This window comes from Diceros bicornis, chromosome 32, assembly GCF_020826845.1.
Source record: "Diceros bicornis minor isolate mBicDic1 chromosome 32, mDicBic1.mat.cur, whole genome shotgun sequence".
Classification (NCBI taxonomy): Eukaryota; Metazoa; Chordata; class Mammalia; order Perissodactyla; family Rhinocerotidae; genus Diceros; species Diceros bicornis.
In genome coordinates this window covers 16,300,028-16,372,116 of record NC_080771.1, presented here as the reverse complement: position 1 = coordinate 16,372,116, position 72,089 = coordinate 16,300,028, and the positions used below count along the sequence as shown (strand labels likewise).

The window sequence follows — 72,089 nt, the reverse complement described above, 5'->3', positions numbered from 1 at the left end:
TCCCAATTTCTCCTCAGGGTCCCTTTGGGAGACCACATGCAGCTGGAAGCCACTGTACACGTCAAAGTGGGACAGTCGTTTGAACTGAATGATGCTAAAAATAAAGTGAATGGCAGTACCACATGAAGGATTAGCCATAGAAGACTCAGGCTTTCTAAAGAATTACAGTTATCTCTGAAAAGCTGTTTGAACTGATACTATAAGTGGGAAGAAATTCTGACAACACATCATAAGGGATTTTCATAGAGAGATTAACTGTATTGGTTCATGAAACTCAGATATGTCCAGTGAGTACAGAAAAGGTTAGAGATTTTAAGTTTTATTGAAAAGAAACTTTTTAAAATATCAGACTCAAGTTTGGTGAAAAGTAAGACTTTTAAAACCAATATTTAGTTATTTATTATTAAGTCATGGGGTAGGGTGAGGCTGAATAAATACCCTAACAAAGATTATGTGTTTCAAAACCAGAAGACCAGGTACAAAGTCCTGGCTCCAACACTGAGCTATGTGGCCTCTGGTAATTCATTTAAATATCCCAAGCCTGGCTTTTCTTATCTAAATGATGAGAGTAATATTGCTACATCAATTATCTTAGAGCAGATCATTTGGACAACCGAAAAGAATAAACAGATTGTAAATATTCTCTTTAGGAAAGAATGTGTCTGCATGGATTTTTGCATTCCATTATATCGAACATAGTGGGATAGAAAAGAACTATAGGTATCAGCTCCTGCCCACCAAGATCTTAACTCTAGTTTGGAAAGACATATTCCCTTCCCATGAACCCTCTCTTTCTTCCTCCATCCTTCATTTTCTCCCTAGCTTCCTTCTGTCTGTCCTTACTCCCACTTACACATCCATTCAGCACCTGCTACATACTAGATACTGACAAGATGAACAAGGTATCCCCACGCCCACTTCTCAAGGCTCTCATTCACTCTCACCAAATAGCTTGGAAACCTAGTTCATCGTAGTGCAATTCTAGCCTGTTCTTAAGAAATTGATAGCAATTCTTGCATTTTCCCCACCACCCTCTTTTAGATTTCTGGCTTAAATTCTAAGTCCTGATAGCGTATGCATATAACTCATGCTTATTTCTGAATATAGTTGTATCTCTGTGCTAAAAGAAAATGAATAGAGCAATTGTCTAATAATTTAATAACAAGGGTAATATTGTGTCTTCATATACAAACATCTCATTTGTGCTTCAATGGTTGGAGTGGTGGCAGATTTTAATGCTTTACAGACTAGGTTTGTATAAAATGCTCCAACTCTGAATCCCAATGCTCTCATTAGCAGCTGTGTGACCTTGTGCAATTTATTTAGCCCCTCTGTCTCAGGTATCTGAAAGGAAGAAATGGGCTTAGTGAAGGTACCTAAACCTAGAGGCTGTTGTTCAAGTTGAAGATAGGTAGAGAGGTAAAGATAGGTAAAGAGTAGAGAATAGTGTTTGGCACATAACAAGAATAGTGATTAATTATTATATATTATTATATACATAGTTATTATATATTAATTCTAAAGTATGTATATATTATATATGCACATATATATGTGTATGTATCTATAGAGAGAGAGAAAAAGAGAGAGAATGTTAGCATATAGCTATATACACATTTAGTGTTGAACATTTATTTTCCAGTAAAATAAACCTTCATTCATTTACTTCAGAAGTCTTTCTTGAGTGTCTACTAGGCACAGACTATGCATCTAGGGCTAGCGATGCAGATATAAACAAAAAAGATGCAATAAACACGGAACTGTGACAATGCAGGACTAAATTCTGGGGCCCAAACAAGGAAATCAGGCATGCATAATTAAGGCTCTTAATGAATTCCTAAATTGTATTCACACTTAGTTGTTTTTGTAAAATGAGAAAGCACAGAGATTGGGTAGAGAGATCTACTATGTATCAGTCAAGTGCAGAGAATACCAATATATAAGGAAATATCTCCAGCTATCTTTTCCATTTTCCAAGATACATCATTTTGCTATATACAGTGAGCAGTTTTAAAGGATAAATGAGATTATATACTAATGTTGTTAGCTCCCTAGAAAGATCATTATCAATGTTAAATCCATATAAAGCACTTTAGAAGAAATAGAATAGACATGGGTATAGTGGTTACCAAAGTTAATCTAGGTATAGAATTTGGCATCTATAAAAATGTATAATGATTTCTAAAACCCTGCACTTCCCCCCAAATTGTCATGACACGCATACGATTTTTTCAGTAAGGTCCATTAGCCAGGTCTGTAAAACCCTCTTTGGAGAAATACTGATTTTCAGTACATTTCTCAAACTTGGTAATTTGGGGGTAATTTGAGTTTTGACATTATTAAGACTACTTGGTCCAGTTATATAGAGTCTGCATCACAATTACTTTGAATTTTCTTTTGTCTATCTTAAAATTAGGTTATAACTATATTACCTATAAGTATAGATAAAAACAAAGTAACTATTTTTTTTTCTTTTTTGAGACCTTGCTTTACACAAGAAGTGAAACATAGTTATTTATTGGCCACTCTATTTTCAATTTGCAGGAAATAAAAAGGAGTATTTATTGAAAGATGCATATTCATAAAATATAGGTCTGGTACTACAACTCGACTAAAGTTTTGAATATTCTCTGCCTTCTAAGTAACTCTATAGAAAATCAAGTATTGTGTTCTTCATAAGGTTATTTTCTTTGATCACAGTCCTATACTTTATTCTTTGATCAAGTTGTTTTGTGTTTTTTTCTGTCTGCTTTCATTTATCTAACACCCTGCTGTTTGCTTCACTCTCATTAAATGTTACTGGTTCCTAGAGTGAAATTAGTTTTCTTGACTTTGATTCATCATGAACTTAAGCTTGTTTTTCTTATTTTCTTGCTTTTAAAAAATTTTCTTTTTTTATACACTGAAATTCTAGTTTTTGAATAACAAAATGAAATGAAAGAGAATTTTCAAAGAGGTGCCATGTTGCCAAACAAGACATTTGGGTCAATGTCCATTCAATTTAATGGAAAAAAATAGTCCATCTACTAATTTTTCAAATGGACTATCAAGGGCAATCTCCAGTACCTCAACCTCTTGGGCTTTTTGGTGGTGTGAATTAGGAAATGGGGAGAGCAATTCAGGACACTACAAAGAGAAAATTTTGGCAACACATATACAGAGGTTCAAATTCCTGCACTGCATTAATAGTTTTAATTAAGGGGTAAAAAAATCATATGAGCCCTTTGCTTCCACCATAAGCATGGGGGCAAATATAAGAAGCAAGCTACAAAATCATAGTTCTTAAAAAAAAAAGTCAGAGAGATGAAGACCTGAACATACAATGATGAACACTTCCTAGGAAAGAAGGGATCTATGGCTGCTTGCACCCTCGGTGGAGTGTTGGGAGGAGGGAGAATCTGCCACAGAGAATAGTTGGAAGAAAAATGTTAAACTTTTATCAAACTTTTAATGGCCATATGTGTGCTGACATGACAGATTAGAATCCTTAGGAACCTCAGCTGTGGAGCAAACTTGCCAAGAGCCACCAATTATTCCCCACGTTCTTTCACTGAATCCACAAGGGTCGCACACAGTCTGATGGAGGAAAAGAGAACTGACAGAGCTTCCTTCTGAGACATGAGTTGCCTTCATCAAGAGGAAAGGCAACAGCCACCCGAACGTTAGGGAAACAGTGGAAGGACTCAAGGAAATTCTTCCAAGGGACACCAACTCTTTGCCAAGGATGCCTTGAAGGATGGCTTCAAGGTCTGGGCACGTACATAAAAAGAGATCACTAGGTACAGAAAGTGAGTGTCAAGAAGAGCAAAAGAACTTTCCAGCATTCCAAAAAGACAACATCTGGGCTAAAAAGCAGAAAGAAATTTCCTGTTTCAGAAACCTCGTGGTGTGAAGTAGAGCATAAAGAGATAGCCAGTCTTGCCAGTGCTCAAATCCCATGTCCTGCTAAAGGAAAAGTACTGATCCTACTTTCAGAGTATTTAAAGCCATCAGTGAACTGAATCTAACTAAAACCACCACAAACTCTGCAAGTTTTACCCCCAAAATATATTAAAAAAGCAATATCAAGACAAAGTAGAATTACCCTGGAAATGCAACGTTGGTTTAATATTCAAACCCCAATCAATACAATTTATCACATTAACAGAACGAAGGAATGGCATACAATCATTTCAATAGCAGCAGAATAACCAAGTGACAAAATTCAACATCTTTCCTGATTAAAAAAAACAGAAAACCAAAAACAAAAATGTTTCTGTCAAAACTAGGAATGGAAAGAAACTTTTATCTGATAAAGGGCGTGTACAAACTTTTCACAGCCTCCATTATATATTACCATTACATAATGGTAAAACTTTGAATGTTTATCCAGGAACAAGGCGAGGATACCTGCTCTCACTAGTTCTATTCTACATTGCACTAAAATCTCTAGCCCAAGCTCTATAAGAAAGAAGAGAAATGAAAGGCATAAAGATTGAAAAGGAGAAAGTAAAACCTTCATCATTTACAGGTGGCATGATTTTGTATGTCACCAACATAAAATTTGTAGAACTAGTAAGTGGATTTATCATGGCCACATACTAACAATAAAATATTTTTCAATGAAATTTAAAATACTATTTGTAATAATTGCTAAACACATCAAAGAGCAAGTGACAAATCTAAAGAAAGATATGTAGTATACCTGCATGGAAAACTACAAAGCATTGATTAAAGAAATTAAATATCTAAATAAGCTGAAAAATCTACATATTCATAGATAGGTAAGCTCAATATTAGATGGTATTATTTTTATTTATTTTCCCCAAAATGATCTATAGTCTCAACACAATTACAATCAAAATCCCAGCAGTCTTTTTTGTTTGTAATTTTTTTTTTAAAGCTGGCAAGCTGATTCTAAACACATTTGGAAATGCAAAGGATCTAGAATAGCCAAAACAATATTAAAAAATAAAAATAATGTTAAATTTCCATTACTGGATTTGAAGACTTGTCAGAAAGCTGCAGTAATCAGTGTGGTATTGGCATAATGACATATAAATGGATTGATATAACAGAACTGTTATACTATAATTTTATCATTATTTTAGAGTATACTCTTTCTACTTATAAGAAAAAAAGTTTACTGTAACAGTATGCCATGTTATGCCAAACACAGGGAATACTAATCTTTGGCAATAGCAATCCCTGACTTCAGGATAAGGATGTAAATCAACTGGAAGGAAACTTTCAGAGATGATGGAAATGTTCCATATCTTGTTTGGAGTGTTTTTCCATCAGTACTTACAATTCTCATAAACTGAATGTTTACGACCTGTGCATTCTATTGCATATAAATTGTACTTCTATTAAACATAAATCGTAATTGGGTTAAATGGATTTTTTTAGTTTAAATAAATTGAATTAAAAAATTTAATTAAAAAAAGAAGACTATGGACCACTAATAAATCAAAGTCTTTGCTTTAAAAAAATAATAAATGAATAAATAAAATTCCTAGCACTACCATTTATGTATTGATGCTGGGCAATTTACTTAATCTCTATAAATCTCAATTACCTTCTCCATAAATTGAGGACAATAATATCTACTTTTCAAATTGGAAGCTCTTTTTCTTATATACAGGTTATTGTGTCACAAAAGTACTTCAAAATCCCATGCCAAGCATTCAAATGTTATTTAATTAAGTAATTAAAAGAATAAATAATTGAATGTTTAAAAATTTTAAAAATCAGGAAACATCCTAATGAAGATGTTTTAAAGTTTGTGAATACATTTACAGAAAACGATTATCAGCATATAAAATGAAAAGTTTTCTAGTATATATTTAACATATCAACTTTTTAATTAGTTATCTTTCTTGAAAATCCCACACTAACTTTAGGATGGAGAAAGCAAATTTCAATTTTTTTCCAAGCTTGATAGTGAATGACTATCAGACAGACCACTGGACTGAATTCTTGAGCCCCTAGACACAGCTTTGTCACATTTGTGAGTCTTTGAAGAACAGATATACACGTATCGGTAAACTTGGGTTTGCTCAGCCTCTGTAGGTTTTTATATGCTGAGAATACAACTTTATTTTGATTTTCCAAGCTGTTAGCTTCTAAGTATGATAGAGTTATTCAATTAAATAGTGATGAGGAAGTGACTGCGTATGAAAAGGAAACATTATCACTCTGATGATAAATCTCAAACATCAAAATTAATGCATCATGGTAGTTTTTATTCCTTTTTTTTGCTGAAGATTTGCCCTGAGCTAACATCTGTGCCAATCTTCCTCTATTTTGTATGTGGGTCACCGCCACAACATGGCCACTGATAGACAAGTGGTGTAGGTCCCCACCTGGGAACCAAACCTGGGCTGCCGAAGTGGAGCGTGCTGAAGTTCACCACTCTAGGCCATGTGGCCAACCCTAATTCCTTTTTATTTGATCCACCAACTAACTAAAATAATGTAAAAAAATAATACAGAGAAATCATGTACAATTCACAAACCTGAAATAAACCCTTTTTGGGGGGCATGTTTCTGTCTTTTTAGGGGAAGGAACCATTTTGCATTGTACTAAGGTGTTAGCTTTCAAAAATGAGAGTAACATTTAATTTTTTTGAGATTCTAAAAAATATATCCTAGCATTTTTAAATGCCAGGAATCAAAACGCATTTTTAATAACACTTACAAAATAATTTTAGATTTACAGGAAAGTTGCAAAGATAATGCAGAGTTCCTTTATACCTCACACTCAGTTTCTCTTAATGTTAACATATTGCATTACCATGATACATTGTCAAAATTAAGCAAACAACATTTGTATGCTCTTATTAACCAAACTCCAGACTTCGTTTGTATTTAACCAGTTTTTATATTAATTTTACTTTTATCCCCCTGAATCCAAATCAGGGTAACACATTGTCACAGCTCATCATGCCTCCTGTAACATTTTGTCGCTCGTTCCTTGATTGTCATGACTTTGACAATTTTGAAAAATAATAGTCAGATATTTTTTAGACTTTTCCTCAATTTGAGTTTGATCTGTTTTTTTTTTTCCAAGGTAGATAGGGGTTGTTGGTTTTGGGGAAGAACACCACAGACACGAAGTGTTACTCCTTCTCATCATTATCAGAGAGTACATCATGATATCAAACAAATATCACTGGTGATGTTCACCTTCATCATTTAGTTAATATAACGTATACTTATTTGATACTTTGGGTTATAATCCAGTACTGCATCATTTGTTTTGTTGCTCATATTTTCCAGATTTGGCCATTGAGAACTGTTTCAGTTTCGTTTCTGTCTGGCATTTTCCCATCCTTTTGTTTTTGAGTGTTTTCTTTCTTTTTGGCACTATGATGTATTCTAGGTTCTTTGTGTATTTCCTGCCCCAGCCCCAGAATCAGCCATTTCTTCAAGTAGGCTTGGTTTCTTTCACTGGAGAAGAGCACTTAGAAACCAAGGTGCTAGATATGCTTGTGGCCTCTGGGGTGTCCATGCCTCTAGGCCCTTTTGGAGCTGGAATATATAGGTATGCACACTAACTAAAGTTTACCCATGTATCTGTAACCATTTATTTGTCTATTTATCTCTCTCTCTGCTTATCTACTTACTTACCTATCTGTCTATGCTAAACATGAGTTCATTCTGTCTCTAGCTCTAATCCAGTACCAGAGGAGTTCATTCCAACTTTCCCCCCTTGCTTATTTAGAACTTCCCTCTCCAACAGAGAGAAACTGGGTTCCACCATCCACCATCCCTCATTAACTTGTATCTTAAACCCTAGTACATGTGTAACATAGCATACAGAATTGTTGACTCATACCCCCAGGAAAAACAAATTTGTCAACTAGAATACCATGTTTATGTACATTTCCTTTTTTGTTAAGTTTTTGTGTGAAAATTTACGTTCACACAAAATCCTGTATGCAGATTTTTATGGCAGTTTTATTCATAATCCCCCATATCCGGAAGCAACCAAAATGTTCTTCAACAAGGGAATGACTAAACAAACTGTGCTGTATCCTTACAATAGAATACTTTTGAGCAATAGAAAGGAATGGACTATTGATTTGCACAACTACATGGGTGAATCTGAAATGCTTTTTACTAAGTGAAAGAAACCAAACCTAAAGGACAATATGTTGTTGTGATTCCACTCACATGACATTCTAGGAGAGGTAAACAGAAAAAAGATTGATAGTTGCTAGATGTTTCGAGTTTGGCAGTAGAGGGCTGTGGATAACAATGAAGATGGACAGGGCACTTTTTCAGATGAAGGAACTGTTCTGAATGGTATTGGGGTGGTGAATATATGACTTTGTGTGTTTGATTAATTCCATAGAACCATATATCACAAAAATTGAACTTTAATTTATGCAAATTTAATAAAAATAATCAACTAGGATGGCAGGGCTCCTAGGATTGAATGAAGACTTTGACCTTTCACAGAAAAAATAACTGTGTTACAAATTGTGTTAGTCCACTTGGGTTGCCATTACAAAATACCCCAGACTACATGGCTTAAACAACAGAAATTTATTTCTCACAGTTCTGGAGGCTGGGAAGTCGAAGATCAAGGTGCCAGCTGATTTGGTTTCTGCTAAAACTCTGCCTAGCTTGCGGATGGCCCCTTCTCATTGTGTCCTCACATAGACTTTTCCTTGGTGGATATATACTGAGAACTCGCTCTCTCTTCCTCTTCTTATAAATCCACTAATCCTGTTAGATTAGGGCCCCACCCTTATGATCTCATTTAACCTTACCTCCTAATGCCTTATTTCCAAATATATTCATGTGGGGGGAGGGGTTAAGACTTCAACATATGAATTTGAGGGGGCACACAGTTCAGTCCAAAGCACAAATGTATCAAATAACCTCACTTGAAGGGGTTGGGGAGAAAGGACCTGACCTAAGTCACTTTGGAAAATGTTGTTTTTGATGTTATGAGTGGAAATTATATGTGTAAAATCAAAATGAATCATATAATTGATGCATACATTTGACATGTTGTGTTGCTTCATTTTCTCACTCCCATCTTTAAGAGTTGTTATTAATTTGATGGTACATCTTAAAATTTATGGCATTTAGTGTCTACAGAGATTAATTTTATATCTTTAAAGCTTTTAGCACATCCTCAAACACAGAATTGGCACTTACTTACACTTATTAAACTTTTACTTAGTTAAAATAACAGTGAATATACATTCTTTTACTCTGCTCTTTGACAATATTAAAATATTTCTGTGTTGTATCATAGTAGTAATTTTTAAATTACCTTGTAGCTATCTATAGAGTAGATACATCATTATTTATTTACCTATTCCTCTATTTTCAGACATTCAAATTACATCTGGCTTTGTGATTTGTTGCAATGTTCTTGTGGATGCATAAAGCTGTTTCTGATAATTTAAGCTTAAAATAAAACTGAGGCATTAGAAACATGCAACGAAGACAAAACTGATTATGGAATGCATCTTAAAAGTTATCTGAGTTTGAAAATAATGCCAGATGTGGGAAATTAGACTTGCAGCTACCCTAAGAAATAATCCCCAGGGTCTTTTCAACTGAAATTCTTAACTTTTTGTTTTCCTCACGAGTGTTGCTATAGTTGAATCAATCTCTATCTCAATTCATTAGCCAGTTAACATGAGTTATTATTCTTTTTTAAAACTTTTTTAAACAGCTTAATTGATGTATAATTCACTAGCATACAATTCCCCCATTTAAAGTGTGCATATATGTGCAACCATCACCACAATAAGATTTATTTAATTATATGAACATATAGATATATTAGATCTATATCTTATAGATGTGTAAGATATAGATATATAATCTTAGAGATATATAAGATATATAATTTGCAAATATTTTCTCCCATTCTGTTGGTTATCTTTTCACTTTCTGAGGATGTCCCTTGAATCACATTAGCTTTTAATTTTAATGAAGTCCAGTTGTCTATTTTTAGTTTTGTTCCTCATGATTTTGGTGTCATATCTAAGAATCCTTTGCCCAACTCAAGGTCATGAAGATTTTCCCCTATGTTTTCTCCTAAGAGCTTTGTAGGTTTATAGGTTTTATGAGTTTATTTGTTAGATTTCATTGAGTAAAATAACTTAAAATAGTTATAACTGATGGGCTTGGAGCAAACAACCGTGATAAAATTGGACCTCAGTGTCCTTAGATTTAGTGCTTTTTAATGAAGTTAGCATTGTGATTCTCAATAATCAAACCAGGACTTAGGGTCCCTTTAAAACTTATTTCTTAGAAATATGGTGGTTAACACTTTAATGGGTAGGTGTAAGACACACTATCTCTAGAACATACATGTGTGATATTTCCCCCCCTATAGATTTGCAAACCTTTAAACACAAAATTATGTGTGATGTGTGTAGATTCAGAAAGTATAAATTTTTATTTAATTTTATAATTTCCAGTCTTCATTGTTTCTTTAAATGTATCATTGTGTGAAAATCATATCATCCTGTGAGTTTCTGGCAATGGAATTATTCTTCAAGAAGATAAAACCAGCTGATTTATGCCTGATTAAAACATCCATGCATATGATATGATAAGAATGATTTATAAATAACTTTATGACTTTAAAATAATCCTGTTGTTCAGATTTATCTTCCACTTTCCTTCCAAATAATTATTTAAAAAATAAAACATCTCCTGGTTTAATCCAGGAAGTTGGGTAGCATACAGAGGATTCCTGGTAGCTGCTGCTATTTTAATCAATTAATTGAGAACACTAGGTAACGCTTAACCACAGAAAGGGCTCACACAAGTATTATTCCGATGATATACTAGCCTTGCATGGGCCAAAAATACATTGCTTGGAATTATTTTAAAAAGAAGACAACTGTCAGGAAACAATTCTGGAAATCTGTACCATTCACTTTTATTTAAAATGATGTTGCAACTTATGCTCACTTTGATAAGGGAAGTATTATATTTTCCATGCACAGAAAAACAGTATATTCTCATGATTATGTTTCACCCACTATATGGAGTAATACAGAGTCCAAGAATTGGGATCAGACATCATTACAAACCAATTGGATTATGTCAGATCAGTTGCTATAATTATTTCTATGTATGCCATTAATTTTCAAATAGGCAGGTTTTTTTTTCCTTGAGGAAGAACTTAAGAATTTAAATGATGTTTGTTGAATACTGATATATTGTATATTTTAAAAAGCCAACAACCCATCTTCTTATGTGATCTTCCCACATTTTCTATTCACACTCAGTGTGTTGCTCACACCTTATGAGTCAGTTGAAGCACCACATTCCTTTGGGGGTTTGTAAGGTAGCATTAATAAAACTGAGTTTCTAGACCTCAATTTTATAATTTGTTTTTAAGTCTCTGGTTTAAAAGAGAAAGAGAAAAGGAAATGGAGAGAGAGAGACAGAAACAGAGAGAGACAAAAAGAGAAAGAAAGAGAGAGAGGAAATCTGTAGAGTCAGTAAACCAGCATTGAAAATGAGCAAAAGGATAGGAGCACTCATGGCTGTCCAGTGGATGTCACCTCTGGGAGCGGCGCATGCTGTGATGAAGGCTGTGGGGCAGAGGCTAGGAAGATTTATATTAGACACAATTTCTTCTTGGAAGCCTTCCTTGGCAGCCCTTCACAACCAGTAACCCCCAAAGGCTAAGTAAGAGGATCCTTCTATTTTTGTCCTCAATGTTGGTACAGTTCTCCTTTGACTTGACTTGATGTGCACCAGGCTGTGAGAGAGAGGCAGAGTGTTGAACTTGTTGACCACTGTACTTCCAGGTTTTAGCACAAAGACTGCTTCAGACTTTACAAACGTGTGTTGAGTGATGACTAGAGTAAATACTTCATGTGAGATGGGTGCAGAGGTCAGTGCAGTAGAATGCGGAATATTAACAAGGACCTTTCTTGAATGGAAGATATCCAAGTACTGGAGGTTAATTATATGTGTAAGAAATTGTGAAGGCACTTCTATTTGAATCTAATTTTTATGCCTACAAAGTAGCACAACAAATAAAAGACATGCCATTCAAATCAATGAATATTAAAACGTCTCCTCCCCAACCCCACCCCTCTCTAGTTTCTTGAATGTTAGTATCCTGATGGTCCACTTTCAGGCTCCCATCTTTCCCACATACTGATTTAGGCAGAAAGCTCACCATCCAGAGGCACTTACAATTCAATCACATAACGTTAGATCTGGCCCCTGTGTATTACTCACATGGAATCATATTAATAAATACGTTCTTAAAATATTGGTAATGGGATAAGGAGAAAAAAAGTCCCTTTTAATAAAGTAAGCATTATTACATAATACATTATTTTCAAATGATTGTCATTAAGTATTAATTGATTATATACATGTAATAATCTATATACATGTACATACATGATTAATTGGTATATACATGTAAAACATTGTTATTAATGTAATTTGAAGAAAACTATCATACATTGCAGATCAATATTATTAAATTCTAGATAATGTGTGGCACTATTACTAAATATGAAGAGATATGTAATTTACAACCCTTTCTCAACACATCCCCCCAAATGCTGTCTGCTAAAGAATGGTAGTGTTTACTTTACTCATCCACATACACAATATCCCCAATTCTCATCTACACTAAATTAACTATGAAACGAGGTAACCCGTGATAACTTGAACTGGTTTTAAAAATTTGCTCTAGGAAAGTTATTGTCCCTGAATTGATAAATTTGACTCATTCTGTTCATAAACCTTCATTGCTGTACAGTATCTGAGTAAACTGAACTCTGCCTTGCATTTTGAACCCTCTAAACTCTCACTGTGAATGTTCTACTTGACTTAATTTCTTTTCCTAAAATAAGACCACTAAGGGGCTGACCCCATGGCGTAGTGCTTAAGTTTGGAGCATTCTGTTTCAGCGGCCTGGGTTTGCGGGCTTGGATCCCAGGCGTGGACATACACTACTCATCAGCCATGCTGTGGTGGCGACCCACATATAAAGTAGAGGAAGATTGGCATAGATGTTAGCTCAGGGCTAATCTTCCTCAGCAAAAAGTAAAATAAAATAATACCACTAAGTCTTTCTATTATATTCCAACTTGCAAGTGCAAAACATAGCGAAGTTAAATAAAGTTCCCTATAAAAATGCTACAACTTTTAAGATTAACTGATGGATATGATTGAACATGTTTGAATATGTGCATTGGATGGGTAGACAATGGTAAAGGTTTTTAAATAATTCTTTTTGAGAGAGGCATTTCCTTTTGCAAGCTTTGGTTTTTTTGCCCGTTTATAGAGAATAATCATTCAACAATATCTGCTAGAAGAAAAATATTCTTGTAAGGGTTACTTCTCAAATTCATTAGATTCATTTTCATGGTTAAAATAGTTTCCTATTTAAATGGTCATCCTCTTATTTAAGAAAAGTTTTCCAAATGTAACGTCTATGTCATAGGTTCTGTGTTAAATCATGCATTGCAAACTATTCTTATACTATGCATAGAGGGACTGCAAATGATTCCCTGAGAGCTGGCTAGCATCCTTGTCTGAGTGCATTCTTCTCTTGCAACATATAAATTAGATATAAAATATAGATTTAGACACTGCTTATGCTGACAATCATAATTAGTGTTAAAAAAGTCTTGAACATCCAAAGAGGCAGAAAGCAAGTGTTCTTTAAAGACCAAATAGCTTACAGGTTCACAATCATAAATACACACACACACACACACTTATATATATCATAAGTATATTCTTAAGTATTCTAAATTCTAAGAATAATAAATATTTTTATAGTCAAGAATTTATTAAGCTTCTACTGTACGCCAGGTAGTAAGTGCAGCCAACATTATTTAGTGAAAAGAGTATTGTCAGAAGACAGATGATCTTGGTTTAATTGCTTGTTTTACTTGTTCACTAAATTTTAGTTCTTGGAGAAGTTCTTCTGGCCAGGATTTGCACTTCAGTTTTCCTCCTATGTGAAATGGGGATAATAAGCCCTACCTCAAGAGGTTTTCCATAAAGATTAAATGAAAAGATATCTGTAAAATGCTTGGCAGAATAAGTGGAACATTATAAGAACTCAAGAAATGTAAGCTTACTCCACTCATGAGTTATGGGGAAATCAATAGTATATATAAGACATGGCTTCTGGCTCAAAGAAATATACTATCTTCTGATACAAAAGTCAAGGGAGAATCATGGGAGAAACTGAGAAGCCATCCAAAGGGAAAAAAGAAATTCTTATTTCACTGTCAACTGAGTAGTAAATGTTCTCTCTGTATTACAAATTAACGGGAAGGAGAAACAGCTCTAGAATAGTTTGAGGTGGCCCACTGGAGAAGGGGTTTAGTAAATGGATAGGATTTGGGTAGGTAAAAATAAGTCATACATAGGAAAATTGGGCCTCCATTTTTGTTTATAGTCATAATCTTTCAATCACTTTTACCTATTGAAAAGTAAAAGTCAAAAAACGTTTCTTCAAAATGAGTCTGAAGGAGTTTGGTTCTCTTGAATATTAATGTTTGAGAAGTCTTTGCCAAATATTATACTCATGGCCGTGTCCACTAAGGAAGAAAGAGACCAGGTAGAGAACGGCCAGTGGAGGCTGCATGGTGATAACACAACTCTGCTGATATCTCTGATTAGCCCTGGTAACTGGTTCTCCCCCTGCCACACTTATTCAAAGACTTGAGACAAGGATCTCCCCCTCTTTAAGCTCAGTGATTTTGTCTGCAGAATGAGATGGTTGCAATTCAAAATCTCTAGATCGCTTCCAGTTCTAGTGTTGACATCAATCCCTTCCAGTTCTCGTACACTTTTAATATAAGCCCAACTCTTCTACTGCCAGAAACTCGGGTAGCCAGTGAGCTGTGAAAAGGAAATCTATTAGAAACTGGAACATGAGAGAGAGAATGAGATAATTAGATGAACAAGCACAATGGGGAAGAGTTAATAAGAAACACCATGAGTCAGAAAACTGGAAGTTAAAACCATGGAATTGTTTTCAAAAGAAGAAAAAATAAATTTAAAAAATATTTTTATGATGGCTTTTAGGACAGTGAACAAAGCTTGGGTCCTTTCTGCTTGGTGAACACTGAACACTGAACAGGAAACCACCAAACAAGAAGCATCTATTTCTAAGTTCACCATTAAAACACACACTCATTACTACTTTCCAGGATCCTTGTTTCTCCTACGACACTTTTTCCCAGTTAATAGCTTAGTTTGGCTAAGTTTAGTATGTTTGGCCTCTGGAGAATGAGTTAGAGGTTGCTGTCACTGTGAGAGGAGGGAGAATTCTCTCATCTCTTCACCATTTCCCTCACTCCTAGGAGCAGCCTTAAAGAGTATTCCCCAAACCACTCAAAATACTAATAACACTCTGGCGAAGTTTACTCAATAACCACAGGTAATTATCCCCCAGGGAAAAGGATGAACGTTTTAAGGGCTATTGAAATGCTATGTCTTAATTCTCCCCTTTCAACTATCCTATAAAACTTACAAATTGTAATTGTCTTGCCCACACAGTACATATGACTAAGTGTAGAGACAATGGTAAAATTCACTTAATGGTGAACATTCTCGTTAAGGTTCAGTGGCAGCATGGTGGTTCTGCATTTGTCATTAGACAAACTTGTAGCTCAGGTCATTATGTTTTTTTTTTTTTTTTTGGTGAGTGAGGAAGATTGGCCCTGAGCTAACATCTGTTGCTAATCCTCCCCTTTTTGCTGAAGAAGATTGGCCCTGGGTTATCATATTGGTGACCATTTTCCTCCCCCTTTTTTTTTTTTATATGTAGAACGCCTCCCACAGCATGGCTTGATAAGCAGTGCGTATGTCCACACCCAGGATCCGAACCTGAGAACTCCAGGCCGACGAAGTGGAGCGTGACAACTTAACCACTACACCACCAGGCCGTCCCCTATGGTTTCCTTTTTATTTCAACATTCATAGATATTGGTGTTTCATATCAAGACCAAGATTTAACCCCCATGTCTGTTTTCCCTCACTATAGAAATAATCTCATTAGCCTTTCATTTTTGTTATAAACCCCACAACTTTTATGGAGTCATTTGGAGAAAAGAATTAATTCCTGTTATGATTCCATTAATTGGAGTGTGTCTATTTTATATTTTGTTTTTAGGTCACAGACACTAAAATTCGAAATTTATCATGCTTATCTTCAATTTAGGTGCCATAAGGATTCATGCTGGATTCGTGCTCCACCTGCTTTCTGAGGGTAGGTTTAGACTCAACAAGACAGCAGCTTAAAGAACAAAGTAGTTAAATTATGTCTTTCGTTCATAATTGCCCCAAGTTAAATAGGCCAGGTCAATGGGTTAGTTGTACTCTTCACAATCATTTGAGGGCCCAAGCTCCTTTGAGTTATTGATCTGCCACACACAGGTCAATAGCATCATCTACACGACTGAAGCTGAGTCATCACCATGTTTGGTTTCCAGCAGATGGCAATTGGAAAGAAATCATGGAAAAGGATGCCCGTTGTCCTGATGTACAAGCCTAGAACTGGCACACATTATTGCCAACCAAATCCTATTGGAGATGTCCTTGGGACATCCCATGATCAGTGAGGGGGGCACCTGAGCTAAACTATTGGGTGATGAGAGGATGTATAGAGAGAGACAACACAAAGGACGTGGCTTGGCAACTGCAAATACCAACAGTCAGACATATGAGTCAGGTCAATTTGGATCACCCAGCCCTAGCTGAATCTCCAGATAACTGCTGCCACATCACTAACCTCAGGTGAGACCATCAGAACCACCAGCCAGCAGAGGTCAGCCTAAATTTCAGAAAGGCCCTGGGGAAAAAATGTCCATATGTCTGGCTAAAATTCTTTATCTAGGGAAGACGCATTTTTATAGCCAATTCTTATTCTCTACCATGTCTTCCATAGCAGAGTAAGTTGGAAGTAAAGATGGTTCTGGCAGTAAGCTGAAAGGAAAGGAATAGGGGAATATTTTCTGATTTACCGTTTTGATGGGCTGTCTCTTCTGAGTCCTAGTTTCCAGACAATGTTCTATTTCATTTGATCTACTGGTCAGGATTTGGCATGGAGCCCATGAATTCAAAAGTTTAGGGAAAGATTTGATGTAATTTGGCTGATATGAACACAAAGGGAATTTAGATACAAAAGAGAAGGGAGAGGCACAGAAGAAATGTAGGCTTCAGTGTACATTCTGGATGATCATTGGTAAAAATTCTTTGCCATAAGACTGTTTTTCAGGGATAGGAACAGCAGTTTGTTTGGGCAGATCTGGCAAAGGTAGGCAAGGTGCACAGGCAAGAGTGGGGATGATTTGGTCTTCACTCAGAAGCTCAGAACCTGGATTACTTGTGGGCAGAGTGCGGAGATGACATATGGAAAGCAAGAAGGGATTTAGATCATATGGTGGGTGTTGGAATTGTCCCTAAGGGAATATTGTAGCGTATTATTGGTCCATGTTGGTACCAGGGCACAACTTCAGGGGAATTCTCACCTGATTGTGGTGCACGTGTGTGCAAGCACCCACATGTGAACATTTGTGTGAGTGGCTTGTGGATCTGTTAAAGTACATCCTTTCTGATGGAGATAGAAAGAAAAGGACAAAAGGAATTTCCAATTTTATTAAATATCTCCTCTGACCTTGGCTCCATGCTCAATTATTTTTATATGAATATCATTTAATACCTACAAATAGAAAAGTAGTATATACTTCTTTATTTCTTAGACGAAAAAATTAAAGTGCATAGAGGTTGAGTTACGTGCCCAAGGTCACTTAGAAGTTGATAAATTATGGCCCTCTGGTGCCAAACCTGATGCATTTTCAGTTCCAGCCCATGGTCTCATGCTTGTACCATTCAGTCCAACAACTGATCCTCTAGGCAGGGACATCTAGAGGCACTGATATGAGAATGCTGTGGACGTCACCGATAAGGGCAATGAAACAGAGCACTGACAACAAAAGCAGAGAAGAACTATACTTAAAAACAAACAATAAGCCTCTCAATCTCATCAGAATTGTGAATCTTAGTTCTAACTGCAGCCTAAAATGTATTTTAAGAACAGTCAACATCTCAAGGTATTGTTATAATGATACTCTACAAATGACTACAATCATCTATTTATATATAATCTTGTTTTCATTCTCAATACTTCTGCAACATTTGGAATAATGGTATCATAAAGTGTGTGGTGGAGGAGGGGTGAGAAATCCTGGCTTATTCACTATTTCTGAGCTCAAATTTCAGGGATCTAATACCATACATACATTTTTTTAAAGAGTTGAGATAGCATCCTAACTATTTGAGGAGGGTTTTGTGGTATTGTAGAGGATGTTTTAGTAACTAGTGTCTTACAGATTGAGCTCTGTATTTGACGGTCCCAACACCTTTTCCCATGTTCCTAGTCCAGGGCCATGACTCATCACTGTGGCAAAGATTCCCTTAACTAGCTGACTCAATAGCCCCTTCATCAATGAGTCACATGATCTAAATCAGACGAAAATATGAGTTTTACCTTAAGTATTCGTAAAGCAGGAGTCTACTGAAATAGTTCATTTGCTGTAATGCTAAGGAGGCCAGAAAGCTGGGAAATAGGATTACCAAACCAACCCTTATAGGAGACATATGTGAGGTGAAGTCTGATGTGACTTTGGGGAAAGTTTAATGTATCTGAGCATCTGTTGTCTCCCAACTGGTGAAATAGGGACAACATCACGCATATATATTCCTCAAGACCAAATTAAATGAACGTGACCTTTGCTTAAATATTTCCTGTATTAGGGAAGAAGAGTAGAAAATGTGATCTCTTAAGTCATATTGCCTGACTTCAAATTATGAACCTTGTTTTTACTAGCTCTGTGACATTGGACAAAGCGTTTATCTCTCTGTACCTCATTTTACCATGCATAAAATGGCAATAATAATAGCCCTTAACATGGTGTTGCTATGACAAGTTAATAATTACAAAGCTCATAAAATCATACCTGTTTCATAGTAAGATCTATAACATATTTGTATAATATGTCTGTTATGGGGTTTTTTTTCCCCCTGTGTTAGTTTGATTAAAGGTTAAGGGTCACAATCCTCCTTGCACATTTAATCACCTGGAGTGTTTTCTAAAATACTGATGCCCTGACTTTACCCCTAGAGCACTGCTATCTAATAAAAATATTGTGAGTCAAATATGTAATTTTAAATTTTGTCATAATCACCTTAGAAAAAAAGTAAAAAGAAACAGGTCAAATTAATTTTTTTTTTTTGGGGGGTGAGGAAGATCAGCCCTGAGCTAACATATGTTGCCCATCCTCCTCTCTTTGCTGAAGAAGATTGGCCCTGGGCTAACATCCATGCCCATCTTCCTCTACTTTACATGCCACAGCATGGCTTGATAAGCAGTGCATTGGTCCGCACCTGGAATCTGAACCTGTGAACCCAAGGGCCACCGAAGTGGAGGCTGTGAACTTAACTACTATGCCACCAGGCTGGGCCCAGGTCAAATTAATTCTAATAATGCATTTTATTTAAGCCAATATACCCCAAATATCATTTCAAGATGCAATCCATGTAAAATTATTGATATATTTTATGTTCTTTTGTATTGTGTGGAGGAAGAGGGATAATCCTGCTCTGCCCTTTCCCTTAAGTTTCTTACGGCTGGCCAAATAATTAACAAGACAGGTTAGCAGGAGAAAATAATACCAAGTTTAATAATATGTATACATGGGAGAAACCAGGGACATTGTGTTTCTCAACACAATAGCAGAAATTCTCGTCTTAAATACCATCTTAAGCTAAAGACAAAGGAGGATGTTGGTGATGGGGGGAGTCAGTTACAGGAGATTACCACTAAAGCACAGTAAACAGAGTAAGGTTGTTATGCATATTTAAGGCTTCACCTTCCACACAGATAAGTCTCTAGAAATGAGGTCATACCCCCTCTTCCCAATACAGAGAGGGAGATACCTTTACAAATGGAGATTTCCCTTATAAATGTAAATGTTTGTGTGACAACTCCTTGCAGGGCCATCTAGTGAATGTGGCTAGAGAGACAGAATTTTTGATAAGATGGGCTTGTTGGTGCCTTTTCTATTGTAACATCTATTTTACATTATATTACAGCCATCAGATAGTAACTCCTCCCTGGAACAGATATTCTACGTCAAATTCTTTAGGCAGTTAGTGGGGGAGGTCAAATGTCCGTCAGAGAAAACAATCAAGGTAAAGAGATATATTTCAGGGTGGCCAAATCTTGATCTCCCACAATTGTTAAAGATGAATTATTCACTGGACAGTTGTTAAAGATGGAAAGACAGATGTTATTCAAGACCTTTACAATAGGGGAGAGAGACTGAATTCAACTCCAAATAGAAGGAAGACAACTGGGAATCTATAACGAATGAGAAGAATGAGGGTCAGTGGATGGAAAATTACTAAGAGGAGACATCAAGGGTTTTTGCTAAACTGGTCTAACAGGATTCTTGTCAGTGGTGAGGGATGAGGAAATTGATCTGATACCAAGGGTGTGGGGGATTCTAGCAAAACTAACTTAGCAGGATTTTTTTTTTGGAGGGGGAAATCGCAGGGGTCAGCACATCCAGAGTGCAATGAGTAAGCCTCGCCCTGGGAAAACCACCTTCGTGATCATGGTATCTCCCCTGCCAGGTAAATATTAGCAGGATTTTTACTAAAACTGGACTTGGCATGCCCAGGACAGGGCTCAAAGGCAACACCTATTTGAAAAGAGGGCTCAGAGGAGACTGTCTAAAGTCTGGTCAAGGAGAGTCTTTGTCAGTATGTTTGTTGGTTTCATAGGAAATTATGAAATTCAATGTGTATTTTACACTCACAGCACATCTCAGTTCAGACTGGCGACCTTTCAAGTGCTCAGTAGTGTCATGTGGCTGGTGGCTGTTGTATTGAACAATGCAGCCCGAGAGACTCCAATTCAATTTATCTAGGGCAGGTCCGAGGTATCCTACTTTTTTAACTTCTAGAATGATACAATTCTTTGGCCAGGTTTGTGAACAAGGATTTAAGGGCTGATTTGCTCCTTGGTGCGTTCTTCACTGTTACTTTTATGAACTTTTGAGTTTTTCTAAGCCCTTAAATGACTCCAAAGAAGATATCAAGGAGAATTTCTTAGCACATCATTGGCTGTCTGTCATGTTTAAAACCTTTCTGGATCACTTAATGGCATGTGAATTACATAGGAAAGACCTATTATGAGGGTAGGACACAGGTCATTTTAGGAAATCAGCATCTCCTGAGATTTTCCAGCTCTTGCGTGAATCTTGTTGATATTTAAAACCAAGCAAATGTTTCCAGAAAATAAAGTAAAACTGTGGCTTTGAGGAAAAAGAAAACAGAATAAATCCGCTGTTAGATATCCAAGACCAAACTCATAACAATATGTTAGATATTTAAAATGCCCTTTTGAATAAATCTTCAAAGAAATCTGATTTTCCACTCAAGGCATATGATGCACACTCCATGAATTGCTGTTTCAGTATTATTGCTTTTTAGTCTTTCAGAGCTTCCTCTAATCATTCCAGTGTAAATTTGACTATGTAATGATGACCTATGGAAAGCTGCCCTTTTTGCCTTTGAGCTGGAGTTGCCTTCTCAATCACCAGCACAAAGGCTGTTTTATACATGGGCTGCTCCTTAACTTTGAAAAAATCACAAGAAAATGTAACTGTATACAAAAGCCATTAGTATTCCACACGGAGGATTTGTGTTTTGTGTTTGAGACAGCTCACATTGGATTCAAGGTCTTAACACTCTTTTGAGGCCTCTTCCGCCCCCATGGTGACTCCTGAAAAGGCTCTTATTTCTTCAACATATGTAAATTGCAAAGGGTGAAGTCAGTGTGATTTAAAGCTAACATCTCCTTAAGAGCTCAGAGGAGACAAGGTTTTTATTAAATGAAATAGTAGAGGAAATTGAAGTTCCAACATTTCAATATAATGTGATCGTGAAGATGGAAAATAATATTTACTGAAATTAAAAGTTCAGGCTCAGAATGTACATCACTCTTAATCTACATCTGTTCCTTTCATTTAGTTTATCTGACATACTTTGTTCCTTTCAAGGGAATCCTGAAACAAGATCTGTCGGATAAAGAATTATTAGTGAAATGGCCTTGGGGGTCATTTTTTAAAATATGTTAATCAGACCTAGATGGAAGTAAATTTTAAAAGAGCACATAAAGAGAATTTTATATAACACATGTGCACCTTAGCTAAAGCTTTATATTGTCATTTGTCATAATATAATCATTTATATTGATATTTCTCATTTTATTATTTTAAATTTCCTCAAATAGAAGAATCGCTTTTCTTTTTAAAGATTTAAGCCACAAGATAGATAGATCAATGGATGGATGGATAGATAGATAAATAGATGAAAGATAGATAGATAGATAGATAGATAGATCCCAGCTGTGAATTACTCTCATTTGAAGAAGCCATTGTATTTAACATTCAGTGAGAAAATAACCAGGTTAACATGGGTTTTCTGTAGGCTTAATGAGATACTAGTGTTGGTGTATCATCTGTACTTAGCTACTGCTGTCCCAAATCTGCATTGCCCTGTTTTGTTAACTAGGAATCCTAAACTAGCGGCAGTGTGTTTGAGTTACTGTGTTCTGTGTTAGTGACAGAAGCCCTTTATTTCCAGTGGAAGGAAACAAAGCAAAAAAAAAAAACAGAAAGAAAAGAAGAAGATCTGCTTGTGTAGACTTGCTCTCCTGATCTAATGTATTACAAATAAATACAAATACTTCCATGATGTAGGAGGGGAAGGTGCAGAATTGAATCTTCAGTGATGTGTTTGGGAAACTGTTGAAGTTTTATAAGCATATCCTGCTGAACTCAGTGCTATAATTTTTAACCCACATCTAACATATGTGGAGATGCTAACCTGATTCCAGTACTATTGATTTACTTGTTCTTGCATTCTTTCAAGAAATATTTCATGTGTATCTACTGTGAGTCAGTGTCAGGGCTGAGGTGGAGAGACTGAACTAAAAGCCCACCTGATAAAGTTTTTGTCTCTCTGGAGTTTACAGCCCAGAGGAGGAAAAGGCATAAATAAATATGTAATTACAAAGTACTAAATAAAAGGAAAGCATCTGGGCCTATAAGTAAGTATGATAAAAGACCTGGCTTACCCTGGGGAAATCAAGGAAGTCTTTCTTAAGACAGTGACTTTTAAGAGAGAGCCCCGAAGGCTGGATAGGAGCTGTCAAATACCTATTTATCAAGAGGCATTTTTCAAGACCCAGAGTTCAAAGCTAAGACCTGAAAATCTACCAGAGGTACAGACATTTGCACAAATGATTACACTGCAATAAAAGGAAGACTAGAATCGAGGCATAAGACAATATGCAATGGAGATGATATTTTATTTTATTATAAAAAATTTAAAAAGCTAGCATGGGGCTGCCCCGCGGCCTAGTGGTTAAGTCTGGCGCGCTCCACTTTGGCAGCCCTGGTTTGGCTCCGAAGTGCAGACCTGCACCACTCATTGGTGGCCGTGCTGTGACAGCGACCCACATACAAAATAGAGGAAGACTGGCACAGATGTTGGCTCAAGGTGAATCTTCCTCAAGCAAAAAGAGGAAGATTGGCAACAGACATTAGCTCAGGGTGAATCTTCCTCAGAAAAAAAAAAAAAGCTAGCATTGCTTCCAACAGACAATGTTGAAAATTCTCCCTAAAAATATTCATATCTGTGTCCATCTTGAGACATCTAGTTGACATAGTGTCCCTTGCCCAGGTCCCCCCATAACTTAATATTATCTAATTCACTTTCTATCCACATTCACATAGAAGTCTCTTCCTTCTTTTCAAGGTCGTTGATAACTTGACCAACTTGGTAGCATCTGAAAGCTTGTGGAGGAAATTAAATGGTGCATAGAGGCATGAGTATTATTATTTTACTAACACACACATTAGATTTTCCTAAAAAAACCTTTGGTAAAATGCTACTGCCTATCAGGGCATTTTCCAAAGGACTATTTGAAAATATTACATAAACTGACACACTGAGCTTAAAATCCCTGAGCCATGTCTGCTAAATATTAGGTATTAAAATCCACGCGTAAAAGATAGGACCAAGAGACTCATTCTTCAGCCTAAATGCACAGTTCTAATGACAGTGTCCATGAGCTATGTCACTGCTATTGAGAAGGAAGGCCCAAAATTCTATGAAAAGTGAACACATGATTTATTACATTTTAAAATAACTTTCATTTGGAAAAAAATTGTTACCTTAAGTGTTTACAAAATTAACCTATGACTTCTGTTGGTGGATCATGAAATACATATGGGTACAGACAGCTGTATATTTTATTTTTAAAAAAATTCAAATAAAACATACTATTTTTTAAATAATGTATTCATTGATTTAGAATGGACTGTATTTTAGAGATCATCTGTTATAAAGTCCAACCTCCTCATTTTACACACAAACACTTAGCAGACAGGTTTATGGCATGCTCGAGATTATTCTGTTGGTTAGCAGCAGAGTTAGGAAGACAATTCTGGTTTCCTGACTGTCCGTCTGATGCTATTTCCAACGTGCAGCACTGATTTCCTTCTCTTTACTGCTTGGTCCATATTTCCATGGGAATAACAATTGGTAAGGAGGAAAGGTAAATTACTGAGCTATCCATGCACTTTCAGCACTGCCAAATCAAGTAGCATTGATTCTCCCTGAATAGAACACAGAATAAGCAATGACATTATAAAAAAAAAAAAGAGAGAGAGAGAGATTTAGTAACTTCTTTAAGAATCTACTAAAATACTCAAAAAGATTGACAGTATTCTCTCCTCTGTAGTCTATCTAACTTGACAGGAGACTCAGACAATTTAGACAAACATCATGGTTCTAGAAGACTGCAAATCTGTATGGCAGGGCATTTTCACAACAGGAGGTTCAGTGTTGCTCAGAATTTAACATGTAATTGGATGAATATGTTTAAACTGTCAAAGGCAGTCCTGTCTTCTTTATGAAAGAAGAAAGAGGGGAAAAGGAGCTATGCCAAGACAGAATTCAGGTGAAATGTGGACCCAAACAAAATCTCCCTCACTTGCCCAAATCTTGTATAACTCTGGGAAATAAGCTTTTGCTTTACTGACCATAGTGCGTTCTCTCTCTCTCTCTCCCTGCCAGTCCCTTGTCTCTCTTTCTCTCTCTGACTCAGATGCTGTTTATTTTTAGTTTTCACTTTTATAGCATAAAATCTTCACACTGACACCAACCTCACCCCTTCACCTTCACACATACACATATATATCTCCATGAACATGTGTAAGTTTACAACTTTATCTTTTCCATGTAATCTCTGCCTCTCCTTGCGTCTATAACTACTCCCAGAAGTTGACCCATTTCTTTTCTTCCAATTCTCGCTCTTATAACTCATCCAGAAGGCAGTCTAAACCAGTGGTGAAGAGTGTTGGCTATAGAGTTAGGCTGCCTGCTTCTGAATGCCAGCTGTACCTACAATGGTCTGTTCCTGAACAAGTGGTTTAAGTCATAAAAAGCTATGCTTACTCATTAGTGAAATGCACATTTTAAGGTTATAGAAATCAATGACCCAATAACTGGTAACTAAATGGTATTATATTAGTATAGGGGAGGAAGAATTTTCCTCTACAGTTCTGTGTTCTTTTGTCTGGTCTAATAATTAAATTGACATTACATAGATTAACGGGAGAAAAACAAATTTAATTCACATGTACAGGAACCCCAAAGAGATGAGGCTTCCAACAGGCAAGCAATTGAGGTTTATATGCCATCTTGAGCTATGGAGAAGGGAATAGGGGTGTGGGACTTCAAAGAGGAGGAAGACAATTCACAGGAAGATGGGAAAAGTAAACGTTTGGTAAACAAATGTTTGCCATGCCATGCAGAGACAATGGGACACAGAGAGGACTTTGATCAACTGGGCTTTGCTAAGTTTTCCCCAGTCTACCCCACCTAGCTCATCTTCTTTGTAGTTATCTCTGGTGATAGCTCTTTTCCTGGAACAGGCCCCCTACCTAGATTCTTTTAGGCAGCTAAAGGGGAGGGAAAAGCTCTTCCTGAGTCTTTTGGGCCTTAATTGTCTTCAGCTCAAAATAATCAGCATGCCAAAGTGACACATTTTGGGGAGGCTCATTCTGAACGTCTTCACCAGCACAATAAAATGACAATAAATATCAATTATTGTGTAATATTTAGAATCTTGGTGTAACCCCGTTTACCCAACTTGTCTCCATTTGCTCACTATGTATTATAGAACCCAAATCTAGCCAATCCTCTTCACGCAAATCTGAATGTTTAACCCTGGGCTTTACTGTCAAATTCCTTTTCTAAGCACACACTTCACGGCCCTCGGTTGGGACCTAAAAAATGAACCATAGTCTTTGTATCACAGGTCTATGTAAAACCTTTAAATAATGTTGCCTGGCCAAAAAAAAAAGAGAAAAAGAATGACTGTAGTACAGACTTCCTCAGATTATGATCATTTCCTCAAATTGCAGTGTCATTAAAGTGGACACTTATTGGACACCATCCTAAGTCAGAAGTAGTAACCTGAGGTCACTTCATAGGTAAAGGGAAGGGAGACATATGCAATTTCATATAAGGAGGTATTTTTTTTCTTACATTACAGGGCCACTCTTCTCTACAATTAATATGAGCAATCAGTAGTTGGAGTAATGCCTCTGAACTCAGAGTTGGCTGCAGGATGGACGGCACAAAACTGTAGAGTCCACTTATAAAACTCCTCAACCAAGTTAGCTATATATCGAAGTGCCATTTTGTTTTGTTTTCATTTATTTTGGGCTTTTTTTGCTAGAGATGGAAACTGTGGCTAATTCAAGAAAAAAGAAAAGGAAAGGAAGGGAAAGAAGAGACAAGCATGGAAAGGAAAATTTAAAAATATATATTTAATGTCAATTTATGGGAAAGTTCAAAAAGTCAAAGCAAAGCTGAAGAATCAGACTTCGGAAAGAATCAGCTTGAGGGTTTAGGATGAGGACACCTGGGCAGTCTATTATGGACCACCCGGGAGGAAGCGGCTCCAACACATGTGGTCCTTGCCTTCTCTGCTCAAGTTTCCCATTTCCGGGAAGAAGAATCAGATTATCCAGTCTCAGGGCATATGCACAAGTTTAAGCAGGAAGTTGTAGGCATTTTGATCGCCTTTCCCGAAAAGACCTTACGCAAATGGGAGAGAGAGGCAATTCTCCAAGACAGAACAAGGACTGCTGACACTAGAAGATAAATGTATCCTAGGCCAGCCAAATCAACAAATTATCACAATGATTTTCACAGGAGGGTCTGCACATGCGGGGAAGTTTCATCACTTTCAATAATTTCACTGCAGCCAGTGAAATATTACACTGGCAAAGCTACAAAATTATTGCTTGAGGATAGGGGCAGAATTAAGAGTCAAATCAACTCAAATCATACAATGACACTGTAGCAAATCTGTTCTTATCGCCACACTGTCTTCAGAATTCATATGCTAATTTAGGTTGTAGTATTAACATCCAGTGAACAAGAAATATATCCAAAATCTCTTGAATATTTATGATTATGAGCTGCAAAAAAGACTTCACCACTAGCTTATCGCTACAATTGTTCAGCAGTCTGCACCAGCTGACCAGCCCACCACACACACACACACACACACACACACACACACACGTGCGCGTGCGCGTGCGCGCGCACGCACACCCTCTTTATTTCAGATTTAGATAACATTTTCCTTCTTTGAAGATTTAAGCAATTTGCATAAAATGATTCAGTCATTGCACTGACTTAGTACTGAGACACTTATAATGGTGGGACTAAAATCAGAACATTAATCTTCAGTTTAACATGCTTAATCATGAGTCATAAAACTACCCCACATTTCATTTTTATGTTTTATCACGGTGTATGAAACTCAGTTACAGGTCATCTACCTTATTGAGTTTTGTCTTGGGATTTTATTTATAAAGCTTTATTTTCCTTTTCTTCTCCAGAATAGTTACTAGAGTCCACAATGTGTATAAAATTAGGGGGAAAATTGTGATATTTAAAATTTTTTGTCATAATGCCATAACACCACTGGGTAGAATAGTAGGAAAATACAAATAATTATTTAGAGACCCAGTCAGACTATGAGATAGAATAGTGATTTTTCTTGTTATACACACACACACACACACACACACACACACACACGCACACACAGAGTCTATGAAATTGGGGCAGATAGAACTCTTGCTTTGTATTTTCAGATGCTCAAAATAGTTCTTATATTCTACCCACGCAAATTTAAACTTTATGACTGAGACACTATTTCTCCTATAGTAATGTCGGCATAATTAAATCTTTCCAAACTACGTTAAGGTAATGGTTGAGCATTCAATGATCTCACTCAGAAAAAGAGACATCCACGCTGTAAAGTTCTAGACATGTATTATTAGTTTTAGTACTAATGGGCTTTTGGCATTTTGTAAATGAACTTCTCTAGCCAAAGGGGATAGAATTTGACTTGAGTGTATTGTTTAGGTTTCAAACACAAATGTTTAATTTAGGAATGATTTTTCCATAAATGCACTATACTATTTCTTTCTCCAATCCAACTCCTACTCAATCCTCCAAGTTTGGCTAAAATCTAACTTATTTTATGAGGTCTTGCCTAACTCCTTCGTCTTAAACTGATGACAGTTTTATGACAGCCTGGCTAAGAACTGAGGTATTCTGTGATTTCAGCAATTTTGAGCATATAGAAAGAGCATGGAGAAATTCAGGAGTTTTCTTGTTACAAGCACAAACACACACCTATAGAGTCTATGAAATTGGGGCAGATAGAACTCTCAGTTTGTATTTTCAGATGCTCAGACTAGTTCTTATAGTCTACCCATGCAAATTTAAACTTTATGACTGAAATATGGAAAAATGACCTTGTTTTAGACACTGGACCAACTTCTGTCAGTCAGCAAGGGAATGCCAGAATTTAAATCCTAGTGGAGTATTGTTCGGGGAAATGATGGTGCCAAGAGTACTCATGTAGCAAGTCCTAGCAATAACCAGATCATTGGGATTTGCCAGAACAGTGCCCATGGTTCCAGAAGACATGGCCTTATGGAAGGCAAGTGCATAGATTAGCATAAGAATGAACACTAAATTAAGACACCCCCAGGTTCAAATCTATTTACCCTTCTTGTATAGCTGTGGATGGCTTAACCTCTCTAAGCATTATTAATCTTATCTATAAAATGGGGATAATGTCTACTTAATATGACTTTTATAATTAAATGGAAATGCACGAGTGGATATCACACACACAAAAACGGTTATAATAATATTGACTCCATCTCTTCTCTGTGCTCTAGAGAGACTTGGAGCACCGGACGGTATCGAAGGGTGCACCTTCAGGCATGGAAGACAAAATGCAGGGCACAAATGAAGAACCAGAGCCCAGACTAAGTGGCCTGTTAGTACGGCTGCTATTAAATTCTTACTTTACTTAGCTTTGTTAATATTTAGGTCTCATCTACTCATGATTGTAAACTCAGACACTCTCTAAAACTATCTTTCCCAGTTCTCAGTCTCCTTTAAAAAAAGAAAAATGAGTTGCCGCTTATATAGCAAATGTGTCTTTGGGACCTACCTACAATTCGCCCAACATGCTAAGTGTTACTGAAAACTCAAAAGAAGAAATATACTCTGCTCTCAAGTGACTTTTATTCTCATTGTAAAGACAAGAACAACACACATCAACTAACAGAAAAAATAATAAAACAAAAATGAGAAACTTTTTCTTTAACCTAAGAGTCAATTATTTTTTAATGAATTTCTAGTACAAGCTAGGTGATATCAAAATAAGCAAATATGTATGCTGCAGATGGCATTGTAAGTAGGTAGATCCCTTGAAATAGTGACTGGAGATAAATAATGCTCAAGATTAATTGTTATTTAAATAAATTAGTATATACATAAACCCTTTTGGGAAGCATTGTGAAGGTTCATATCAAGAAACACTCAAACACAATTTATATATATAGGTCAATGATAGAAAAAAGACCTATACGAATATATATATGCATATATGCATACATATGTATATATGTACACACATATAAATTACATATTCTTATTTATTGTATAAAATTGGTTAAAGTTAAATGTCCATCAATGATTACATCATCATATATTCACTGTTCAGATCATTATTCAGATGTTAACATGGTAATCATATGTTTGAAGCAACTAGGACATACTATATGATAAAATCTGCATCTCTTATTTTTTCTTTGAACTTGATATTCTATTTCTGCTTCTATTTTAATTTTATCCTATTGTGTTTTTTATATAATAGCCAGAAATTCTTTAGGAAATAGTTAGACATAAATATACACTAAAAAATATATAGTGTCACTTTCTGTAGAAGCTGTTTATATCTAGCTTTTTATTTATGATCGTAAATATATGTTCTCTAGTTTCTCTTAGAGCATATAAATTATATTTTATATTAGTGATTTTCAGAAAATATTTTTTTCTCAGCTCTGAACAAAATGCTAAAGGAGTAGGCTACATCCAAGATGTGATATAACTAAATACCAGAGAGAAATTAAGCAACTTTCTTGGGTCCCCGGAGCTCAACCTTTTGTCTACAACCAAATTCTTATAATACTGACACTCCAACCTATACTCACTTTCTCCTCAAACTGAAGTTTCATGCAAAAACCCCACATGCAAAATTTTGTTTGTGGCAGAAAATGTTGTTTTGTGCAAGATACACCTTCCAAATCACGAAAAGGAACACTGAATTCATTAATTGATTTACATTCTAAGTCATTAGATATTTCCCTCTGAAGATGCCTTACACGATGTTGTGATGTAGGGAGTTCAAGTGTTTATTAATAATGGTGAAATGAATAATCTCTTACATTAATACAGTGCTTTACAGATTACAAGGCTCTCTAATATCTTTGATTTCATTTAATTTTCTCAAATGCCTTGAAAAGGAGGCGAGATGAATTTAATTATCCCTATTTTATCTGGAAGCAAAATGAAGTTCTATGAGATTAAGCTAATGCTGAAACTGGAGGGGTTGGCGCTTAATCTTGGACTCTTGAGTTTCAGAACAATAACTCTTTTTTTCTAGTACAATAATATTTTTCAAACTATGAGCCTTAATCAAAGGCAAATCTATCATTAATTCCATATGATTAAGTTATGCACTCATGTAAACTAGTTATAAACTCCTTAAAGTTTAGCCTACATAAAATTACAAAAGCAAAAATTACACACAAAATACTAAAACCATAAAAAGATCTGCCTGTGTGCAATGCAACTCAAAGTAAAAAAAACAAAACAAAACAGAATTGTAATTTTCTGGAACTAAATTATTGCTCAGAATATGAACATAGCACCAACTGTTAAGAATAGGGTTCTTTTCAATTTTCATAGCACATATTACAGTGTGTACTATGTCAAGACTTAGTTCTGCTTAAAATTTTCTCTTGTGAAACGCTAAAGAAACTTCTTTGGTTTAGCTCACTATGCTCTGGTTCCGGCTTTATTTGGCATGCTTGCATCACTTATATATTAGGTTCACTTCTGTTCTTTGTGCATCAACCAAATAGTACTATTTGATACGACTGTGATCGTAAATCCAAATGCAAATATAGACTGAATTCTGGAGTCAGCACTCAGTTACACGGTAGTTGTTCACAGGACTCAGAATATGTTTATATAGTTTATCTGATTACTATTAAAGTGAGTAAAACAAATAAAAACAACTTGCAGCAAACCTGTGCACCTTGGAGAACATTTGCAGAAAACTTTAGAGATTGATGGATATATTTAGGAATGTTTTACTCTATCTACAGCATTTCTGTAATGTAGAACAAATATTCACTAAGTATTTTCTACTGTCAGGCATCATAATTTGTACCTAAGTTCTCAGAATACCTCAGGGGGTTAGGTATTATCTGAACTTTACTAGTAGATGGAATTGTCAACTTAAAAAACAAATTTGCCTGTTATTTTATCTCAAAATGAGTTTATTCAGGGATAGCCAAAAGAACTGCAATTCCGGATGTGCATGTTAAGGCAAACCATAGGCAAGTCCAGCAAACAAAGAAGGGGAGGAGATTTTATAGAGAAAAAGGGGAAATAAGAAGGAAAGGAAAGTCCATTGGGAGAAAGCAGCAGTTCAGGGTGACAACGGCTTCCCATTGACTAAGCTGTGGCATTTCCTATTGGCTGGGCTGTTGCTGGGTGGGGAGACAAATCTTCCTTCAGTAGTGAAGTAGTTTTACTTCCTGTCAAAGCTGCAAGAGTCCTTCTCTTCCTGTTCCGTGTAATTGATGATGTGTTATAGGGCATGAGAGCTTCCCCTACAGGCCTTCCTGACTCCAATTTAGTTAAGGTTTCTTTGCTTAATTTCCACAGAATGAAGTTGGGAAAATGTAACTTGCTCAAGGTTCCTAGAAAAAGGCAAATGCTGGAACCAGGATGCTGACTCAGATCTATCTGCATAATGACCCTACTTCCTTTCATCCACGCTACTCTAAATTTGGCAATAATCAGTTTCATTGACCAAGAACAATCTTAATTTTAGCCAACATGCAACAAAACATTCTTAACATACAGGGGAAAAAAAACAAAAAACAAGTATTGATTCCTTGCTAGTGTAGCACTACTTCGGTAAATTATAGAGTTTGTGTAGACCTCAAGGCAACCAAAGTACGAGACACTGGTTTCACGTAAAGTCAAGATCAGTATTTATTAATGTTTGGGGACTGTGTTTCTTTGAAACGCTTAAATAATATGTCTTAGTTTTGCTTGTTGAAATGTTTGTTTCTATATTGAAGGAGAATACGGTGTCCTGAAAATGTTGAAAAAGTATGCCTTGTAGGTTTGCTAGAAATCTATAGGTGTTAATAACATAAAACTTCCAAATTCAACGTAATAAATATGCCAGTACATTTACAAACATGGATAGATTAAATAGAAAGAGAGATAATAGAGATAAATATAAAACATATAGAAGGACAAATCTTCCATCCAGGGTTGATAAAATTTGGTCAAAAGCTTTCAAATCACATGATAATTATTATATCTTTACAAGGATAAAAGACTACCTATAAAAATCCTTATACTTAATGTTTCTCTTAAATAAAAATAAGAAACCTGGATCACTAAAATAGAATACAGCTTTCTTGTGCATAATAAATCAAGTTTTCTGGATAATTAATTTCCATTTAAATTCCCTTGATCACTGTATACATTTCTGATTTTCATCCCCTATTGTTTTAGTAAAATGGATATCTATATTTGTTTTTCTTTATTTCACATAATATACACATTATAAGACATTTTTTTTCTTGTTTTTTTCCAGTCTATGCCCATATGGCTGATTTCTTCCTGATTTTATGACTCACAGTGCTGACTCTTACTGACAGGGTCTTGATATAGACCCAGTGACGCAGGAAAATGTGGTACCCTCTGTTAACTTTCTTAGCATAAATGAAGAGACATTACTTTATCCCTCTCCAGCAATCAAATATTCTAGCCTTATTTACCTCATTCCTGGACAACCTTTTATAAGCCCATGCTGTTACATTGTTCATGAAACATGTCAGCTTTCTCCCTCCAAACTGAGACAAGAGGAGGATTTGAAGTTTCATTCTATTTTTTTTCCTCGAACTCTATTGCAAATATGTTTACTCTGAGTCTGTTTTCCTGTTTACTTAATGTTCTAGTTCCTAACTTCAACTTCTTCTTTGCTAATTATTTCCAAGTAAATGCTGTGTCATTTTCTCTTATTGACATGAAAGTTCTTTTGATATAAATGGGAATTTGAGGTAGAGGTAACTAAGTGTTGGGAAGTGATGATTTTATGGATAGAGAGACATTCAATTGTTGGTCTACAGATTGGAAATCCTACTGGTAATAATTTGTTAATGTATATATTTTCACACTTGACTGTGAAATTAATAAAATCAGGTACTATTCATATGGTGTTGGAAGCATGGTGTTTTACATGCTTGGTAGTCTGTAAATTTTATTTTGATAGGAATAAATGGCTATTTACTGTTTAGGTACTTATTCATTTGTTCAAGTTATTCATCAAAACTTATTTCTATTTTTTAAATATCTTTCAACTGATATTCAGTCTGAGCTGAGGTATTTCATTTTGAAACACTGCAGAGAAGTTTCTTCTATTTTGGGGTAACTCTGACAGTAACAGTCTTGTTTTTTTCTTAGTCAAACCTGGCATGTAGCTTCTGCTGATTAATAGTGTTTCTAATATTGAGTAATATTTCTAACATCATATCATGTTGGAGCTTAATCTGTATAATGGCCTTAAAAACACCTAAGGTGAGCAAATTTTATTACCTTCTGTCTTTTTTCTAGGATGAAGATTCATGAGTTTCTGATTTCTATTTCATTTACAATTGTTATCATTTTAATCTGAATATGCTTAACTTAGTTTTATTTCTTATAAAAAGTAGTTCACAGAAATAGCGTCTATCTACCAGGTGGAATCTCTTTGGCTGTCATAAAGAAGAATGGGATCCCACCTCAAGGATTCTAGGAATTATATTATTTTCACGAATCCAATATTTGCTCTACCCATTATTCTTTTTTTGTAACAACAGCAAGCTCTCTCTCCCCAAAAGTGCCACTACTATCACCTTCAACCAGATGCATATATCTGCAGTTTTATAATTCTTAATATATAACTTTTAAATACAATACAAGAAATAACATTTATTCCATTGTCCCTTTTTTCTCATCATCCGTTTTATCATATCTTACCTTGGTCATACAGCTAATGAAGAGTGTATTCAGGAATTCATCCTCTTATATACCAGTATAAGTTTATTTATTTATTTATTTATCAAAATGCAGCTGTTTTTGTATTTTTGTCTGTTCCCAACATGATTTAATACAACACAGAAGTTGCTAAATTATGTATTGAAGCCTATTATCAGGATGATTTCCAAAATACATGAGTAAAAAAAAAATTAGTTAAATCCATGCTTCTTGAACATATTTAGATCCTGAATTCACTTTGAGAACCTTATGAAAATGATGATTTCTCCCCTTATGCACAGATAACATTCTGTGTACAATTTCAAAAGATTCACATCATCCTTGATGCCTCTCCTTGGAGACCTCGCTCCATGTAACATTGGTCCAATATTTTATTTATTTATTTATTTATTTATTTATTTATTTATTTATTTATGTTTATTACGGTAACATTGGTTTATAACATTGTATAAATTTCAGATGTACATCATTATACTTTCATTTCTGCATGGATTACATCATGTTCTCATGTTCACCACCCAAATACTAATTACAATCCATCACCACACACATGTGCCGAATTATCCCTTTTGCCCTCTTCCCTCCCACTTCCCCTCTGGTAACCACTGATCCAATCTCTGTCTCTATGTGTTTTTTTGTTGTTGTTATTATCAACTACTTAATGAGTGAGATCATATGGTATTTGATCTTCTCTTTCTGACTTATTTCACTTAGCATAATACCCTCACTGTCCATCCATGTTATTACAAATGGCTGGATTTCATCGTTTCTTATGGCTGAGTAGTATTCCATTGTGTATATATACCACATCTTCTTTATCCATTCGTCCCTTGATGGGCATTTAGGTTGCTTCCAAGTCTTGGCTATTGTGAATAACGCTGCAATGAACACAGTGGTGCATGTGTCTTTACCCATTGGTGTTTTCACTTTCTTTGGATAAATACCCAGCAGTGGAATAGCTGGATCGTATGGTAGTTCTATCCTTAATTTTCTGAGGAATCTCCATACTGTTTTCCATAGTGGCTGCACCAGTTTGCACTCCCACCAGCAGTGTATGAGAGTTCCCTTCTCTCCACATCCTCCTCAATACTTGTTGTTTCCTGTCTTGTTAATTATAATCATTCTGACTGGCATGAGTTGATATCTCATTGTAGTTTAGATTTGCATTTCCCTGATAGTTAATGATGTTGAACATCCTTTCATGTGCCTGTTGGCCATCTGTATATCTTCTTTGGAGAAATGTCTGTTCAGGTCTTTTGCCGATTTTTTAATGGGGTTGTTAGATTTTTTTGTTGCTGAGATGTGTGTGTTCTTTATATATTTGGGAGATTAACCCCTTATCAGATGTATGGTTTGCAAGTATTTTCTCCCAATGGTTAGGTTGTCTTTTCGTTTTGTTGATGGTATCCTTTGCTGTGCAGAAGCTTTTTAGTTTGATGTAGTCCCATTTGTTTATTCTTTCTATTGTTTCCCTTGCCCGGTCAGACATGGTGCTTGAAAATATGTTGCTAAAACCGACTTCAAAGAGGGTACTAACTATGTTTTCTTCTACAAGTTTCATAGGTTCAGGTTTTGCATTCAAGTCTTTAATCCATTTGGAGTTAATGTTTGTGTATGGTGTAAGATAATGGTCTACTTTTATTTTTTTGCATGTGGCTGTCCAGTTTTCCCAACACCATTTGTTGAAGAGACTTTCCTTTCTCCGTTGTATGTTCTTGGCTCCTTTGACAAAGATTAGCTGCCCATAGATGTGTGGGTTTATTTCTGGGCTTTCAATTCTATTCCATTGATCTGTGTGTCTGTTTTTGTGCCAGTACCATGCTGTTTTGGTTACTATAGCTTTGTAGTATATTTTGAAATCAAGGAGTGTGATACCTCCATCTTTGTTCTTTTTTCTCAGGATTCCTTTAGCTATGCAGGGTCTTTTGTTGTTTCACATAAATTTCAGAATTCTTTGTTCTGTTTCTGTGAAAAATATTGTTGGAACTTTGATAGAGATTGTGTTGAATCTATAGATTGCTTTAGGAAGTATGGAAATCTTAACTATGTTACTTCTTCCAATCCAACAGCACGGAATATCTTTCCATTTCTTTGTGTCTTCTTCAATTTCTTTCAACAGTGTTTTATAGTTTTCAGTGTACAGACCTTTTCCTCTTTGGTTAAGTTTATTCCTAGGTATTCTATTCTTTTTGTTGCAATTGTAAATGGAATTGTATTCTTAATTTCTCTTTCTGCTACTTCGTTGTTAGTGTATAGAAAAGCAACTGATTTTTGTATGTTGATTTTGTATCCTGCAACTTTACCGCATTCGTTTATTACTTCTAAAAGTTTTTTGGTGGATTATTTAGGGTTTTCTATATATAAAATCATGTCATCTGCAAATAGTGACAGTTTCACTTTTTCCTTTCAATTTGGATCCCTTTTATTTCTTTTTCTTGCCTGATTGCTCTGGCTAGGACTTCCAATATTATGTTAAATAGGAGTGGTGAGAGTGGGCATCCTTGTCTGGTTCCTGTTCTTAGAGGGATAGCTTTCAGTTTTTTACCATTGAGGATGATATTAGCTGTGGGTTTGTCATATATGGCCTTTATTATGTTGAGGTACTTTCCTTCTATACCCATTTTATTCAGAGTTTTTATCATAAATGGATGTTGTATCTTGTCAAATGCTTTCTCTGCATCTATTGGGATGATCATGTGATTTTTGTTCTTCATTTTATTAATGTGGTGTGTCATGTTGCTTGATTTGCAGATGTTGAACCATCCCTGCATCCCTGGAATAAATCCCACCCGATCATGGTGTATAATCTTTTAAATGTATTGTTGTATGTGATTTGCTAGTATTTTGTTGAGGATTTTTGATCAATGTTCATCAGTGATATTGGCCCATAATTCTCTTTGTTTGTCTTGTCCTTGTCAGGTTTTGGTATTAGGGTAATGTTGGCTTTGTAGAATGAGTTAGAGAGCCTCCCCAACTCCTCAATTTTTTGGAAGAGTTTGAGAAGGAAAGGTATTAAGTCTCCTTTGAATGTTTGGTAAAATTCACCAGGGAAGCCGTCTGGTCCTTGACTTTTATTTATGGAGAGATTTTTGATTACTCTTTCGATGTCCTTACTGGTTATTGGTCTATTCCAATTCTCTCTTTCTCTTTAACTCCCCTCCTCCCACATTTTATGCTTTTGATATCATATCTAATGTCATTTTTGTGCATTTGTATCCATTACTCTCTTATCATGGTAATAGATAATTTTTCCTATTTGTGGTCTTCTCTTTTCCCCTTAAATATGTTTCTTTAGCATTTCTTGTAGCACTGGTTTCTTGGTGACAAACTCCTTTAATTTTTGCTTGTCTGGGAAACTTTTGATCTCTCCTTCCATTTTGAATGATAGCCTTGCCAGGTAGAGTATTCTTGGCTGTAGGTTTTTTCATTTTAGCACTGTAAATATATTGTGCCACTCTCTTCTAGCCTGTAAGGTTTCTGCTGAAAATTTGGCTGGTAGCCTTATGGGGTTTCTTTTGTATGTAATTTGTCTTTCTCTTGTGGCTTTTAGGATTCTTTCTTTATCTTTAATTCTGGACATTTTAATTATGATGTGGCTTGGTGTGGGCCTCTTTGGGTTTATCTTGTTTGGTCCTCTCTGTGTTTCCTATCTCTGGACGTCTGTTTCCTTCCTTATATTAGGGAAGTTTTCAACTATTATTTCTTCAAATAGATTCTCTGCCCCTTTGTCTTGCTCTTCTCCTTCCGGGACACCTATAACACGGATATTAGTGCACTTGATGTTGTCCCAGAGGTCCCTTAGACTGTCTTTGCTCTTTTTAATTCTTTTTTCTTTTACCTGTTCAGCTTTGGTAATTTCTTCCAGTCTTTCATCCAGCTTGCAGATCTGTTCTTCTGTATCCTCTACTCTGCTTTTGAGTCCCTGTAGTGAATCTTTCATTTCCAGTATTGTATTCTTCATTTCGGATTGGTTCTTTTTTATATCTTCCATTTCTTTGTTGACATTCTCGCTGAGTTCATCCATTCTTCTCCCAAGATCAGTGAGCATTCTTAACACTCTTTGTTTGAACTCTCTGTCAGGTAGGTTGCTCATTTCTGTTTCACTTCATTCTTTTTCTGGGGTTTTGTCCTATTCCCTTACTGGGAACATATTCCTTTGTCTCCTCATTTTGCCTCTTTCCCTGTGCTTGTGTCTATGTATTAGGTAGATCAGCTACGTCTCCTGCTCTTGAAGAGGTGACCTTATATAAGTGATGCCTTATGACGCCCAGTAGTGTGCTTCCCTCAGTTCTGAATGTTCCATGGGTGACCCCTATGTGGGCTACATGTGTCCTTCTGTTGTGGGGTGTTTGCTTTCCCTGTAGGCACCCAGGGAGGCTGAGTTATGCCCCTGGCCAGCTGTTGTAATTCTCAGCTGCTTGTAGTTTTTGTGGGACCTTCAGCCTCTTTATCGGGTGTGAGGACCCCCAGCACAGTTGGCTGCAAGTTCTAATACCACATTTGTGTTGCGGTATTTCTATTAAGTGATTAGGCCCCTAGTGTGGCAGGTTGTTAGGGTCAGGGGCTTACAATTGCTGTAAGCCTCCAGTCTATAGGTCTCTTGTCAGCTCTCTGAGGATTGCAGCTGGGTGGGGCTGGCCTCAGGCGCGGGAGCACCCAATTGTTTCAAGCTTTGGAAGGTGGGCAAACCCCCTATGTGGGTCTTTGAGAAGCACAAGTCTTCTGCAGCTGACAAGCGCTGCCGTCCACAGGTCCACACACAGAGTCAACACAGTCCTGCCCCGTGCCTGAGCCCCAACCTCCTGAAGTGGACCCAGTCTCTCCAAGGCGGGAGCCCCATACACTCCACCAATGCCCCACATTCTTCTCCCGCCCTGCCCCATACAGCTGGACCTACTCACCAGGCTGTGGAGAATCCAGGCAGCTCACTTAGCAGGCCCACATGTTGCCCAAGGGCTTGTTGTTGGGTGGGGCCAGTCCCTAGGGTGGGTTGTCCACCCTGGCTGAGCTGCATTAAATCAGTGCTCTAATGAGTGGGACAGACCTTGGGCTAGCTGGCCCCAGGGAGAACTCCAATGGCGTCTGCCAGCGTCTGTGTCAGCACGCCCACACCAGGCCACAACAATGGCCGTCACCAATCTCCCAGTCCCTGGAGAGGTCTCACTTCTCACCGAGATGCACTCAGAGCCTATCAGGTGAGTCTCTTTTCACCAAAGCACCGTGTACCTTTCTTTCTGGTGATTTTAGGTTGCTTTCTGAAATGGGTGAATTTGTTTGTGGGCCCTTTAAGAGCCAGTTCTAAATTTTTTGTGAACCAGCTTTTCTGGGGGTACTCCCCAGTGTTTCAGTGGCAAGCAAAGTCAGATACTATGCCACTTGTCTTGATTGTGCTGGGTCCAAAAAGTGCCTATAGTGGGCATGCTCCCCAGCTCAGGTCCCCACTCCTCCAGGAAGGGCTGTGTACGTTTGGGTTGCTCCTGGGCTGCCGTGAGGTGCTGCGGCTTGTGAAGGTGGCGTTTTTCCTCTCCAGAAGGGAATTTCTGCCTCTTCCACCTCAATTAGGATTGTCATTTATTGCAGGACTTCCTCTTACCCAGTTTTCAGTTCTCTCTCAGGGGTAATTTTTCCACGAGTAGTTGTAAATTGGCTGTGTCTGTGGAAGGAGGTGAGTTCAGATTCTGCCTATGCTGCCATCTTGACTTCTCTCCCTGTATCAGTATAAGTTTAACAGATTTTTGAACATGTTTGTTAAAAAAGAATAACTTGGTTAAATCAGGATGTCACAGATAACACCAAAGACATAAAAATAAATTTATTGTAAAATACCTAAGTATTTATTTCTTTATTTCTTTTTGTATGTGGTCTTTCTTCACATATGAGTTCTTTAACTCTGATGTTTGTTTTTATTAGTTCAATTTTGTATACTAGCTAAATTGGGCTATGCCTGAAACATGAAAATTATTTCTAAGAGATCAAAGTTATAGTATCTTCTTTACTTAAAAGGCAGGTTTAGTACTTTCAATTTACACATGGATATCTAATACTTTATATCTACAAGTATCAGAATATAAAAGTGGCATCAGGAAATATTATACCATTAGACAGCATTAGAATCACACTAAACCCCAAGTAGATAAATCTTCATATTAAATGTCCAACCATGGCCCTAGAGTATAAACAAGAAAGGATTAAATTCAATTATTTAATAGCAACTCCTCCAGTATTCACTGAGTTAGAAGTGAGAAACAGACAAAAGAAAACAGACAGAATAGAGAAAATTAAATGTGAACCAACCTTATATTGACATGTTTATATCTACATTGGTATCTATATCATCTATATTCAAAAAGAGGGTTAGCATGAGATCCAAAGAGAGACAGAGACAGAGAGACAGAGACAGAAAGAGAGAGAGATAAAGATTTTGTCTCATTAAATGTTTTCTGTCACAGTTTAGCCTGGTGTAGAATAGAAACATTTTAGTCTAAGAGTCAGAGAAACCTTAGTGTTAATCTCATCTTTGTGTGACACACCTCTATTCCAATTGCACAGGTTGTGTAGCCTTCAATAAATAATTTCTCTGAGATCCTTTTGGCTAATAATTATATTCAAGAACAGGGCATTGGAGACTAATGCTTTCAGAAATATATCTATCTATATTTTATAAAGTACCCTCAATACAATGTCTGAAACATTGTAAATATCCTCTTACCTCATCTAGTGTTACTTTTTGTCTTTTCCACATCAGACAGCAGTGGTCTTTTCTGGATATTCATCTCCTATGTCATTTCTTGAATCAAATTGGATCTGAAGTAGGTGATAATTAAATCACCTGATATATTTAGTCTTAAAGTAAGTTAACTTCCAAATCCAAGAATTGGTTATCCCACTATGAATCACTGGAGACAGTCACACCCACAATCTTGGACATCTTTTGGAAATTATCCCTGATTTCCAACTGTCCCCTCCTTTTCTTCAACATCAAGTAGAATTGGCTCACTGAATGAGCTCTTACCTCAATCAATGCTTCTAAAATCTGATTAGTATAAAAATTGGAGCCACTAATGCACCCCTAATCTAGGCCTACAAATTCTGCCTACCATCACCAGGCTTCCAGATCATCATTTATCCTTGTTTCCACTGTTTCTTCATAACTATCCATTGTGCTCATATTACAGTCCATCTTATTTCAGGTGTAATCATAAGTGAGACTTCTGGGTTTATTAAACTTGGGTCAATGGTCTTGACTCAATTTCTGGATTCATTTAGCACTGTATGTAGATATAGAAGGCTTTCAATAAATGATAGCTATTACTATTAGTATTGGTATTAATTTTCTCTAAATTCCTATTGTGTCTCAAGTTAGATTTCTTGATGCCATGGGAGACGAAAAATAATTTTCCCTCTATTCTTCTAAGTTCTTGGCTGAAACCTCTCCCTATCCCCCATAATAAAAAGACAGATTAACAGGAGAAAAACAAGCAGAAGTTTAATAACATGTACACCTCTTGTATACATGGAGATACCTAAGAAAACTGAGTAACTCCCCAAAATAGCCCAAGCCATCACCTTAGATACCATCTCTAGGTAAAGACAAAAGATGTCAGGAGTGGGGAACCAGTTATGGAAGGTTTTCAGGCAAAGCGCAGTAAAAGAGGGTATGGTTGTTATGCAGATTTAAGTCTCTGTCTTCTCCATGGATAAGAGTTTCTAGGATTTAGTCATCCTCCTCTTCCTGGTACAGAGAGGGAGACACCCTTAAAAATGGAGATTTCCCTTATAAATGTAAACGTCTCTTACAAAAGGGTAATTTCTACTTGGTTTTCAGAACTTCCCCTGTGTCTGCTGTTTCTTAAATATAGTCAACCTAAAATAATCCTTATGCCAAAGAGGCATATTTGGGGGTGGCAAGTTCTGCTCCCCTTTAATGTTTTACATTTATACGCTTTCCAAAATTATTTTATTCCATATCCCAGGTGCTAGAGAAAAGGTTGGAATATATCAAAAAGCATGTTCTTGCATTCTTGGCAGTTAATATACTAAGTATTAAGTATACAAGCTAGTGGATAATCACTATGATAAGTATGATGAAGCAAAAGTATGTTGTTCTGTGAGAATATATGACAGAATCAGACCTATAATGAGGATATGAGGAACGTTTTCTTGAGAAAGCAATATTTTGTCTGATGTCCAGAAGACGAGGAGGAGGTAAATAGGCAAAGATGAGTTGTGCAATATGAAGACATGTATCGGAGAAAAGGTGTTGGATAAAACTTCTGGGTCAGCTGAGAGATCCTATATATGTTACCAGAACTAAAAGACATGGATGGGTAGGTTGGTAGAACTCAAGTTCTAGGAGGACCCAAGGGATAATGAAAGGATTAAAAGACCGTGTTAAGAAGTTGAGGCTTTATCTAAAGAGCAATGGGGAGACATTAAATGATTTTGTGAAAGGGATTTGCATTTTGAACAGATAATTGATAGGGAAAGTGGAGTGTGGTGAGGGAGTAGAACAGGGAGGTGAGTTAGATGGATAATGGAGACACCCAGGAAAGAATTAATCTTATGTTGGATTAAGACTGTGACAAGAGAAATGGGAGAAATGGCAAAATAAACGCAAACTTGAGATCCTTATGTGTATTTTAAAGAACTGGGAAAACCTCTTGGGGATAATGATTACACCCATGAATACAAAATAGCTGATGTCATGCACAAATTTAGCAATCTGATGGGTACCACAACAAATATATATATATTTTTCTGAATTGACCCTATACCTTGAAAATCCCTGGAAACCTTGAAAACCATCTCATAGTCTGCAGAATCTTAAATATGAAAATTTTTCAGTGTTCACCAATAAGTAATAAATTAGTGCTGTCTGCAATTGATGAATCAGGCATGCCTCATGTCAGGTTCTGTCAACAGCAGAAAAGACTATCACTTCCTTCCTTGCTGCTTAAACAAGCTTAATTTGAATGGAATTTTAAAAGCACAAAGATAAGTTACTTTGACTGGAAACTATAATTGAATTATTCCTATAAATAATTAAGGCAATGGGAAACAAAAGGGAAATGACTGCTGAATTTTATAAGCATTTTTGGATGAAATGGGAGAAGTTTATTTTTCATACCCACTGCTCCCCAGTTAACAACATATTATTGCCTCTTCCCAAAATAATAATAATTGCTGTCATATAACAATCATTTGTTCTATGCCAGACACTGGATTAACGTCTTTACATACATTATCTTAATTTAATGCTCACAACCATCCAGTGAGATAATTTTTCAAACCTATTTTTTTAGATGAGGAAGAAAGAAGTTAAATGATTTGCCTAAGGGCAAAAATTTTGTAAGTGATAAAGCCACTATTTAAATGAAGGCTAACCCTAAAGCCCATATTTTCACACTTACGCAATACTGTTTTCTACTACATAATTCAGGAGTTCTTGACAATTGTCCACATGGAAGTGACCAATTTCCATGAGGAGGTGTGAACTAGGTATTTGTGGCATTCATTCATTCAACAGCAACTGTTGTTACCATATTATTTTCTGGGAATTTAGTAGCGAGAGTGACCAGCAAAAAGTCTGCCATCCTACAACCTGCATACAAGTAGGAAAGACAGAAAATTGAACAGGGATGAATAATAAAATATGATAAAGTTTATCGAAATGAAAGGACAGAGTACCCTAGAAATTGATAGCAAGATGAAATATCCTAGTCATTTTGGGAGAAATAAAAAAGTAAAATTTATAGACACTAGATGGATAACCAAGAGTCAAACAAAGATGAAGGAGGCAAAAAGGACAGGGTTTGCAAAAGCTTTTAAGTGAGAGAGAACAGACCATGTTTTAGGAAACAAACGAGTACATTGTGGCTACAGAGACAGTGGGAGAGAAAGTACAAAGTGACTTGATTACTAAACTAATTCAAGACCATAAAAGACAATGTAAATCATATTAAGAAGATTAGACTTTATCCTCGGGATAGTGGGAAGCCATTGAAGAGGTAATAATATGATTAAAAATTTAAGGCTTCCAGTGAGTGTAGTATGCCCAATGGGATGGGGTATGTAGAGACCGGAGCAAGTTAATTAGAAACACGATTGTTAAAGGATGTAGTTGACAGAGTATAGTGATTTGGGCCAAGAAACTAATAATTCAGTTGGAAAGAACGAGAATTTGAAAGATATTTAGCAGGAGAGATAAATAGTTTTATGGTAGAGTATATGTGGGCTGAGGGAAAGACCCCAGATCTCTGCATTGAGTAAATCACTGCATGGTGGAGCTATGCCCTGGGAAGAAAAATGACAAGTATGGAGGAATGATTACTAGTTAATTTTTGGATGAGTTAAGTTTAATGTAATAGCAGTATGCCCAGTGGGCATGCATCTCTGATGGGCATTGGACAAGTAAATCTGGAGGTAAAAAATGTGCCTCTTTCTTACCAGGAATGGGAGACACTATTGAAACAGGTCACAAGTCAAGACTAGGGGGCCGGCCCGGTGGCTTAGTGGTTAAGTTTGTGCGCTCCACTTCAGTGGCCTGGGGTTTGCAGGTTTGGATCTCGGGCATGGACCTACACACCGCTCATCAAGCCATGCTGTGGTGGTGTCCCATATACAAAATAGAGAAAGAAGGGCACAGAGATTAGCTCAGGGTCAATCTTCCTCAGCAAAAAGAGGAAGATTGGCAACAGATGTTAACTTATGGCCAACTACCCTCACCAAAAAAAAAAAAAAAAAAAACCACAAGTCAAGACTAGGACCAGGACTGTGGGAGTTAACTAGATGTCTTAGAACCAGGCAGGATTATGGTTCCGATTTCCCATAAGGAGAACAGATGGTAAGAATGTTAGCCTTTGGAGAAAGTATAGGGCAGCTTTTAGTTACAAAGACGAGTGTTACCAAATGGGAAGGGAAATAATAGCAAATCTGGAAGAAATCTAATCCTATGGGTTGATCCAACATGTGGAGAGAAAAAGGAGAAACATGCTGTGGGGATTAAAAAGTCAACTTTGGGGAACCCAAGATGGTTTGACTCCAAATGGTGCTGGTAAACAATTTGATAGGGATCTGAGCAAGGCTTACTTGGTCACTACATTTCAAATTAGGGGGAGAAACACATTAATCTTTGAGTATGAAGCGTACTAATCCTTTGAATGTAGGTGTTAGTAGACATAGTAACCCTATGAGTATGATTTACAATTCTAGAATTAGTGAAGACCTCACCTTTCAGATTGAAATCTCAGTGAACTTAGATGGGAGAAGGCTAAATACGGCAGAGGGGAGGTCTTTATCCAGGAACCTACATTTCTATGGTTATTATGTGCTAGTAACTTTGGTTGTCTTATGTGATATTCACAAATGAGAAAACTGATGCCCAAAGAGGTCAAGTAACAGCCTAAATTATATCACTCATGAGCGACAGAATCAACATTTGGGCTTAGGTACAGAATGAGAACCAAGATTGACAATACTTAAAACTGATTTCCGGACAGATTAGGAAACAGATCTGCTCGGAAAGTTGCTCTTCCTCCCATCAGGTAGGCTCCTTTGAAAACAGGCTACATTCCTTACAGCCAAATATCCTTCCATATTAAAGAAGAATGCCAAAAATCTGATACATATATATATAAGTTATTTCTTTCCAAATCATGCTTTGAGTCTCATTGAGTCAATGGTTGGCCTCTGACCTCTTTATCCAGGTGGGGGTATTAACAATAGTAGTCAAGAGAAAAAATATATTCCTAGATAAAAAGGGTAAGAATTCTAACTAAAATAATCAAGACTAATTTTTATGGAGAGCTTTTTATCTGTCAAGCAATGTGTTAGCTGATTGACAGGCCTTATATTTTACCATTAGACAGATAAGGATACTGAAGTTCAGAGATATAATTGATTGCATTTATTTTTATAATTAAAGTGGTTTTCTTTATTTGTACATATCATAGAAAAACAAACAAATTAAGAAAATTTTGTCCATTTAGTGGTTCTATTTGGGGTACCTCATTTAATTTGTGACTGGGTGATGGATCCTAACTTTACTTGGGCAAGTGGGGCTGGAAGGAGTTGTGTAGCTGCTGAATAGGGACTTTATACTTATTCATGGCTCACCACTTATCCATGTGCATTTTATAGCTTCCCATTGGTAAATTGATGGAGGGTGCTCTCAGGAAGGGGACATGACAGGTCAAGGCTGCTCATTTCAACTGATGTCACATCTCCAAAAGAGAATTAGCTGAGATTTGTAAGCCATCAACAAACACTCTCCTCTCGGCAGTTTCAGGAACCATTCCACTTCAGGTCCACCAAGGGGCGGACCATGGAATCTAATACAATAGGCATTGATGTGAGGTCAGTAGGCTTCTCATGTGGGTAATTCTGTATAGTTGAGATGCAAGTTGAGGTAAGTTGAGATGCAAAGATGCCTAATAAGTCTGTAGTTTTTGTGTGTGTGTTTTTATTTTTTTAATATAGACCGAACATTTGTATGTCATTAACACCTCCATGACTTTCTTGTAGCTTGGTATTATGGTTGGTGACTTCCTTGCCCAGTATAGTCAATCATTTGGAAACCTTATTGACTTCTTATTTAATTCTACCATATGGTTAAACATGAGCTTCTACATGTGACTTTTTGGTGTATTAGAGAAAATGGGCTCAGCATGTTTTTCTTTTTTTTTTTTTTTTTTCTATTTCAGAAAACTTTTTGCAAGTTTTTTTTATTTACAATGCCAACTTGTATTTAGAAGATCACCAAACTAAAGTTAACTGGACAATAAACTAGGCAAAAATCACTTTACAAAAAGAGGGAAAGCCCAAAATGCCATGCTCTATAGAGAACCCACAGTTTAGTTTTATTCAGAGCAAAGAAAAAAGAAAATTTTGATCATACTAGAAGAAACTCAGCCATAAGTTTCAAATCTGCACTCAAACTACACATGCAATGAGGACAATATGCTGCTAATACAATTGATTTGCTGCTGCATTTGTCTACTGTTTGTCTAACATTAACAGTTATAAACAGAGCGGTGCAGCTAGCATTTGGAACAATCCTTACAGTGTTAACAGTGTCAGGCACAACATTTCACTTCTCTTCACACCACTGGTTCTCTTTGCGTACCTGGGCTTCCTCTTCTTCAGTGAAGTCATTTTTGATATTGAAGGTCTTGCGAGTTTCCTCAGGAGTTTTCCCCTTGATCACAGTGGCAACAGTCTTGCATGCAACATCAAGCAAACCTTTGATGTGTAAGTAGTTTGCAGTCAGAATAAGTTCAAAAAGTGTTCCTTGGTCAACTTTCAGGAATTCTTGGTCCCAAACAGGGATATCATCTGTTCGCTTTTCTCTGTTCTCATCATCCTCAGGGGGGGGGGGGGGTCCTCCTTGTGGTGGGTGCACCACTGAATGACCGTTTTTAATATTGCTGCATTAACATTTGGTAGAGGAACTGGGTCATCATCTCCTTCATCCTCCATTCCCAAATCTTCTAACATGGTCTCGATAGTCGCAGATTGTTTGGCAATTTCCACATCAACTTCAAATATCTCTCCATCAGAGCTCTGCAACTTAATTGAAGGCATGGTGTTGGGTCTCAAGGAGACGGCGGGCGGGAGGCTGACGGGGGCACAGCGGCGTCAGCACACACAGGAAAAAAGCAGACAACAAGGCCACTGAGCATGTTTTTCTTGATGAACATTTCTCTTCAGTTCCTCATTTTAACTGCTGACACAGATCACTATCCCTCCCTCTACCATCTCTTTAGGATAATAAATCTCTCTTTCTCTTTGAGAAAAGTATTAATATTTAATTGAAAAAACTCTTAAAATGTTAGGAAAATATTAAACGAAGCACTGAATAATGCCCAAGGGGATAGGCAGCTTGATTTGTGCAATGAAGTTTAGTTGTTCATTTGCATTTTTTTCTAATAACAGTGACCTACTAAGTGGATCTTTTTCATGTTCCTTTTTAGAAGTAAAGTTCTATTGAGTAAGAAAATAAGTCACAAAAGGGGATGTCAGTTTACATTTCTGTTCCAAAGTACTCTTTGAAACTGTGCTTATTTGAACACATTAAATTTGTTCCAAAAGTATTCAGGTCATACATAATTAAATATGTAGCTTTCAGCAATTTTAGTTCTTCCAAGATATGTTGTATGCTACAAAATTCGTACTTTTGAGTGAATATTACTGTTTCAAGCTTCCAGATGTCACTGTAATTTGCTATTCAAAGGTTAATGTTATGCAAGTATTGAAGGTCAAGATTTAGTGGAATTTTAAATGATAAAATGTACGTGTTTCAACACATCTTATTGTGAAAAAAGGTTGGTGAAAATATATTCAGAGGATGGTTCAAGATTAATTAGGATTAAGGGCTATTTTAACATATGAAATTTCATGTATTTTATTGATGATTCTAAATTATTTATATTATCTAGTTTATAAGAGAAGAAAGAGCATAAGTCTGGAGGCCGGTCCATGCCCATGAGCAGGTTTTTTCCCATCCACATGAAGATAACTCCCATGTTTCATCAGAGATTTTTGGTGTATAGAGATGATTTTTCTTAACTTATAAAAATCCCAGAGTAGGATATGCAATAGAAAACATCTTCCTACATTAGTAATAATAACAGCAACATCAATGAAAATAGTTAAGACTTAGATTATGCCTATGTTCAGGCAGAATTTATATTATGTTCACATATTTGTATTCCTTTCATCTTCACACACACAAAAAATAACTTATTTTCATTTTATCTTGATTTCACAGATGAAGAATCTCAGGCACAGACAGGCTCCATAAGTTGCTCAAAGTCACATACCCAGTTAGAGGCACTGTAGGGTTTTCAAGTCAGGCACATTGGCTTCAAAAACTGACATCATCAGAGATGTGATACACTATTTCTTAAAATATGGATCTACGTATTTTATATGAATAAAGTTTATTTCTTACAAAGAATGATCTGTTTAGGGCAACCTAATAATGTACAGCTCTAATGTATATCTCCCTGCCCCCAAACACAACACAGCAGCCTCATTCTTCTATAACTCTTTTTCTCTTATACAATCTTGATAGTCTATAGAGGTACATAAGAATCTTGGGAAGCAGAGTAGATATTGATGAATTGATACAATGTGAGATACTTCTGGAGGATAATTCCACATGATACTAGTAATTTCCTATTTTAATTTTTATCTTTCCATGATAAGGAAATAATTTTTAAAAGTATCTCCAAAATGAATAGTCTAGATGTATGGTATCACAATAGACATAACTTTCTTGAAGTACCATCACCTTCAAGATCTTTTTTATTTCTTGATTTGAGATATCACAAAGTTACACTGAAACTTACCAAGGGAGGAAGAAGGTAATATAAGGATGAATCAAGTTCTGATACATGGATTATACTCACCCATCTGTCACTGCCTCAATACACAGACCTACACTAATGGGAATGCCCATGTAACCCGTCACAAGGTAAGGCTACCAATGATATTTTTAAATAAACAGATAAGCAAGCCTATGTGCATGTGTACACACATGCACACACACAGACACACACATACACTCTCCATTAGCTTTTTATAAAGTAGAAAAATATATCATGTGTCTGATGGGGTTCAGGGCAGGCCGTCCCGAGATGTGCCACTCTAGTACATCGATTATTTTGAGCTGAAGACATTAAAGGCTCAGAAGAATCATGAAGGACATTTGACCTTACCCAAAACTGCCTAAAAGAATTTAAGATAAGAGGCTTGTCCCCAGGACAGGACAACACCATAGATAACTCTGGATATCAGTAGACTGGGAGGGTCCTTGCTAAGCCCATTCTTATCAAAGTTCTGTTTACCAAGCATTTACATTTGTAAAGGCAACCTCCATTTGTAAAGGTATGTCTCTCTCTGTACTGGGAAGAGGAGGGATGACCACATCTCTAGAAATTTGTCAAAGCAGAAAGTGAGGCCTTAAATCTGCATGATAACCTTACTCTTATTTACTGCGCTTGTCTGGTAATCTCCCATAACTGACTCCCCCAACTCCCAACATCCTCCTTTGTCTTTACCTGAATCTATTTAAGAAGAGAACCTCCACCATTTTGTCTAGAAACCCAGTTTTTCCAGGTCTCTCTCATGCATACATATTATAAAGCTTTATTTGATTTTCTTCTGTTATTCTGTCTCATGTCAATTTAATTTGTAGCCCAGCCAGAAAGGACCCAGAGTGGGTAGAAGATAGTCTTCTTCCCCTTCAAGTCCATGATTAGATAGAAAGGATCCACATACTTCCAACAACATTGGAAACAATATTGTTTTACTTCTGAAAGCTAACAAACATTACAATCAAGTATAATCAAAAGATATTTTCACCCTGGGCAAAATATGGATTTACTATAGAAGAGTTCAGAGGAAATTCACAATATCCAATAAAGGCACTCCCTGCCTCATTAGCTCTTGACTTTGAACCATTGTTTGAGAATCAAATCGATCAGAGATCAAGGTGGCCTATGATTTGGAACTCATGACCACCAGCATATCACCTATTGAGGAAAATTGTACTCAGTACCAAATCCTTTAAGGTTGATTGGACCTGACTTATTCAATGCAACCTGTTCTCTCTCTAGTTGATGCTTAGCTAATGTTTCATGTAGCTGAAATGCATGTTTCCTTACTTCAGAGAGGAGTTCATCTTTGCAATTAGATCTATAATACTAGTTATTTGGATTCTTCTTATTTCTCTTTTAAAACTATTTTTTTTAAAAGAATTAGCATACTTTACCCATTCTAACAGTAATTGAAATAATATTCTAAGTCATAATTCAGAAAGTGTTAGAAAAAAGTTTGAAGCTTGCTTGGCTTGGGGGAAAATATCTGAAACATCACAGCCTCTCCCCCCTCACCTCACTCCCTTGTCTTTCCTCTCAGGGCTAAATGGCTCTAGAACTCTTATGTGTTTATATCTGTGGAAATGGGTAAGACAACCAGTAACAGACTTGCAGAAACAAGTTGATATGTATTTACCAGGATAGCATAGAAATAAACATGTCTAGGAAAGATGAAGAGTAGTGGGTGAGCACATACTCCACACACAGGGTTTTTAGGGAGGTGGATGGTAATTCTGCAAAAGCAGGAAGAGATGGGGGTGTGACAGGGTGGTGGTAAAGAGATTAAGGACAGCTGTCTTGGTCCACAAATTGGATTTGCAGAGATAAATGAATGGAGAGGATTTTTGAAGACATTTATTTTACCACACAAAGGGAATTCCCTATTTGCGTTTTCCAAGGGAGCACATTGAATATTCAAATTCTTTTTTAGCTCCTCCAGGATTGTCAAGAAATGTGCTTATTTGGATGCATCCCCTTGTGTCTGTGGAGCAGCAAGCCAATCATTACCAGGCCTTTACCTGGTTTATCAGCTTTGGGCGCTAGAGTCTTAGATGCAATAGCTGGAATATATTACATCTAGATTTATATCTATTTCAGTATTTTTGTACCTATGCTCCTAAAAAGTGTCCCAGAGGTTTTTTCTATGTTAATAGATGTTATATGGGCAGGAAAGGGGAGATATAGGAAAAAAAGAAAGAAAGAAAGAAAAACAACTTTTAACAACTTTCCTTGATGCAAGAGTTCTCAGAGCTTTTCATACGTGTTTCCACATTGCAAACCTCTAAGAGGAAAACAAAATATGCAGCATTTCACAAACATGATTATCAATTATCACAGCGCTGTGTGTGAGTGTGTATAAGTGTCACATGTTGCACTCACATGATGTGAGACATACTTGGGAAATTATGCTTTACTAGTGTTTAACTCAGGATGTCCTAAATCAACAAGCACTCTGTTTTTTTGGAGAAAGACTAAATTCACATCTCAGATGCAAACTATATTTGGTTAACTAAGCAGTAAGTTTGAAAAGCTTATATGTGTGTGCATGCACATACACATACACACAAGAACAATTGCAAATAATGTATCATACAATTCTGGTATCAGCTTTCAACAACTGACTAAGGAATTCCGTGAAATTCTTAGCAAGCGTGGCTAACTGAAATGTTTCTCTCATGGTCTAGATTATTTTCTTTAGTCATTGATGTCAACAGTATGCACAGATTCTCTTTCATGTTCCAAAGCCAATCTCTAGAAGAAATGAACTTGACATGCCTGTTTTCCTTCTTTTTGCACCTGCATTTGTTTTTATTTCCAAGCATAGAAGACTGTCAGTCTTTCCCCTTATTTCTAAATTTCAGACTTTAAAAGCAAAGGTTGTGTCTACCATTTCATTAGCTTTGTTTGCTTTTGTTTGAATTTACAAAGATCTTTGCAATGGTGTCTCATCCAGTGAAAATGGAAGCCTTTCTTCTACTTTTTTCATCTAGGATCATCTCCCCTTCCCCTGTTCTGTAAAATGTAGGCTGCTGCTTTCATCTCAGTGCTTTAGGAAACAGTTTTCCTCTAAGTCTGGCCATTTGAAAGGATGGAATCCTCTTCTAGATTTTGGCAAGAGATAAGATCAGTTTCCTAGCAAGAGTGCGATCTGATAAAAGTTCCTTCATTGCACAATTATGGACCGCAGTCATTAGGCAGTGTCTCCTTCCTGCTAATTCAAGAATTTCCTAAAGAACACACAGCTATGTGTTGACTCATTAAATTAAATATCTACAATTAAATTAGACAATTATCAAATTTAGAGACGTCATATTTAAATGGTTTCTAAATTAGTGGAAGGTGGAGAGGCAGGGTTGTTGTTGCAAAAGCCACATGAAATAAAACATAAATCCTTTCGGTGCTTAAAACAAAACATAAATGTGATGCAAATTAAAAGTTACAGTAATCCAAACAGCAAAGACGGATCAAAGTTTGAAATCCAAAGAAACTACTCTACTTCTCTCTATCAAATCATAAAAATTCTTGTTATGGAAATTATTGTCTTATTCTCTTTTACTTTTAATTTACTCTTATTGCAGAGAGAATTTGGTTCTCAGAAATATGAAGTCAGGAGAGAAGTCACAGCTATAGTTTTGAGCGGAATCAAATAAGAACTCAAAAAGTCTATTCTAAAAGAAGACATCACCTTCAATATAAAGTCCTTTGATGAGTAAGTGTATCAATGAATGGATTACTTGGAGGAAGGTTTATGTAAGAGCATGTTTTAGGGAAATTTAAATAAGCCTACCTACAGGCTGAATTCAAGACCAAAGACTAGAGAGATTTAAGGTGTATAAAGCGCAGTAAGAAAAAGCCGAATGAATTTAAGGAGCTTAAGAATAACTAGCTTCATTGAGAAGATAACTTTAATTTGTGTGTGAAAATTCCACCTCTAATATGGCAAAGTAAGTTGCTAGCAAACCAACACTGCACTCAACAACTATAAACCAAACAACAATACCAGAACAACTGAAGGTATTTAAGAATGAACACAATACAGACACACATTACAGGGCACTCAGCACTTGGAATAGGAAGTAATTAGAAGAGAGTTTCCTTTTTCAAATGAGATTTAGCCTGGGGGAAGATTGAAATCAGTGCTGCATGAAGAGGCGTAAATAGAAAATCAACTGTCTTTCTGGCCTGAAAAACCAGAGAATAGCGTTCTGGGCAATAATAATAGATGGAAATGGGGAAAGGGACTTCATGAAAGGAGCAAGTTAGAGGTGGGGGAACAAATTTTGTGTACAAATTACTCCAACTAAATATCTGGCTGATCTCTGAAGCCTGCATATATGAGGTAGATTCCAAGCAGCACAGTTAAGAATTAAGGAGCCAACCTAATGTTTGAAATGTCACCCAAGAGAGTTTTAATTTCTAATACAACCAAATTAATTATCTATTAAAACAAACAAGCAAAACAAAATACACAGCACTCTTTGGAGGAATATAATAGAATGCAGAGTCTTCACATCGTCACATTCACCAATCACAACTACAAACCCTACACTGACAAATTTTTGATCAAGTGATTTTTAATGCCAAAATTACCTTAGAATTAAAGACCCAAATGTAAGAGCCAAAACTTTGTCTGTTATAAGAAAACATAGGCATATGTTGTGACTTGGGAATACATAATGATTTCTTCAATGTAACACCAAAAGCATAAGCAATAAAAGAAAAAAATAGATAACAAACTTCATCAAAATTGAAAAACTTTTGTGCTTCCAAGAACACTATTAAAAAGGTGAAAAGACAACCCACATTTACAAAGCTAAACATAGTCTTAGCATAATCCAAGGATCCCACTCCTAGGTATTTACCCAAATGAGCTGAAAATTTACGTACATACAAAAACCTACATACGAATATTTACAGCTGCTTTATTCATAATTGCCAAAATTTGGAAGCAATCAAGATTCTTCAATAGGTGAATGGATTAGAAAAAACCTGTGATACATCAGTACAATGGAATGTTATTCAGAGAAAAAAGAAAGGAGCTATCAAGCCATGAAAAGCCATGGAGAGTCCTTATCAGATATTGCTTAGTGAAGGAAGCCAGTCTGAAAAGGCTACATGCTATATGATTCTAACTACATGACATTCTGAAAAAAGCACAGTTGTAGAGACAGTAAAAAGATAATGGTTGCCAGTGGTTCAGAGGTGGAGGAAAGGGAGAGAGATGAATATGTGGAGCCGAGGGGATATTTAGGGCAGTTAAACCATTTCATATGATACTGTAATATCAAGGTAGATATCATGATATTACAGATTTATCAAAACCAATAGAATTGCACAATGCAGAGTGAACCCTAATGTAAACTATGCACTTTAGGTAAAAATATTCCAGTATTGGTTCATCAATTGTAACAAATATACTACACTAATACATAATGTTAATAATAGGTGAAAATGTGTTCAGTGGGGGAAGAGATATATGGAAACTCTTTGTACATACTGCTCATTTTTTTTATCAACCTACACTACTCTAAAAATTAAAATCTATTATTTACTTATCTTTTTTATGCCTTTGTTTGCTTTTTGCTCTTTTTTTTTTTGAAGGAGAAGAAGATTGGCCCTGAGCTAACATCTGTTGCCAATCTTCCTCCTTTGTTCTCCCCAAAGCCCCAGTAGATAGTTGTATGTCGTGGTTGTACATCCTTCTGGTTGCTCTCTGTGGGACATCACTTCAGCATGGCTTCATGAGCGGTGAGTAGGTCCGCACCAAGGATCTGAACAGTCAAACCCCGGGCCACTGAAGCAGAATGCGCGAACTTAACCGCTGCACCATCTGGCCGGCCCCAATCTATTATTTTTTTAAAGTAACGGAATAGAGAAATATATATCATCTAACACTAAAAGTAAAAGTAAAAATAAAAGATAACACACAGTATGAGAGAAAATATTTTCAAATCATACATACAGTGAAGAACTCTTATCTAGAATTTATAAACAGTGCTTACCACTTAACACTGAAAAGATAAGTAACGGTTAAAAACAGGAAAAAAGATCTGAATAGATATTTCTCCAAGGAAGATATACCAATAACCAAGAAGCACGTGAAAAGATATTCAATATCATTAGACTTTAGGGAGATGAAAACCAAAACCACGATGAGATAGCACCTTACAATCACTAATCCACTTGGATGGCTATACTCAAAAAAATGGACAATAATAAGTTTGACTCAGGTTGTGGAGAAATTGAAACCCTCAGATATTTCTGGTGGGAATGTAAAATGATACAGTGACTTTGGAAAATAGTATGGCAATTTTTCAAAAGCTGGACATAGAGTTACAATATGACCCAGCATTTCCACTCCTATGTATATGCCCAAAAGAATTGAAAAAAAATAGATCTATGCAAAAACTTGTACATGGACGTTCATATAAGTGTTATTCATAATACCCGAAAAAGTGAAAACAAACTAAATTGATGAATGGATAAACAAAATATAGTTTATCTAACAATAGAATATTATTCAGCTATTAAAAGGAATAAAGTACAGACATATGCTGCAATATGTATAAACCTTGAAAACGGTATGCTAAATGAAAGAAGCCTGACACAAAAAGCTACATATTTTATGACTCCACTTTCATGAAATGTCCACAATAGGCAAACCCATAGAGCCAGAAAGGAGATTAGTGGTTGCCAGTGGCTTGGGGGAGAGAAGAATGAGGAGTGACTGCTAATGGGTACAGGATTTCTTTTCAAGGTATTGAAAATGTTCTGAAATTAGATGGTGGTGATGATTGTATATCTATGTGAATATATTAAAAAACATTGAGTTATACACTTAGAACAGGGAAGCATATGGTACGCATTGTCTCAATTTTTAAAAAATTAAAAACACAAAGCTAATTTCACATTCAAAAAAATCAAATTCACTATAGTAATAGAATAAAGGAATAAAAGCATATGATTATTTCAATAGGTATAGAAAAATTATTTTAAAAAAATAATAGCCATTCGTGACAAAACAAACAAAATCCTGTGTAATTATGGAACTGAAGCAAATACTCTCAATTTGATAAAGGACATCTATAATAACTGATAGCATCATACTTAATGGTAAAATATAGAATGCTTTTCTGACTAGATTAGAAAAACAATGGATCTCTATATCCCATTTCTATTCAGCATTGTGTAAGATGATCTTAGAGATTGGAATAAAGCAGGGGAATAAATTTAATGATATAAAGATGTGAAAAAAAGGTAAAATTATTTCTATTTGCTTTTGACATGATTATTTATATGGAATATGTTAAGAAATTCCCAAAAATCGAATTCACAATTAACTTTAGCAAGGGCCTAAGTTATAAGTTAATGTTTAAAATTAATGTATTTTTGTATTCCAGCAACAATTGGAAAAGAAGATTAAAAATAAACATTTCTACTTAAAGTATCATAAAAAAGTTAGGAATAAATTTAACAAACACATGAAGCTTTCTAGACTAAATACTCAAAAAAAATCGCTGAGTGAAAATAAAGAAAACAAAAGTACATGGAGAGATATATCATGACCATGAATTGGAAAACAAAATATTGTTAATATGCCAATACTTCCAAATTGATCTATAGTTTCGGTGACCTTCTGATCATAATTTTAGCAGGCTTTTCTTTTTTTTATTTTTGTGGAAATTTACAAGCTTATTTTATGGAGGATTTTTTAAATTAATTTATTTATTTTTTAAAATTTTTTATTTATTGCAGTAACATTGGTTTATAACATTGTATAAATTTCAGGTGTACATCATTATACTTCTATTTCTGGATAGATTACATCATGTTCACCACCCAAATACTAATTACAACCCATCACCACACTCATGTGCCGAATTATCTCTTTCGCCCTCCTCTTTCCCCCCTTCCCCTCTGGTAACCACCAATCCAATCTCTGTCTCTATGTGTTTGTTTATTGTTGTTATTATCTACTACTTAATGAAGCTTGGAAGCAACCTACGTGCCCATCAAGGGACGAATGGATAAAGGAGATGTGGTATATACACAATGGAATACTACTCAGCCATAAGAAACGATGAAATCCAGCCATTTGTGACAACATGGATGGACATTTCGGGTATTATGCAAAGCGAAATAAGTCAGAGGGAGAAGGTCAAATACCGTATGATTTCCTTCATTAGGTACAAGCTTATTTTAAAATTTATTTGCAGGCACAAAATTTGAGAAATTACTTACATGACTTTAAGATTTACTATAAAGAAAATGTAATCTCAGAACTGTAATGTTAGTATAATAATATTTCAATAAATAGTTGAAACATAATAAAAAATATATCCCAGAGATAGCCTCAACCTTATACTGTTATTTGAATTTTCACCAAGGGCACTAAAGTAATCCAATGGGTAAAGGTAGATCGTTTCAACAAATGGTGCCAGATCAAGTGAATGTTCATATGGGAAAAGAAAAAGAAATGAACCTCAACCCCAATCTCATAGTATACACAGACTTAATTTGAAATGGATAATAGATATCAACATAAAAACTAAAACTATAAAGCTTTTGAAGACAACATAGAAAAATATGTTCATGGATTGTAGTAAAGTTTTTTCTAAGGGACACAGAAAGTAACTACCATAAAAGAAAAAAATACAAAATGTAGTTTCATCATAAAAGAAACTTATGATCATTAAAATAAAACAATAAGAGAACAAATAGGTAAGTCACAGGTAAGAAATGTTCATAATTTATATTTTTCGAAAGGGACAAAGGACTGGTATCCAAACTATATAAAGAACTATAATTCAATAGTAAAAAGCCAAATGAATAAAAAATGAGTAAAGATTTGAACAGATGTGTCAAAAAAGAAGATAGACAAATGGCCAAAAGCACATTTAAAAAGGCTTAGTAGCATGAGTTATCAGGAAAGCAAAAATTAACATCATGATGAGACAGCACTATGCAGTCGCTAAAATTAAAAAGGCTAATGGGGGATGGGGAGGCTGGCCCCGTGGCTTAGTGGTTAAACGCCTCACTACACTACTGGCTGCCTAGGTTCAGATCTGGAGGATGCAAAGCACCGCTTGTTAGGCCATGCTGAGGCGGCGTCCCACATACAGCAACTAGAAGGCTGTGCAACTATGACATACAACTATCTACTGGGGCTTTGGGGAGAAAAAGGGAAAAAAAAAAAAAAAAAAGAGGAGGAGGATTGGCAATAGATGTTACCTCAGGGCTGATCTTCCTCACACACACAAAAAAAGGCTAATCACTACCAAAAGTTAGCAGAAATGTGGTATGACGAACTCTCGTACATCATTGATGGGAATATACAGTGTTTCACTTTGGAAGATTATCAATATAAAGCATACATCTCATTGTGTAAAAGCAATTCTATTTCAAGAGAAATAAAACCACGGGTTTACAGAAAGTTATACAAAAGTGTGTATAACAACATTATCCATATTAGCCCTAACTGAAATACTGCCCATGTATTCATCAATAAAAGAATAGATTTTTAAAAAGTGTTATATTCATACAATGAACTACTGTCATTAATCAAAGGTAACACATTACTGATACATGCAACAACATGGATGAATCTCAAAATGTTATGCTGACTGAAAGCAGACTTACCCAGAGTGTATATAAGGTATAAGTTTTATATGAAGTTCTAGGTCAAGGAGAAATAAATCTATGGTGGAAAAAATTAGAATGTTGGCTGTTACTGTAGGTTTATAGTAGAGACTGAGAGGATTTCCTCGAGTGATGGCCAAGTTCTGTAATTTGATATAGGTGTATCAGCAAATATTCACTTAAGTTTTCAGTTTTATGAAGCTTACCTCAAAAGAAAACATACTGTAAATAAATACCACACACTAATTAATAATATGAATGCTGAAATATTTTAGTGTACTATTGTAACAATTTATACTGAAATGCATCCCAAAAAGAAACAAAAAACATAGTTTGATGGATAGATAGAGCAAGCCATAGTCATGTGTTAGTAGAAGTATAGTAAAATGATTCTTGTAGAATCTGGCTGATGGGTATATATATGTTCACAGTAAAGTTATCTCATCTTCTTTGTGTATTTGAGAATTTTTATAATAAATATAATAAAATAAATATAAAAAAATTTTTAAAAATCTAAGTGAGTGTATGTGTGTGTTTTAATGCTACGATTCACTTTTTAAAAACTTCTCAACAGGAGTAATTTATGATATATCATTCACTTATACTGGATTTTTTTTAAATGTCTCTTTCTTATAGGACCATTTAAAATTTTGTGCTAAGTTTCACTATCTATTCTTATAGGAAACTAAATTTATTGGAGTGTGCACGTAAACCCAGCACACTATTATTTACCTTCACTTTGGGGGGATACAACCTACCCTGGTTTCCAACCCATGAAACCAAATCCATCAAGTATCCTAAATCTCAAGTGTGAATCTAGCTTTGCATGATGCTGTTTGGATGAAACATCTCTAACAACTAAAACAGTATCAGGAAAGTACAGACCATTAGAAATTGAAATGACAGTAGAAGTAGAAATGGCTATTGGTAACCATTAAATTCAGATTCACTTGTTAACATGAGTTAAGGTTTAAGTTGAGACTCCTCTGTCCAGTCCTCTGCCTCTTTCTCCACTGTGGCTTCTAATATTTACCGTAATTACTGAGAGATCCCTACATTCCATATGGAAATTAATGATCTAGTTTTATTCCCTTGTAATTTAAACAGAATACCAAGTTTCAGAGAAGTAAAGTGACTCACTAAGTTCACAAAATATAGTTCTCTAATTGTCAATCGAACTTTCAATTAAAATAATAATTCAGGCTAATACAGTAATATAAAAACAGTTGCTTATATGATTAAATTTCCACTTATTTCTTGCAATTATTGAGAGACTAGAAACTACACATTAGCTTTTTTCTTTTATTTCCCAAATAACTCATTAATTTTGAATGAATTAATGTAGAATATATTAAACCAAATGAAAATGAAAATGTCTTCTTTCCAGTATTGTACCTGTGAAACATGCTTTCAGATGAATTTGCTTAGATGATGTGCCAGTTCACCAGTGTGGTTTTTAATAATAATTTTTTCAAATATATATCTTCCTCAATTTACAGTGGGGTTACATCCTAATAAACCCATCATAAGTTGAAAATATCATAAGGCAAAAATGCATTTAATGCACCTAATCTATCCAACATCATAGCTTAGCGTAGCCCACCTTAAATGTTCTCAGAGCACTTACATTAGCCCACAGTTGGGCAAAATCATCTAATGCAAAGCCTATTTTATAAGAAAGTGTTGAGTATCTCATATAATTTATTGAATACTGTACTGAAAGAGAAAACCAAAATGGTTATATGGGTACAGAATGGTTCTAAGTGTATCCGTTCTAAGTGTGGCTGACTGGGGGCTATGGTCACTGCCGCTGCCCAGCATCACGAGAGAATATCATACTGCATATTGCTAGCCCGGGAAAAGATCAAAATTCAAAATTGGAAGTATGGTTTCTACTGAATGTGTATAGCTTTTGCACCATTGTAAAGTCGAAAAATCCTAAGTCGAACCATCCTAAGTCGGGAACTGTCTATACATTACTTCTTAATGCCTAACTTTAGTATTCATAGGTATTATTCACTCAAGGGTTGTTACTGTAAAAAGGGAATGATTTCACATATATCTATCAAAGCCATATTCAACTTTTTAAATAAAAATTGTATGTATTTAAGGTGTACAACATGATGACTTGATATTCATATACATAACGAAATGATTATAGTCAAGCTAATTAACATAGCATCTCCTCACATCATTACTATTTTTTGTGTGTGATGAGTGAGAACACCTGAAATCTACTCTCCTGGCACATTTCCGGTGTTCAATACAGAATTATCAACTACAATCATCATGCTGTACATTGTATCTTTAGACTTATTCATCCTACATAACTGCAACATTGTGCCCTTTGACCAACATCTCCCCATTTCCTCTACCTCCCAGCCCCTGGTCACCACCATTCTACTCTCTGCTTCTATATATTTGACTTTTTTACATTCCACATGGAAGTGAGATAATGCAGTTTTTTTTTTTTTTCCTGTGTCTAACTTACTTCACTTAGCATAATATCCTCCAGGTTTATCCACGTTGTCACCAATGGCAGGATCTCCTTTTTTAAAGCTAAAAAATACTCCATTGTGTGTATGTATATATATATATATATATATATATATATATATATATATATATATACCACCACAATTTCTTTATCCATTCCTCCGTTGATAGACACTCAGGTTGTTTCCATATCTTGACTACTGTGACTAATACTGCACTAAACATCGCAGTACAGGTACTTCTTTGAGGTACTGATTTCATTTCCTTAGGATGGACACTCAGAAGAGGGATTCCTGGATCATATGTTAGTTCTATTTTTAGCTTTTAAGGAAACTCTCTACCGTTTTCTACAATGACACGAATTTACATTCACACCAACGGTTATAAGGCTTCTCTTTTCTCCACATCCTTGTCAAAACTTCTCTTTTTTTTTTTTTTTGATAATAGCCCTCCTAACAGGTATGAGGTGATATCTTATTTTGATGTGGATTTGCAACTCTATTAGTGATGTTGAGCACCTTTTCATATAGCTGTTGTCCATTTATGTGTCTTTGAAAAAAAGTCTATTTAGGTCATTTGCCCATTTTTTAACCAGGTTGGTTGTTTTTTTGCTATTGAGTTGTATGAGTTCCTTTTATATTTTGGATATCAACCCCTTATCAGATAAATAGTTTGCAAATATTTTCTCCCAATTCATAACTTCCTTTTTCATTTCATTGATGATTTCCTTTGCTGTGCATAAGCTTTTTAGTTTGATATAGTCCTACTTATTTATTTTTGCTTTTGTTGTCTGAGCTTTTGGTGTCCCATCCAAAAAGTCATTGCCAAGGCCAATGCCAAGGAGCATTTTCCTTACATTTTCTTCTAGGAGTTTTATGGTTTCAAGTCTTACATTTAAGTCTTTAATCGATTTTGAGTTGATTTTTGTGTATGGTGTAAGATAAGGGGCACACTCAACTGAAATTTCCTCAAATTGTGAATGACTGCTAACATATAAAAGTTCATGGCTTTCTTCAACTATTTGCATTTTAATCATTACCACCATTTAATATACACAAAAACTTGCAATTCCGCTATCAAATGGAGACATAGGAGCTTAGGGTTAATTTGCAGACCCTGAAAACACACTACATACATAAAAACCTATTTCCATATAGATAAACAGATTATCTGCCTTTGTCCTTCTGGATTAGGGAAAATGACAATTATATATGATGAAATAGCTTTTTGGCTCTTCCATTCTTTGACTATAATTATTTGAATTTCACCTTTGAAACTTGGAAGGAATGAATATAATGCATGGAAACAAATCATTTTAATCAGTTTCTAAATAAATTTCTCTTTTGTGTGCTTAGAAAAACACAAATCTTTGCTATACTCTACATTCCCCATATATTTAAAGAAATTGTCCAGGAGAGTAACTTTAAAAAGTAGAGTGCTCTATGTGGTTTTAAACAAGTGTTCTCAAATTTCAGCATGCATCCAAAAACCTGGAGGGTATTTGTTAAAACACAGATTCCTGGGCCCCATCCACAGAACCTCTGATTCATAGATCTAGGGTGGAACCCCAAGACTGCATTTCTGACAACTTCTCACAAGATGCTAATGTGGTCTAGGGCCTTTGAGAACAATTGTTTTATCCAAATCGCTCTATAAGTCACATCAAGTCATTATATTCTCTTAAAGAGAATTCAAAAAGATTAGTGACGTCTGAGATTACAGAACACTTTCTTCTCCATGTTGAGTTACGCTAATATAACCATTAGAGTATAATGTATACAGTATATGATAGTGCATTTATAAATATTTTATTTGATATTTGAATCCATACATATTTGGTAATACTGTAATCTAATAATTTTCACTGGTAATTTTTTCCTAATTTTTAAAACATGATTTTAGGCAATCTGCGGGGTATTTTTTCTTTCCTTTCCTTCTTTCTTTCTTTCCTCCCTCCCTCCCTCCCTTCCCCTTCCTGCCTTCCTCTCTTTCTCCCTTCCTTCCTTCCCACAAAAAAATTAAATATATGTTTTTTATGTTTGGAAAAGTTGAATCCGATGTGCAGGAGTATAGTGCAGGAAGATAGCTCTGGGGCGCCGAGAGGTAGATATCATTACAGTGTACATTCCTGCCTTCATTTGTGGAACTTAACATTTTAGCAATATATGTCAGTAGGAAAAGCAGTAAGGAACTAAATCAGTTACATACATACGGAGATACGCCATAGTGTTTTTTTGTTGTTGTATTTTTTTTGTGAGGAAGATGGGCCCTGAGCTAACATCTGCCAATCCTCTTTTTGCCGAGGAAGACTTGCCCTGGGCTAACATCCATGCCCATCTTCCTCCACTTTATATGGGACGCCGCCACAGCATGGCTTGCAAGCGGTGGGTCGGTGGCGCCCGGGATACTAACCCGCCAACACTGGGTCGCTGCAGCGGAGAGCTCACACTTAACCGCTTGCGCCAGGGGGCCCGCCGCCACGCCACAGTTCTATTTGCTAGCAATGGTGAAAACATCATAAACTGTGCTTCAAAGTAGATTTTTTTAGAGAGTGTAATCTTATATAAAGCCTTCCTCATCATTTCACTCTGCTTGTGACTTGATGGTAGGATTGCACAGACATGTGAGGAGTAGGGAAAGTAGAGATGTACCCTTCACACCTCTTTGACTCTATACTCTTGAGTCTATAATTTGTTTACTTCCTTTGGAGCTGTGCGAGGAGGGGCTGGTGAGGTTTAGCAAGCAGTTTAATTTTTGTTTGTCACCTTCTCATGAAAGTTCACAAAAATAATTTATAGCTTAAATCTTTTTTTTTCCTCCTTCGGAAAAGGCCTGGAATGAAAAAAAAAAAAAGTTGACATTGTTTTTGCAATAACACACACTTTCTTGTGACTCGAATGTCAGTATTATCATCTGTAAAATGAGTGGGGAATGGATTAAATAATCTACCAGTCTCTGCATAAAAGATTTTTTAATACCTTCATCGTTTAGGCGTGATGACGGTAGATAGGATATTGGGATCCCTCTTGTAAATACATTGAGGACTCCCTGAACGTATCCGTGTATATTTCTTCCAATTACTTGTGTGCTTCTTTTACTTGTGGGCTTGTTGGGCAGTTCCTTGTCTTCATGATGGCTGTCTAACAAATAAAGGCTTGTGATTTTTCTTCTTCAAAAGTGACTTACACTTATATTTTTTCCCTAAACGTTTGTGGATAAAAGTGTTACTGCTCCTGCACAATAAGTTAAAAGTGCTTGAAATAATGGAGACTGCAACTTTTGAATTCTGACACAATATGTTCTCATCTTTTGGCAAGGATCCTGCATTCTTGATACTCCTCAATTCAGTCCAGCCATGGCTACACTGCTTATAATTTGACTATGTTTTCTACTGAAACTCTACAATTAAAAAAAATACAAACACATGGAACTAAAATACTTAACATGATATGTGAAAACAGTTGGTGAGTGTCACCGTTGGTATTTAGTTAGGATTCTTTTATATGTGTTCCTGATATTTATTAGGACATGCTCATATTAACATCTGATTCTTGCCTGTTGGGGCACTGATTTACTTTCCTTATCATTTTCTCCTCTTTAAAAGTAAGAGTCACTTTCTTCTGCTTCCAACTTCACAAATCCCTGATGAGGTCAGTGCTTTCTAAAGTAGAAGGCAATTTTATCTACTCTAAATGAACAATTAGCATAAATTCATCTTTCTTGCATAGGATGAATTCTCCATTTAGAGCACCATGGTTTATCTTAACATCTTCTGTACACTTCAATAGCTTGAAGAATTTTGCATGCTATTATCCCAAAATGATTCTTGGCTTTCAAATTGCTGATCTTAATAACATGGGCTTTCTTCATCTTCTGTATTACTATATCATACCTAATGAAATCAGGCTCAACCAATCAAATTCCTGGATGATGGACCTTTATTAACTGGTAATTCAGAAACATGAGTTCAGAAGGGTCTATCTTATAATGCAAAAAAAAGTTACATAAGTAAAATTGCTTCTCATTGGCCAAGGAAGAAAAAGGTTCCCTGGAAGCCAGTCAAAATTAAGCTTCAAAATACGATAGAATGATAGAGAAACAATGTATACTCTTCCAGAAGATGACGTTAATTCAGCTACTTTAATTATGTGGCTTTATGTCTGTTGTATCTACTTTATTATCCTTGGGCACTGCTGATGTATGCTTGAAAAATGTGATAGATTTATGTTATTGACTCTATTAAGTCTTTTGTAAGGAAATACATTTTTCTCTAAAGATATTTCTTTCAGAAACAATATACCATGCAATCATTCTTTCATCAAGCATTTTTTAAATTTATTATGTACAAGTCACTATGTGGGCATATAAGGTATATAACCTAAACCTTTTACCAGTTGCCTTCTCTTTTTGAGGGACTAATCTAGGCACTATAGATACAGAGACCAGGTTTGTACTCTCAAGAATATGCAGTCCAGGATGAGAAATAAATTGTCATAGTGCTCTTTAAATGGTAAGACAGAGGTAATCATTGTTTACAATGGGAGATAATTCCCAATCTCCGTGCTTCCATCCCCTCTTGTTCAGTCTTCAAGATGCTGCTGTATACTCTTGTTCTTCTTCCTCACCCACATTCTGAGGTGGAGTGTACTTAAGGCCAAAGCTTTCCTAGTTGTAGCCAGTTCAAAGCACAGGCCATTTTCGTTACTTAATTTCAGAGATTTTGTTATAAATTGCTATACAGATAAAGACCAGAAATAACTAAAAGATGGGGAAATTATGAATCTCACTACTTTTACATTATTTATAGTCTTAGATATTTATCAAAAAATAGGAATATGAGGGGCTGGCCCAGTGGCATAGCGGTTAAGTTTGTGCGCTCTGCTTGGGCCGCCCGGGGTTCGTGGGTTCGGATCCCAAGCGCAGACTGACGTTCCACTTATCAAGCCATGCCGTGGCGGCGTCCCACAGAAAATAGAGGAAGATGAGCACAGATGTTAGCCCAGGGCCAATCTTCCTCAGCACAAAGAGGAGGATTGGCAACAGATGTTAGCTCAGGGCTAGTCTTCCTCACCAAAAAAAAAAAAAAAAAAAATAGAAATAAGAATCTGGCACTTTTCCTGCACTAAAGTCAATCTTCAGGAGAGATATAACATCATAGTAAATAAATAAGGTGTATCAGTTAGGATTCTAGCAGAAAACAGGTGGCTCACTCAGACCAGATAATTGAAGAAAAGTTTATGAAAGGTCTTTAAAAAAGATGTGGCAGAGACTTCTGCTTCCAGGAAAATGGAGTAGACATACATTTCCCTATTCCTCTTGCTAAGTGTAACTAATAACTCTGGACATTATATATAAAATAAACATACGAATCCTCCAAAAGATGAAAGAAGAAAACACAAAAGCTACAGACCTTGGGACTCAGAACAACACAGGGATGAGTTCCTTTGGTTTTCTTTTTGTCTCATGTATCCTAGACATGGAGTGGAAGAAGCCAGCAAGTCAGAAATGCCAACAGGAACAGATTTTTAAAAAGGTACAATGAAAGCCTGCTATTCTAACCAAAGGACCAGGAAAAGGGTAGCTTAGCAAAACAAAACTTTTAGGTAATGACTGCTCTACTTCAGCCAAACACCACAGAAAAAACTATGGCTCCACTCCCATCCACACCAGAAGATTCCCAAAGGGGAGCTTAGACTTTCACCCTCACCAGACTGTAACGAGACACTGTAACCCTACTGCCAGGGTGGTGTCAGAAAAGCCATGTAGGCAATTGAGACTTTCATGCCCTCCTGGCTATAAGGATGCCCACACCCACTCACACTAGGCTTCCTCTGACATACCCCCATGGTATGTCTCTAATGCAATGTCCATGTTTTGCATAGTCCCTTTTAGGGTTTGCCTTAAGACATTCATGGGTATGTACTGACAGGCGTACTGTTCACAGGGCTGATGTCAATATAAGTAACAAGGGAGATTCTGAAGAGAAGATAGATTGGCTGCTCGGATGGAGACTTGGGGAGTGGTAACTCAACCATCAGGGAGTTCAAGGCCTGGATTTAACTCTGCAAGGAAAAAAAATACCCTGTCAGTTCCCCACTCGAGTGAAATCTCGTATAAATGTAACAGGAGGGGACCATGAAGAATGGTCAAGGAAATGAGAGGCAGAGGCCTCAAGACACAGAAGTGTCAAAGAACAAAAGGGGGAGTAATAGTTATGATGAGAAGTATGGTTAACTGTCTAAGTTTCCAAGGATGGGGACCAAGAAAATGACCACTGGAAGCACTGAAGAAAAGCTTATTGATGACCTACCAGGATGCAATTTAGTTAGAGGTTACATCAGAGTGTATAAGAATCAATGAGACTTATTACTTCTAAAGAAATAAATAGCTGAATGTCTGTATCTTTGCTGTATAATTAGTGAGGATAATAATGATGATGATGATGATGACAACAGTGATGATGATGATTTACATGAGAAGGCAAGTGCAGTACTGTTGGTTCTTCCTTAGAGCCTATTACTGATCTTCTGATTTTTTTGTTTATATTGCCACTTGTCACTATGGTAACTGGAGGAACTATGGAGTACCACTTTTAAAAGGCACACCCTGAAAATTGGGATTCATCACAAATAAATATGAATTTTTTTCCCATCTTATGTATTTTCCTTTCAAAGCTGTTAGCTGAGTATGTTTTACCTGTCGTACAACATTAAGTTTTATCTGTCACACCATACAAGTAAATGAGAATTAGAGCTATGTTCTAGACTCTAAACAGTCCAGTTTCATTTTGGGAAATTGTACTCATAGTTGGAGGAGGGGTTGGATATGTCAAGAACTTTTAGATGTTAGAGAATATATACGGAAATTTGGGGTAAAAGGCCCTTCAACAAATTAAGCCTACAAAAAGAATCAAGTGGAATGCAGTCACAGTTATGTGGAATTCCGGTGGATTTGAAAAAAACGATCCTTGTTACTACTTTATATATTTATATAACATATCAATTTATTCATGAAAGTATTTAAGCATTCACTAAATTGACAGGCAGTATGGGCAAGCACTCTCCTGTTCTTTAGGGGGAAAGCTGCTTTGTAGAGCTTATATTGCCACGGTGGGGGAGAATAACATTAAATACGTGTCTAATGCGATAAATGCTATGAAGATAAGGTGAGGGAAGGGTCTAGACAGGATAATGAAGGTAATTTAAGGGGACTATTTTAGATCGGCTGCCAAGGGACAGCTCTTTGGAGAAAGTGCCGTTTCATGGATATCTGATTGAAGGGTGGGAGAGAACCATGGGAAGATATCTGGGAGGGAAGTGTTGCAGACAGAGGAGACAGCGAGTGCAAAGGCCCTGGTATAGACATGAACTTAACATGTACAGAAGCAGAAAAACAATGAGTCTGGCTAGAGCTGAGTAGGAGAGCAGGAGGGTTTCAGGCGATACGGTCAGAAAGGTTGTTAGGCACTATAACATACTTGGTAAGTCATGTAGGGAATTTTAATTTTATTTGAGTGTGATGAAAAGCTATTGGAGGTTTCCGAGCAGGAACACTATTGGATTCAGATTAAGGGGTTCACCTCGACTACTGACTGGAGCATATATTATAGGGTTGTAAGGGTGGAACCAGGGAAATCGATTAGGCTATTTAATATTCCAGGCTAGAGACTATGGTGGATTAGACCGGGATATAGCTGTGAAGGTGATAGGAAGATATCCTCTTCTGTATCTGGCTTGAAGCATAAATCCATAAGACTTTCTGACTGACTAGATCTTGATGTAAGGAAAAGAGAGGAGTCATACCTGGCCTGAACAATAGAAAAAAAGGCAATGCCAATATTTAGCCACTCCGCTGAAAATCACATTTTTGTTTTGGCACCACATTGAATGATAATTCACCCTGAAGATCAAAATCATGCTATGACTGTGAAAGAATGTAATTTATATTCCTGAGTTCCTACGTTACACATAAGGGCAATAATCTATACATTATAAAAAGTGAATTAAATTTGTCAATACACTTTTCAAGTTTAGATTGATGCCTCAAGTCAGACACTTAAGAGACGTTATTTTAGATTCAATAGTGCAAGAGTTCATGGTAGTATTTTAAGATCTTAAAAAAATAAAAAAGTTCCAAAATCTATTATCTTTTTATACTGCCTAATAATTATGATATGACTCATACAAATCAACCTTTCAAGTATCTTGTCATAAAATAAAGGACAAGTCACAGAGCATCTTAACAAGAAGTTAGTAAAGAGAATAAATGCATAATACTGCAGCTTAAGTTTAAAACCCTCCAAACTTATCATTAAAGTTAATTTCTTATAACATGTCCTAAAACTACTCTTTCAAATTAATCTTCATCTTATAGTTCATATTAAATTCTGAAAATTCTTTTATGATGTGTATAAAATGGTTATGGATCTATAGTAATTCCATCCCTGGTTTTCATTCAAAAATCAGAGAGGTGGGAAGGGGTGATTTACATATGGCCATATAATTATCCTGGCACAGAGATTCAGAAAAGACAGATCCCAACTTGGTGTAAAATGACACAGAAACTGAAAGGAGTGACTCATTTCATCATCAATTAGTGTCATGAATAAATTACTCTCTTAAGTGAGAAATTATAGACAGCCATACATAGCCGACCAAATCTGGCAGTAGATATCTTCTGCAAATAAAGTAGAAACACTGTATTTAATTAGCTTCGATTTTAAGGACTTGTATAAAAATAGGATTTTAAAAAAAGACAGACGAGTATAAAAACATCTATCTGGCATGGATAATGCCACGCCTACCAAGGCACCTGGTGTTAACCCCAGAGAAATACCTCGAACACTCATTGAGTACATTCTGAAGGTTTTCTAGAAAGATTATTTTTCATATTAAATGTGTTTGCTTGAGATGGTTGGACAGAAGGACGAAAGAATGAAAGATATAGAGGACCTTTATTCATCTCAGATTGTATCTTGGTGGCCCATCCTGATTACCTATCATTTTTTTTGTCTTTGCAAAATGGGAATAATCACAGGAATGAGCTACAATTTTATCTTTAGGCATCAGTATTGGAATATGAATATTGGATATTTAGAATATCCTAATTATAATGCCTTTATGCCAGATTCATAAGCATGCACAGTGTTGAATACCACAGCAATGTGTACAACTCAGCACAAATTACAGCTGAAAACTCTCTGTAGTCTTCCTCTCTTCTAGAAAATATTCTGAGGCCACTCTATGAAATAGTGATCTCTCCTTCCTCAGGACTAGCCCTTACTGTGCAAAGTCATATAATCTTCACATGGGTTGAAATGTTCTTAGTGGTGGCACTGTGCGTCCTCTCTTTGATGCTTTGAATCTGCTTTATGATGTCGCTGCAAGTCATCGCTGTGACCTACTTGAGTACTTTTAAAGAAGGAGAACCAGTCCTTTCCAGCCTGGTGATGGAAAAAGAGAAGTGGTCCAGGAAGCAGAAGTGGTTCTTCTACTTACCAGAGGTCCTAAAGTAGCCGTCTTTACTACTATGAATCTGTTCATGAAATATGCTTGTCTGTGGAAATTACCTCAAATATTCCTTGAGCCCTAAGATTCTGTTACTTTGAGGTATTCCATTACGTTTTTTATCTTTTGATGTCTAGAGTTCTTCATACATATGTAGTTAATAGCAGAAAAATGGCTTATTTTGGTGTATCACTTGATGGATTATTGTGCAGCCTTCAAAATGATACATACAAATCCAC

At 36.0% G+C, this 72,089-nt stretch overlaps 1 long non-coding RNA gene and 2 pseudogenes across 1 annotated transcript; 1 reads left to right on the top strand and 2 right to left on the bottom strand.

Annotated features, from left to right (window-relative positions):
* Window positions 1-20,520: 20,520 nt before the first annotated feature.
* On the bottom strand, window positions 20,521-20,662 carry LOC131396404 (U1 spliceosomal RNA; annotated as a pseudogene).
* LOC131396363 (uncharacterized) lies at window positions 20,593-29,784 on the top strand. Its single transcript, XR_009216473.1, has 3 exons — window positions 20,593-20,654; window positions 26,653-26,744; window positions 29,372-29,784. It is a non-coding gene; the product is annotated as an uncharacterized LOC131396363 (long non-coding RNA).
* Window positions 29,785-47,663: 17,879 nt separating this feature from the next.
* Window positions 47,664-48,496, bottom strand: LOC131396362 (S-phase kinase-associated protein 1-like; annotated as a pseudogene).
* Window positions 48,497-72,089: the final 23,593 nt, after the last annotated feature.